Source organism: Acomys russatus, unplaced genomic scaffold (assembly GCF_903995435.1).
Source record: "Acomys russatus unplaced genomic scaffold, mAcoRus1.1, whole genome shotgun sequence".
In the NCBI taxonomy this organism is placed as follows: Eukaryota; Metazoa; Chordata; class Mammalia; order Rodentia; family Muridae; genus Acomys; species Acomys russatus.
This window is the reverse complement of record NW_026131419.1, coordinates 10,211-82,299: the sequence shown is the minus strand read 5'-3', so window position 1 is coordinate 82,299 and position 72,089 is coordinate 10,211. Positions and strand designations below refer to the sequence as shown.

General features: G+C 39.5%; 1 protein-coding gene across 1 annotated transcript; it reads left to right on the top strand.

Annotated features, from left to right (window-relative positions):
• Positions 1-21,909: 21,909 nt before the first annotated feature.
• On the top strand, positions 21,910-52,250 carry Shcbp1 (SHC binding and spindle associated 1). The gene is made up of 13 exons (XM_051142656.1): positions 21,910-22,028; positions 28,163-28,330; positions 28,470-28,585; positions 32,177-32,385; positions 36,979-37,071; positions 41,905-42,138; positions 42,224-42,392; positions 42,685-42,805; positions 45,829-45,960; positions 49,082-49,200; positions 49,878-49,964; positions 50,271-50,412; positions 51,928-52,250. The coding sequence occupies exons 1-13, from the start codon at positions 21,926-21,928 to the stop codon at positions 52,239-52,241; spliced, it is 2,007 nt and encodes a 668-aa protein (XP_050998613.1). The 5' UTR covers positions 21,910-21,925; the 3' UTR covers positions 52,242-52,250.
• Positions 52,251-72,089: the final 19,839 nt, after the last annotated feature.

Here is a 72,089-nt window from a genome sequence, read left to right as displayed (position 1 = left end):
CGAGGAGTGGGATAGCTGGGTCTTGAGGAAGCCCTATTCCCATTTTTTCTGAGAAAGCGCAGATAGCTTCCAAAGTGGTTGTACTAGTTTTCATTCCCACCAGCAATGAAGGAGTGTTCCTCTCTCTCCACATCCTTGCCAACATGTGGTGTCACTTGAGTTTTTGATCTTAGCCATTCTGATAGGTGTAAGATGGAATCTCAGTGTCGTTTTGATTTGCATTTCTCTGATGACTAACGAGGACGAGCATTTCTTTAAGTGTTTCTCAGCCATTTGATATTCCTCTGCTGAGAATTCTCTGTTATGTTCCAAGACCCATTTCGCAATTGGGTTGTTTGGTTTTGTGGTGTTTAATTTCTTGAGTTCTTTATATATTTTGGATATTAAACCTTTGTCAGATGAAGGGTAGGTGAAGATCTTTTCCCAGTCTGTAGGCCGTCACTTAGTTCTACTGACAGTGTCTCCTGCCTTACAGAAGCTTCTCAGCTTCATGAGGTCCCATTTATTAATTGTTGACATTAAGGCCTGGGCTGTTGGTGTACTGTTCAGGAAGTTGTTTCCTGTGCCTATGTGACCCAGGCTCTTCCCCATTTTTTCCTCTAACTGAATTAATGTCTCTGCTTTTAAGTTGAGGTCTTTAATCCACTTGGACTTGAGTTTTGTGCATGGTGACAAATAAGGGTCTAATTGCATTTTTATACGTGTAGACATCCAGTTAGACCAGCACCATTTGTTGAAGATGCTATCATTTTTCCATTGAATAGATTTGGCTTCTTTGTCAAAAATCAAGTGAGCAAATGTGTGTGGATTCATCTCTGGGTCTTCAATTCGATTCCATTGATCCACCGGCCTATTGCTTTGCCAGTACCATGCTGTTTTTATTACTGTTGCTCTGTAGTACAACTTGAGATCAGGTATGGAGATTCCTCCGGAGGATCTTTTATTGTATAGGATTGTTTTTGCTATTCTGGGTTTTTTATTTCTCCATATAAATTTGAGAATTGATCTTTCAATATCTTCAAAATATTTTGTGTGTATTTTGATAGGGATTGCGTTGAATCTGTAAATTGCTTTTGGTAAGATGGCCATTTTTACTATGTTGATTTTCCCGATCCACGAACAAGGTAAATCCCTTGATCATGATTTAAGTAAGTCCTTTCCAGAGAAAACATAAGTGTTTTTTTTTTTTTAATAAATACAGCCCTCAAATTTCCTGGGTAAATATATGTACACAGGAAAAATGTCTAAATTTTCTGTCCCATTCTGATCTTCCATCTAGAGGCCAAGTCCAGGTGAGTACCTAGAATTCTCCAGCAACTTGTGAAGGACCACACCTTGTACCTATTCCTTCACTGTTGTATGTCTTTCAATAATTTTAAGTTATAAAAGTGAAGCATTGAACTCTGAACTTGCCACACAAATAAGATTTTTGAGTTTACAGAGCACGAAAATTTCCATGAGAAATTCTACTGGTTGTATCCCCAATGGTGGAGACATATAAATCATTATGGTCTAATATTCCATTTCCCAGTGGCCAATGGCAGTTAGAATTCTAGGAAGAATGTTTCTTCTTGCTTGCTATCTTATCTATGAACTACCTTATTCTAGCACCAAAGTATAAGGCACATCTACAAAGAACAGTCCCCATCTTGGTCAGACCATTTGTATATCACTGCTTTGAGTTCTGGAGACCACGACTTCAGGAACAATGTTGATTGTTTGGATTATGTCCAAAGAGTAATATTAAGGCTCTAGAAGTAATGTCAATGACAAATTACTGACAAAGATTTGGATATGATTGTCCTGGGGCTGGTGAGGGAAGCATGATACTCTTTCTTTGCCAATTTTATATTTAAAAAATCATTTTACATAGAAAAGATAGGGAAGGATTGTTTTACTAATTATAAGATATAATCATATTTCTGCTACTTATAGAGAAGTATGTTCTCATGACTAACATATTTGTTCTCATGTAGGATCCTTGCTGGAAGAGACTTTACTCTGTCATCTATTAGCAATCTTTTTGCATACATAAAATATTGGATTTCTAATTTCTAAATAGATTTATATTCTAGGTTTCTAATGGTTAACTTGTGGTATATTTTGAAGTTTTCATGGAAGTTCAGAATCATTTTCATGGCTGAGTTTTTCTTAAGTACCACAAAAAAATAAAACATATTTGATTTGGTGACAGCTGTAACTGCCGTTGCCTTATAGATTGGGTTAGAGATAGACCTGCAAAAGCATAAGCCAATTGCTAGACTTAGGTTCAAATCCACCCTTTTATATTTATAATGATTTGTGACCTAAACAAGCCCCTTAAACACATTGTAGAAGAGGACAAGGCAGCTCACATCTGGGTAACTGTTTCCCAAGATACGTATAAGGAATAAATGTAACAGTGAATGATGTGAAGAGTTAAGCCAATTTTCCACTGCAAAGGAACCCTAAACAAGACAGCTTAGTTGAAAAACCATCATACACTGAAACCAGAAGGTATTCTTTTCTGCACTGTTTTTTTTTTCATGTACCTTACACACACACACACACACACACATGCACACACACATACACACACACATGCATGCACAAAAATAAAAGATAATTGAGAAGAACACAATTTACATGTATAATCTATAAGTATTTCTGAACATAAACACAACTCTATTTATTTGTTTTAAATAATTCTAGTTGTAAGAAACAATACAAAATAATTCATTAAACTTGTTATACATCTTTCTCTGTAGTTCTGTGTTTTATATGATTTACACTTTCAGCTTTTCATCCTCTACCTATTTATGAATGAGGACAGTGAATGAAAATAGCACACTAAGAACTGCTTGGCCTTACCAGTGATGGAACTGAGAACCTAGAGGAGATCCCACTCACGAGCTGTGCAGTCACTCTTTTTTGTTCTTTAGCTTGACTTACTCTCTCTCCCTGTTGACTCTTCTTGCTAACACTTGCCCACTTCTTTAGACAACAGACCCTTGTTTATGAGATTGGCATCTTAAGGTGTTAAAAGAGGGCAGAGGATGTAGTTTGTGTTTAACACAGTTATTCCAAATATTATTGATTAGACTGATTAACATTCCATTGCTGGGGAAAAGTAAATGTTTTCTTTCCTCCAAAAACAATTGCTCTTTATTGACCAAACTCCAGAGAACTAGTATCCTATGATGTAGCTGATGTTAGTTTCAATACAGTTGGAATCTTTCATTTGGAAAATTCTCTATTTAGCAATTACATGCACATAGAAAACTTGGAATTCATAAATGGTTCAGTAAATCACCAATCATGTAGAATGCAGTAAAAGCAAGACAGAAAGTCTGTGCATAGTTAGTTATATACATCAAAGCCAATCAAAAACCTTGTGGGGAGCTTTACAGGTTTCTACACTGAGTTGCATGTATTTCAACCCCTTATTTTCAATTTCCATATGACAATCCAGATTGATGACTGGGGCAGAGCCCTTTCTTCTGGGTGGACATGATAATCACCATCTTGAAAATAAGTAGCTGTGAGGGCCTATGTGAGACCTTAACAAGACCAGGACTGTTAACATTGCCTGGGAAAAGTGAAGCAGGATCCAGAGACTTATGATTAGATCCTCCTGAAATTCTCACAAGATCCCCGACCCTCTTAACTTTATATCAGGTGAACAACTGTCTAGGATGGGATTCTACAGTTTTACATCTTCCTTTGGGAGGGATTCTCCCATGGTATCACTGCCTGTAGATTGCCTAGAAAACTCCCTGCTAGTATAACTGATTATGAGTCTTCCATGCTTCTATAACTCCAGTAAGATCATTGGTTCACTAAGTTGAACTTGGATGAAATTCTCTCTTGAGTCTTCTGGTACCCTATCTAGGGTGGATAGACATTTCTTTATGTCTCCCCAGTAAGAGTCATATAGTAAAATCCAGTACTGACCAGTACAATCCAATGTGATGACCATGTGTTTGTATACAAAAAGAGAAAGTTAACACCTCCAGAGTTTCCCCAGTTTCTAATGTTAAAATGATTTCCTACAACAATGGTGAATTTGAATTTTTCAAATTGTTTCATGGAAATTAGTTTGACATGTCACAGGACATTTCATAAAAATACATTGTTCTAATTCATCACAAATTTAAAGAGGGAAAATATAATAACCTAATTGTCGGGTCCCAGCCCATGGGAAAAATCAAATGAGGGTTCACCTGAAAGAGGGAGTGGAGATTGAAAGTAGGATACAGAGACGCGAGGAATAACAAATCAAGTCAGGAAATGTCTGATCAAGATTCACTTTATTGCCGACTAGCAGGAACATATATAGGGCAAGGTCAATAGGAGCTATTCTAATCACATTCACCATAGCCCCTGGGCAAGAATACAATAGACTAAATCGCTCCCTGTAGAACTTCCTAGTTTTCTGAGTAGTTCCCTGTAAGAACTTCCTAGATCCTCTGGGTGGTTCCAAGTTGAGACTTCTCTACTTCTTTTGAAGGTAAATAGTCCAAGGATGGCCTAGAACACAAGACCTTGTGAGGTAAAGGTCAGCAACTTGAAAGTCACAGCATACAGCCTAAGCACAGAATTTCTGACATGGCAGAATTTGGCATGGGTTCCCATACCTAATACCAAAATATTATACTATGACAATAATGAAAAATCTTGCATGCTGATCATTAGTTCCTCCAGCCAATGGTACAGTTAGATGACATACAAGGTACATTTCTATAGTGAAAAAAATAATAAATCTCCCTGGTGAGTTTCTCCCACTCCCATTCCAGGCATGACACATTCCTTATTATCCCTGAAAGCTCTAGCTCCAGGATTGTTACTATCTGTATATATCAGATCTTTCCTTCTAAAGACAATGCATAGGTTGGGAATCATATCTCTGGTAGGAGGATCATCAACACATTTTTAAACTAAGACTATATCTAACTATACAAAGCTATAGAAATAAAATTAAACAGTGTCAATGTCTATTATTTAATAGCATACCAGCATTTAAAAAATTCAGAGTACCTAAGCTAAAATTTCAATAAATATTCCCCTTAGCCTTTGTCTATGAAGTCATCTCTCCAAGATTTTTATTACTCCCTCTTCACAGGTTGTTTGCAATATAGCTAAAAGTATAGGGCTCAGATGGACATAAATAGCACAAAACATAGTAGACTATTAAGTACAAGTGAAAAGGGTTTGCCCATGTTATAGAATGTGGACTAAAGCGGTCTTCCCAGCAACTTGGAAAAGGTGGAGTCTTGAGGCATTAATTATTCAGGGGGTTCAGGAAGGTTTTGGTGTAAGAGTATCCATTATGAGGAGAAAGATGCACAGTAACAGATTGGGTTTCAGATGGAGTAGGCTCAGTGAGTACAGGGATGAATAGAGAGGCAAAATGGAGGCACATCTACATCTAATTCTGTAGGAAAATGCTCCAGTTTCTAGTGTTTCCAGCTTTGAGTTAATGTGAGAAGCTTGATAACAATGGGTCTCCAAGTAAAATCTGGGGCTGGCAGGATCAGCATCACATGGTAACTTATTACAAATAATTGGTTCCAGACCCAATAAGTAAGCAACCCTAGGCAGAGACTCAGCAAGTAGGGTTCTAACTGAATCTCCTTTTTCTGATACCTACTTCAGGTTGAAAACCACTAGATCATAGGTAGAGGATAGATAGATAGATAGATAGATAGATAGATAGATAGATAGATAGATAGATAGATGATTGGATAGATATAGATGATAGACAGATAGATAGATAATAGATAGATTGATAGATATAGATGACAGATAGGTAGATGATAGATAATAGACAGATGATGATGACAGATGTTTAGATAGGTAGTTGATAGATGATGGTGACAGATAGATAGATATAGATATAGCTATAATAGATAATAGATAGATAGATAGATAATGATGATGATGATAGATAGATAGATAGATAGATAGATGTTTAGATAGGTAGATGATAGATAGATGATGGTGATAGATGATGATAGATAAATAGATAAATAGAGATAGATAGATGATAGATATTTTTGGATGATGATGATAGATAGATAGATGATAGATAGATAGATAGATAGATAGATAAGAGAGGGAGGAGGGAGAGAGAGAAGGGGGTTGGCCAAGGACTGGAGAGATTGATTAGTGGGTAGAATGCTTATTGTAAAAGTATGAGAACCTGAGTTTGGATCCTCAACATTCACATTCTTGTGCTGGGAGACTACGTCCAGAGGGGTAAAACCAGGAAGATCCTGAGGCTTGTTATCCAACAGGTCTAGCTGAAATATCTCCAGGTTCACTGACAGATTCAGTCTCAAAACTATAAAGTAAAAAGTGATGAAAATTTAGTCAAAATCAATCTCCAGCCTTTCTCATGTACACACACACACACACACACACACACACACACACACACACACACACACACACACGAGAGAGAGAAAGAGAGAGAAAGAGAGAGAGTGGCTCACATGCAGCCAAATACCTGTGTGCCAGAATCTATCCCCAGCAGGGGTCGGGGTGGGGATGGGGGTGTCAAAACCCAAAGGAGGATGTGTGGAACCTGCAAAAGAAGACTCTGACCAAGAGGTACAGTTCACACATTTTGGCACGGAGACAACTCAGGCCACTTTCGTTTAGACACCTATCTTTCACAGATCAACAAGTTTTACATTCATTTTCTCATTTTCCCATGTACAGTTTTTTAAAAGAACTTCCTACCTTTAACAATAATATGCATACTGTACTTTTTCCCTTCCTTACCCTTAATCTCTGTGGTTTCCTACTAACCCTGGAACTATATCAAGAAGGAAATATAGCTTCAGCAAGCCGTTAATATCTAACTCAGCCAACCAAATGACCATGGTTGGCAACAATTGTGGTTACAGTATAAGAAGATGATAGACTAAATAGCCAGAAAATTCTGATTTAATTATTGGCATTTAGTGTTTCCCACATCCTAATCAGGAGGTCTAATTCCTCTAACACACAGTACTCTTGGTAAATTAGTAACCCGAATCTACTCCTCATCCTTGCTTGGCTCACCTCTGATCTGAATGTTACTATTACGTCTTGGAACCCAAGTCTGTAAAGATCAATTAGCAATTAAGAGCAATTTCTAATCTTCTAGAGGTCCTGAGTTCAATTCTCAGCAACCACATGGTAGATCACAACCATCTATACTGGGATCTAATGCCCTTTTCTGGCATGCAGATGTACATATAGATAAAGCACTCATATACATTTAAAAAAAATCATTTTTTTAAGTCTTGGAACCAACAATTCAGCGAGACATCCCCAACCTTTTGATAATCATCTGACTGTTGTTTGGAACAGGTTGGTGGACAAATTGTTGTCATCAACCATATCATCATTATTACAAATAAGTAGTGATCTGTTTCATTCCCACAATCATAAGAGACAAACAAGAATGAATCACAGACTGAGCTTTCTTTTTTTGATTTGGGGAAACATCTGTCATAGACAAAGTGAAAGTAAAAACTGCCAATAGCAAAGCCAAAAGTGAAAACACAAGGCAAAAACAAGCCAAGCATTCCCTCATCAAAGGCCAGGAGATTCTGCACAAATATCCCCACAGGTCCTTGCCATGTGGGTGAGAAACTGTAAAATTATAAAATATAAGATGTTTGTTTGCTTGTCCAACTTTGCTTGCCCAGTGGCCTGAGAACCTCTTCCAGTTCTCGGAACTGCTAACCTCAAGAGTTTCACCCTAATTTCCAGAATAGTCACATGCAAATTTGCAGATATCAGATGTCCTCACAAGAGGTTCCCTCAGGCCAGATGTCTTAATGTCCATATGGATTCCAATGATAAGCAACCCCACCTGCTTTGTGGTTTTTGCCTTTAAAACTAGCCTGTAACAGCTACTCAGGGTCCTTCACCTCCCAAGTGCTGAGGGACCCTGACACATCAACAATTGGGACCTTTGACATGTCAGTAAATTTTACCTATACCTATACCTCTCAGCTGGTGTGACTTGAGTGGTCTCTTGTGGCGACCCCCATCCCGAATTGGACCCCCAGGGTCCAACATTTTGGGGCCAGGGACCAACATGGGGACACAACTCCTCCAGCCTTGACATAAAGAAAGCTGTCTGCATTACACTCATGCACCTTTCCCAGGAGAGGCTTGGCCACCTCGAACTGTGTGGTATTCAGAAAACTTGAAGCCAGCCTTTATTTTCTCTTTTCTTGGAGCATTTGTTTCATACTGTGAGTATGGTCTGAGAACAAGGGCAGAATTTAAACAATCCCTGATTGGAGAAGATGGTACTGCATATTTATCAAATTTTACAGTTGATATTTACTCCTGACTGGCATGCATTTGCATAAAATCTTTCATAGCTCAATTCATTTATTTAAGGAATGCTTTTACTTATTTCCATTGGTTTATTTGGAAGGGAAAGTTTAGTCTGCAGGTTACTGGAGCCTCTCAGTGGCAAATGTATGTAATTCCAATTCAGCTTTTCTGCAGGGTTATCTTTGGAGGTGTCCAAGTTCCTAGTTTTTGAATGGTTAGAAAATGAAAGAAAGGAAGGAGGAAAAGAATGAAGGAAGAGAAAGAGTGAACGAGGGAGGGAGAGAAGAAGGGAGAGAAGGAGGGAGGGAGAGAAGGAGTGAGGGAGAGAAGGAGTGAGGGAGAGAAGGAGGGAGGGAGAGAAGGAGGGAGATACAGAACAGAAAAAAGAGACAGGGCAGGGAAAGGGGGGAAAGGATGCTCTGAAGATACGCAATATCCACATCCAAGCGGAAACCTTTCCATGTTGGCTTCAACCTCTTACACATATTAAATTCCATATGTAGTCCTTGTTTGGTAAAGATAATAGTTCACAGCTTCAAATTCTACAGGTCAACTTTAAACCTGAATGAAAACATGCACAATAAGAATATTGTTGAAAATTTCAGGTTCCCCAACCCTGGAAGTGGTGAGTATCCAAGACAGTCATTTCTTATCAGAAGTTTAAAAAGCAAAAATAAAACAAAACTTTCTTCTCAGTTCTAGAACATTCTATAACTACTTGGCCTGGCCATGCTCTACATAGACATTAACACCATTCCCTAAACCTGCATCTCACAGGACAATTTCTCTGACATCATGGAAGCACACAGAGTCACCCACTGCTACACCAGGTAGTGGCCGTCACCTATCAGAGGGTTTCAGGCAAGTAAGGCTGACTAAACAATATTCACCTTCCAAAAACAAGGTGCCTGACAAAAACAAGGTGCATCTCAGGCTAGCATACACACTGGGTGTCATTTCTACATAAACGATTTCATTGCATTCCTGTCTCTTCTGCAGGGCACCTTTGTCCTTATACTTGACTGGAAAGTAGTTTTTCTTTTTTTTAATATTTATTTATTTATTATGTATACAGTGCTCTGCCTGCATGTACACCTTCAGGTCAGAAGAGAGCACCAGATCTCATTTTAGATGGTTATGAACGACCATGTGGTGGCTGGGAATTGAACTCAGGACCTCTGGAAGAGCAGTCAGTGCTCTTAACCACTGAGCCATCTCTGAAGCCCGTGGAAAGTAGTTTTCAAGAGCTGCTGTCCTCACCTCACCCCACAGTTATTTTGTTCTACTGACACAGTGAACATCCCCACCCAGTAACCAGGCCACAAACACTATCATCACTCTCTGAGCCTTGTCACTAACATATCGGATGATGTTTTAAAATTCAGCTCCACCTCAGTGGCCTTCTGTGACGAAATACTGTACAATACGTTCACTTCCATCTTCCTCAGCCATGTACTACTTCAGCCCATTCTCAGAACCTTCTTTATACAAAAGTTTTCTTTTATTTCTTTCAATGGTTGTATTATCACCATATGTCATTAACATGATTGTTCCATCATGTATGCAATAGTCCTTTAAAATAAAAGCATATTTACTATTTAGAACCTTTGGTGGGTCTACACACCTATGTCATAGTCATCCTTTTATGTATTAGGGTTCATCTTTACAGGTATGTCTCAGGAGTACCCAGCTTAAGCCAATTTGTACTCAGGAGGCAAACACAGTACCCACTAAACTGATAGCTCGGTAATAGGAATGCAATTCAAATCTGAAAAAGCATAGGCCCCAAGACTGCAGAGGTCAGAGTGCCTATTCCAGTGATCACATCTGTGTAACCCTGGGGAAGATACTCACACCCACTGGGTCTTGATGCCTTGCCATGTAAATTAGACAAATGCCTTTAGGGCTCCTGGGAAGAATCCATAAAATACTATGTGGGTAGTCTCTAACCCAGACCCTAAAGCAGGGAGAACTCCACTGATGGCAGTTATTATTCACCATGAGTTAGCAGAATTAACAATTTTCTCAGTCACTCTCCTCTGCTTCTACATCATAGTACACTCTCTTCCTGTGCTGGAATCTGTCTTTTCTCCTTTCTGTTCTTGTCTCCACCTCCTTTGCCCATCTATGGGTTGCTGCTGAGTCACCTTCACTCTTCCCTGTCTGTGGATTTCAATTCATGTTGCTGTTATCATGCCACTGCCCACCTCCTTGCTTCCACTTCTGTTTTCCTGCTGCTGGCTTCTCTTCCTCAGCCAATTGGCTGATCTTAAAGTCTCCAGGGGAACGAGCCTTGTCCTCTTTGTTCCTTTCTGTGTCTGAAGCCTTGGGTTGGCATATTGTGAGCTTTTACTAAGTGGCAAATCAATATATTAGTAGTAAATGAGTGAGTGAATGAACAAATGACAACCATGGGACAACTTTCTAAAGAATATAAGCCAAACTCCAAGAAGAGTGAGATACAGTTACATTTATTACTCGGCATGTTTTTATTTGCCTTTAAGTTTCTTTAAAAAATGGAATGGAGCCTGTTCTCAGAAGCTCTTAGGCTTTGCTCCCTCAACCCAAAGATGCTTCATAGAATTTTTCCTCAATTCCTTTCTCCAATGTATAACTATAAAGTCTTGTTTGACTATCTTTTCACTCTCAAATAAATTACTTAGTAGTCACAGAGATACTAAGGAAACGACCCTGCATTAATAATTTACTAGTAGCAAACTGTAGTTTTGCCCTGAACAGTAGGAGGGTAAGAGCATTGCTTATATTTGTCTTTTGTTCTGTTTCATTTCTTTTATTGAAAATAGATTTTTTTCAGATAGTATATCTCTCTCCTCCCCTTAGCTTTTGCCCACTTTTCCTCCCATCTGAATCCATACCCTTTTTGCCTTTCATTAGAAAAACAATAGACTTCTTATGGATAATAATAAAATAAAAAAAATACGATAGAACAAAAACACATTGGAATAGGAAAAAACAAACAAATAAAGGAAAAGAACCCTAGAAAAGGCACAAGAAACATATAGATTCAGAGACCCTCTTGTTTGCACACTCAGAAATCACATAAAACACTAAACTTGGAATATATATAATTTAATTTTATATAAATTAAATAAAACAGAAATAAGATCAATTTTATTGAGACAGGGTTTCCTTTGTAGTCCTGGCTGTTCTGGACTCGCTTTGTAGACCAATCTGGCCTCAAACTCACAGAGATCTGCCTGTCTCTGCCTGGGATTAAAGGTGTACACCACCATGCCCAGCCCAATACCATATTTTTTGAACTATAAGACATGCCTGACCATAAGACACACCCAGTTTTAGAGCAGTAAAACAAGAAAGACAGTAAAAACAGCAATCGGACCATAAGGCTCACTCTAATTTCTCCCCAACTTTTGGGAGGGAAAAAAGTGTGTCTTATGGTCTGAAAAATAAGGTAATTATTTCTAAAAGTCCTCCGGTCCCCACTCTCCCTCCATCAGGATGTAATCAGAATAAATTATAATAAAAATGATACAAAAACTAAATAAGTAAAAATAAGAGGGGGTAAAATCCTCCTTTGCCCACTTGCTGCTTACCAGCTTGGCCCATCTGGGACGAAGAGAGAAAACAAGCAGAGCTGAGTGGGGTGTGGACCACAAACCTCATTAGCTGCCATCTGGAGAAGGCCTGGGGGACACTGGAGAAGCTTTGGGCCTGGATCTCTCTCTGCCCATTGCTTACCAGACTGCCCATCTGGGTCAAAGAAAGTGATCCAGCAGAGGTGAGTCTGGTGCTGGCCCCAACCCACATAATTCACCAAACCAAGGAGGCCTGAGGGGTACCCGAGCAGCTTTTATCTTGAAGCTCTCTCAGCCTGCTCCTCTCTTGCCTGACCCAACTGGGACACAGACAGGGAATCCAGCAAAGCTGAGCTGGGTGCAGGTTCCAACATCGATTGTTTACTATCCTAGGGGAGTCTCTGGGGTCCCTAGGAAACAGCCTTCAGCTAGGAGCGCTCTTTGCCTGCTCCCAACCTGCGTGGTGCACGTGGGAGGCAGACAGCTGGTAAACACCTTCAGCAACGTGTCTGGATAAAAAATTAATTCAAGAAAAGCAGTATCCTTCCTGTATATAATTAATAGATGGACTGAGTAAGAAATTAGGGAAACAATATTCTTCAAAATAGCCAAAAAGAATATAAAATATCTTGGTGTAACTCTAACCAAGCCACTGTTTGATATTTTCTTCTAAAACAATGAATTCACATTATTTGCTGAAAGTATTAGGAGGTTACTCAATGCTACCCTTTTGTAATCCTCAAAAAGAGAGAAAGTAGAACATGGATATCAAATGACTTGGAAGAGAGGAAGGAGAGGGGTGTCGTCAGGTTGTAAAGTGAATAAAAATAATTTTCAATATTCTATTAAAAACAAAAGAGTACAAAGAATAATGCAATATTAAATTCTAAGACCAAATTTTCATATTTTCAATTAGAGCAGGGCTGTCTCTGACTGTTGCCTGCCTTTGGGTGCTGTTTGAATAGTTGTGCTGCCTTGTCTGGCTTCGGTGGAAAGAATGTGCATTGTCCTGTTGCAGTTTGATATACCATGGTGGGATGGTACCCATGAGGGGCCTCTCCTTCTCTGAGGATAAAGGCATTTAGGAATGAGGGAGGGGGTTGAGGGTGGGAATTCAAGGAGAGGAAGGAGGAGGCTGTGATCAGTCTGTAAAGTGAATTAAAATGTGATTTTAAAAAACAGTCTCATTTGTCCACAAGCCAAATGCAAAAGGGTAAAACTTCACAATGTGAGTTGTAAGAGTAAAATCAACAAATCGATTCATACCTACCTTTAAAAGAGGAATTATGTGACAGAAAGGCGTCTTTTGAAACTGAATTGCTATAAAATTTAACCTAGAAAAAGCATGGAGAAGTTGCACTGGGGGGGGTGTGGGGGGGAGAAAAAGAACAGACAAGATACAGAGAGTGAAGCAAAAGGAGAGAAGCATGGTGTGAGGGGGTGGTGTTAGAATTCTCGTGAAAGCTATAAACAGAATAAGACAATGGATATGGAACAGTTGTGCTTGACAGGATTCCACAAGGGAAAGAAGAGCTTTAAAGAGCCATATGGTTGGTTTGGTCCCAACACTCTTTGAAAGGACACTTTGAATGCTCTACTTAAAAATCACTTCACAGTGATATTCAAACACTTTTTTTTTAACAGAAGAGTTGGGGTGAGTTTTGGTTTTTTTCCTTCCCTCCACTTATTACACCAATATCTTTGCTACCAGGCCTGTGATATTCAGACCTCTAGATTTTGCTGAGAAAGCTTTCAGAAAATTGCAAGTCCAGAGACAGATTTGAGAAGCCTATGGCATTAAACTCACATTTTTCAGAATCCACATATATTACTACACCTGAGGAAGGGATTATAACCTTGAAAAGAAAGTTCTGAAAATGTGTCTACGTATGACCTCCAATTCCAGTGAACCTCTTGTAACTCTGTCCTTTTTTTCCACTCTTGTTCTGTGAAGGGACTTCACAAGACATCTCTGAACAAATGGCTAAGTTTACATCTCCCAGTTCACAGGAATAATTCAGAGTCAGTCCTGACTTTCTTGCTCATATTCCTCACCCTACCTGGTATGGTATCTCTGGTTTAAGAGTACATCTAGGGATGGACAGTCTCACACTCCCCATGTAGATTTCTTTTCATCCCCTGCTTGCATGGATGCCTAAGCTCCCAGCTTCTATTTTGACTCTGACATTCCATTCTCAGAATACCAGGCTGAGCAATCTTTACAGCAATAACATGATTCCACCCCTCTATCTAGAACCATCTAGTGATTCTCCATTTCAGCAGAGGAAAAAGTCAGAATATTTTCAGGATCCTCAAATGCTGAAGTAGACAGTGTGATGAACTGCCCAGATAAATTCAGAATGATTTTATCACCATGCAGCTGTGAATGCTACATGCAAACAACATACAACCATCGCCATCTTCAGCTATTATTCCCAGATGGGTATATGAATGTATGGAGACCCAAATGCCTTACTCCAATCAGAACCACCATGAAACAGGCCATTTAAATTATAAAATTGAGTGGGTCAGTTAAACTGTTCCCATACTGTAGCTCCACCTTTGCTTCTGGCCTTCATTCCTTTATTTCTCCATAATAGCAGCCTATCCAATGACCACCCAGTCTAAGCAATGTCTGCACAATCTATCCAATGGATGTACTGACTAACCAATGACCTAATACCACCATCTCTCCCAGAACCTGTATCTGAATATCTTAGCCCATAGCACAGAACCTCCATGATCCACTTCCCCAGTGCCTCCAGGCATCTGGGCAGTTCATCACTATGTCTGCCTCAAACCTCACCAATCTTTCTGCCTGCCCCTCTGGCACACACCTGTGCTGTTTCATCAAGTGGATTGGCATAATTGAAAGTTTGTGTTATGATGAAATTTGAGACAGATTTGGTAACAAGTTATCCTAGTGCTACAGATGCTTCTATTTTATGTGTGTAAAAATCCTTGCCTACAATAAGTCAAGTTTAGAGACTTATCTTTTATTTTCACAGGGGTGTGTGTCTGTGTGTATGTATGTGTGTGGTTTTTTTTTTCCTTAAAATAATTATCTACTAGAAACTACCTGGTACTCCCATGTTCATTCACAGACATTATGTACTATGTGGTCCTTTGATTTTTCTTCGTAACTCTGTAGTAATATTCAGGCTAGGGAAACTAGAAATTTCCTTCAGGTCAAAAAGTTATTCAAACCTATGTATAAATTTATTTGTTTTTCTCCAGCCTAAATATCATGTCCCAGACGATGATAGTAGTTTCTCTGCAGAGATGTTCAATGGTAATGAGGAGCTCCTCCAGAAATGGATGTGCATAAACATCTACTACCGAAATGCAGTAGAAATTATTGGAAGATCTGAGGAAGTTTCCATTCAATGTTACTCCCCAGTATAGTCTTTAACATGAGACAAATTCTTGTATTTCATTTTGGTGTTTCTGGAAATAATATATTGCAGGATTCTAAGTAATTGGGTATGTCTGCTACAGTCACACAAGCACTTGTGAACAAAAGTTGGTAGGAAAGACGATGCTTGTTAATAATGCCAGGCAGGTTTCAACCAACACCTGAGATTATTCTGAGATTATTCACAACTAATAGTCCCAAAGAAAGTACTAGCCAACACATACATAATCACAGTGATTTAAAGACTGGAGGCTAAAATATTTCCTTGCCCATCTTTAAAACAAAAGAAAATGAAAAAAAAAAAGAAGGAAGGATGGAAGAAAGGAAGGAAAGAAGGAAAAGAAAATCTCGTGATACTTCTGTACCCTTCTGATCACCCTGAGGTTTTTGTTGGTTTGTTTGTTTAGTTCATCATTGTTGTTCTCCATTTATCTACGTAAAAGCTAGTAGAAACGGAATTAAAAGAAAGAGGACTGTCGGGGAGCACGATCGAGCCACAGGGGCCCTGTGAGCAGCCTCGGTGGCCTACAAAGTACTTGAGATTCCACGAGTTTTTGCTGAACTTGAAAAAGAAACACCTGGATGGTGGATTAACAATAACACTGACCTGTGGGAAGCTTCCTATCTGAGAATATTGCATTTTCACCCTCATCCAGCAGTTCTGCTGCTCACTAAAATGCAGATGAATGAAATGCCCATATGGGAAGACACCTGGCTAGGGTTCCAGAGCTGATGCAGGCCATGTTAAAGTCTCACAAGTTAAAAAAAAGTTATCCTGAGCTAGGCATGTGTCTTAGTTATTGTTCTATTGCTGTGAAGAGACACCATGATGAATACAACTTAAAAAGAAAATATTTATTTGAAGGCTTGCTTGTAGTTTCAGAGGATGGTCTTGCACATGGTTTTACATCACCTATGAAAAAAGCCCTGTCTTGTACATGTACCAGATCCTAGATAATTACAAAAAAGGCAGCCTCCACATCCAAACTGCTGGGTGTTTTACTTCTGGCATTTTTTCAGACAATTTTGTCTTTTCCTTGGTAAACTCCTTCATATCAGCCATAATCTCATGGTTTATATTAGGAGGCAGGCTACTGAAGTCCTCAGATTCAATATCTGTTATATAAAGATTATGAAAAAATTCTTTCTGTATTTTTAATGTTTTTTACTTCCTCAGATAAGGAGGTGAGATGAGAGCTGTTCCTTAGCCTTCTTAGATATTTATGAGCTATTGCTGGCTAGTTCAACTCAGCTGTTCTGGCCTATACTGCTTTCCAAGCTGACTTATTCAAACTGGCTTCTCTTGGCTTCTGATTGGGTTGTTCTTCCTGGCCTCAAACTAATTCTGGCAACATCTTCTAACCTTCTGGCTCCTTCTCTTCACCTGTGTCTAGCTTGTTCTCTCTACAATCTGTCTCTGTAAAACTTTCCCAGTAAGAAATTCTTGGTAAAAACCTTCTCTCTCACTGCACAACTCTTTAATAGCCTTTTCTCTTCTCTTCTCATGAGAGTTGGGCATATCCTATCTCTGATTCATTCTTTCAAATCTTTCTTTGATTCATCACTTTATCTGCCCTTCAATTAGGCATCACTTTCAAACATGACTATTTCCTTCTATAAACTAGCTTCCCCTTCATTGTTTGGGATTAAAGAAAGATGTGTCTGCATTCCATCTGGATCACATAGACCTAGAAGGTCTTTTCATGTGATCCCTTGCCAGAGTAGCTATGTTGCTGGCTCTCTACAGTTGCTTGCTCTATAGTAGGGAGCAAAATGTTAACAGTATTAAACATATTTACCCACTTTAGGCCTATTCACTGTTACAAACATTCATTGTCTTTATATCATAAACAAAGTTCTATAAAGTCTCAGTGAACAGAAAAATGAGGAAAAATCCCTTCATTTTTTCACTCATTTCAAAGCAAACTACTTACCAGACACTTATATACCACCCAGGCCCTACTTAATACTCTGTGGTACTGTGATGATTATGTTTTAATGCCCTACTCTTAGGAGTATAGCAAGGCATATAAACAAGTAAATAAATAAGCAAGATATCTATTAGAACATCCAAGAGGTAATGAGGTATAGAAAAAGGGGAAAAATCATAATAGATGGGAAAAACCCTACCATACACATGTCCTGGATAAGGTTTTGAAAAATGCTGAGATCCTGACGGGGGTGAGGATTCTAGGCCAAAGAAGAGCAAGTGTAAAGTTTCTAAAATGAGGACAAGACTCATGGGTATATGAGCAATGTTTATACTAACATTATGTTTTTCAAAATAAAACAATACCTTTAAAATTAATTTGTCTAATTCACACAGCTTATGGACAGTCATGTTCTGACCACAGGGTATGCAGTCTTACCCAATTCACAGCTAATGTAGATTATCTTCCTGGTTTATGGATAATGCAAAGCCTCCAGAAGTTGAAGGAGTCTGAGGTTTTAGCTGAATAGTCTTCTACCAGACTTTTCAAAACAACAAAACAAACATAAATTTGGTAGGCAAAAAATGTTACCTACTACCTTCATAGGCTTGAGAAAAGTGAAAAGAAAATGAACATAAAAGTTAATTACAATATTACTGTCATTACATACATTTTTAAATAATGGCTCTGCTTTTGTATCTAGAGTACTAGAATTAAAATCCTATGCCACTACGGCCCATCTAAATATAATGTAACATTACCCCAAACTGCCCATTGCCTGTTTCTTGCTGGTGACAGTGGTAGAACTGCTTATGCTGACATTCTAATACAGTTTCATCCTGTAGCCAGCTTCTGAGTTCTGAAAGTGTTTTAACAAGGTTAATAGCATTACTAGTAGCTGAAACACACACATGTAAATACTGCTTTAAAAAAAACTTTATATACACCACAAAATTTGAAAATCTAAGGGAAATGGACAATTTTCTTGATCAAGTTCACTTGCCAAAGTTGAGTGAAGAACAGATAAACAATCTAAATAGTCCCATTTCCCTTACAGAAATAGAAGCAATCATTGATAGTCTCCTAAGCAAAAAAAGCCCAGGGCCAGATGGTTTCAGTGCAGAATTCTACCAGACCTTCAATGGCGAGCTAATACTGATACTCTTCAAGCTACTCCAAAAGATAGAAATGGATGGAAAATTACCAAATTCATTCTATGAGGCCATAGTCTCATTGATACCTAAACCTCACAAAGACTCAACAAAGAAAGAGAATTTCAGATCAATTTCTCTTATGAACATTGATGCAAAAATACTAAATAAAATACTTGCAAAACGAATACAAGAACACATCAAAGACATTATTCATCATGACTAAGTAGGCTTCATTCCAGGCATGCAGGGATGGTTTAATATACAGAAATCCATCAATGTAATCCACTATACAAACAAAATGAAAATAAAAAACCCCATGATCATCTCTGTGGATGCAGAGAAAGCATTCGATAAAATCCATCACCCAGTCGTGTTTAAAGTTTTAGAGAGATCGGGGATACAAGGCACTTTCCTCAACATAATAAAGGCTATATACAGCAAGCCAATAGGCAAAATCAAAGTAAATGGTGAGATACTCAAGGAAATTCCTCTAAAATCAGGAACAAGGCAAGGCTGCCCACTCTTTCCATATCTCTTCAATATAGTACTCGAAGTTCTAGCCAGAGCAATAAGACAACAAAAGGAGATCAACGGTATCCAAATGGGAAAGGAGGAAATCAAATTATCCCTATTTGCAGATGATATGATAGTGTACATAAGTGACCCTCAAAATTCCACCAGAGAATTCCTACAGCTGATAAACACCTTCAGCAAATTAGCTGGATACAAAATTAACTAAAAAAAGTCTGTAGCCTTCCTATGCACAAATGACAAGCTTGCAGAGGAAGAAATTAGGAAAACCACACCCTTCACATTAGCCACAAGCAATATAAAATATTTAGGAGTTACTCTAACTAAGCAAGTGAAGGACTTGTTTGAAAAAAATTTCAAAACTCTGAAGAAAGAGATTAAAGACGACCTGAGAAGATGGAATGATCTTCCTTGCTCATGGATCAGGAGAATTAACATAGTAAAAATGGCCATCCTACCAAAAGCAATCTATAGATTCAATGCAATCCCTATCAAAATACCTACACAGTTTTTTAAAGACATTGAAAGTTCAATTCTGAACTTCATATGGAAAAACAAAAAACCCAGAATAGCTAAAACAATCTTGTACAATAAAAGGTTCTCCGGAGGAATCTCCAAACCTGATCTCAAACTGTACTATAAAGCAATAGTAATTAAAAAGCATGGTACTGGCACAGCAACAGGCTGGTTGATCAGTGGAATCGAATCGAAGGCCCAGATATGAATCCACACACATATGGTCACTTGATTTTTGACAAAGAAGCCAAATGCATTCAATGGAAAAAGGATAGCATCTTCAACAAATGGTGCTGGTCTAACTGGAGGTCTATGTGTAAAAAAATGCAACTGGACCCATATTTGTCACCTTGCACAAAACTCAAATCCAAGTGGATTAAAGACCTCAACATAAAACCAGAGACACTAAGTCACTTAGAAGAAAAAGTGGGGAAGAGCCTGGAACATATTGGCACAGGAGACAACTTCCTGAACAGAACACCAACGGCCCAGGCCTTAATGTCAACAATTAATAAATGGGACCTCATAAGGCTGAGAAGCTTCTGTAAGGCAGGAGACACTGTCAAGAGAACAAAGTGACAGCCTACAGACTTGGAAAAGATCTTCACCAACCCTATATCTGACAAAGGTCTAATATCCAAAATATATAAAGAACTCAAGAAGCTAAACACCACCAAACCAAATAACCCAATTGAGAAATGGGGCTTGGAACTAAACGGAGAATTCTCAACAGAGGAATATCAAATGGCTGAGAAACGCTTAAAGAAATGCTCAACCTCCTTAGTCATCAGGGAAATGCAAATCAAAACAACTCTGAGATTCCATCTTACACCCATCAGAATGGCTAAGATCAAAAATTCAAGCGACACCACATGCTGGCAAGGATGTGGGGAGAGAGGAACACTCCTTCATTGCTGGTGGGAATGCAAACTAGTACAGCCACTTTGGAAATCTATCTGGTGCTATCTCAGAAAAATGGGAATAGGGCTTCCTCAAGACCCAGCTATTCCACTCCTTGGAATATACCCAGAAGATGCACTACCACACAACAGGGGCATATGCTCAACCATGTTCATAGCTGCCTTATTCCTAATAGCCAGAACATTGAAACAGCCTATATGTCCCTCAGTAGAAGAATGGATAAAGAAACTGTGGTACATTGACACTATGGAATACTATTCAGCTATTAAAAACAAATTCCCGAAATTTGTGGATAAATGGATTGAGCTAGAAATGATCATAATGAGTGAGTTAACCCAGAAGCAGAAAGACTCAAATGGTATATACTCACTTATATCTGCATACTAGCCCAAGGGGCATGTCCCATGAAAGCCTTCACTCACCAGGAAACTGGGACAGAGGGGAGGACGTCCTATTGGGACTCTAGATGAGAGAAGCATTGGAGAACAGCAAAGTAGAAGGATCCAGAGGGTCCTAGAAACCTACAAGTAGAACATTATGATAGGCAGATTTGGGCCCAGGGGTCCCGCTCAAACTAAGGCACCAGCCAAGGACAATACAGGCAGTAAACTTTAAACCCCTACCCAGATCTAGCCAACATTCTCCACAGTTGAGTGGAGAGTGGGATATGATTTTCTCACGTACTCTGGTGCCTCACATTTGACCATGTCCTCTGGAGGGGGAGACCTGGTGGCACTCAGAGGAAGGACAGCAGGTTACCAAGAAGAGACTTGATACCCTATGAGCATATACAGGGGGAGGTAATCCCCCTCAGGAACAGTCATAGGGGAGGGGAATAAGGGAAAAATGGGAGGGAGGGAAGAATGGGAGGATACAAGGGATGGGATAACCATTGAGATGTAACAAGAATTTTTTAATAAAAAAATAAACAAAAAAATAAATAAAAACTTTGTAATCACCAACTAGAGATAGTAATTGACAATCACACTGATTAAGCCAGTTAAAACTTTGAAGTCCTTTTTATTAAAGGCCAGACCAAGAGCAGGCTTCAGACTCTGAAAAGTCTTTTGGTGCCCAAGTTCATATTTTTAAAGGCAAAACCCACTAAGATACATCAAAATTAGGTGATTGTTAGAGTAACTTTGAAGCATTTATTATTGGCAGAAAATGGTAGTTATTTTAGATATAACTTGTCAATTATTTCGGTTAGTACATTTGTACCATGGCCAACGACATGGAAATCATATACGTGTTGCCAAGGCCGACAGGCATTAAATCGGGTCAAAACAAGATAGTATTATATTACTCATTTTATTTTCATAATTTTTCTACTATGTTCGACATCCAAGCTCACTTTGTTGTTTTTTGAGAAATCAATTCAGATTATATCAACATTCAATTTCCTTTTGTTGAGTTGGGAAGAACTTGGTCCAGATCAGTCCGCCAATCCCATAGGTGGCGCTGAAGCGCTGTCAGATGAGTTACCGAAAGCAGAAGCGTTGCCCCCTTTCCGCCTACCAGCGGTACCGATTTCGTCACCGCGTTCTTGTGCGTGACTGCCGCCCGCGTAAATTTGAAATGGCTGATGAATTGCGTGCGGGTGTAGTTCTGGAGACTGAAGCTATGGTTCCAACGAGGCCTGACTTGACTGCGGAGCAGGAACCGGCGTCCTGGAAGGAAGGTGAGCACTTCCACAGAGACTGATTCCGTGGCTGCCGGCGGGGCCCGGCCAGCCTTAGGACGCGGATACCTGCGTGGGGAGGGCAGCTCTGGGTCTGGACCCATTCTCCCTACTTGGGATCTTTGTATTGAGCCAAGACTGTCTGTTTTAACCGACATCTAAGAGGTCATGCGCTACACTTCTCCTTTTTTAAAAACAAGCTTGAACTCTGATCCTAAATATCTGTCCTTAGCACTAAGGAGAGATAGCTCGCATACAGTCAGAGCTTAGTCGGAATAGAATCCAGAAATAAAAATGACCCAGTTTTTCTAACCCTTAAGTTCTTTATACCTGGTCATAAAGATTCTATTTCCATTTTTATTTTTATTTTTCAAACTATGCCCTTGGATATACTAGGAAAGCATGTTACCTCTAAGCTACATCCCCAGTTCCTCTTGTTTGTTTGTTTATTTTGAGGCAGGGTCTACATAGCCTGGCTGACCCAAAACTCATTATGTAGACCAGGCCAACCTCTAAACTCCATTCCACCTGTCTCTGCTTTCCAAGTACTGTGATTAAAGGCATGTGCCACATGACCTTCCCTGTTAATTTTTTAAAGTTAGTTTATTTTTAACACGTTCACTTATAATGTGTAGTGGAAAGAAATCTGTTGAAGGAAGAAATCACAGGTGGCTTAAATCTGCTACTAACGTGCTTTGTGAACTGTCAGGCGTTGCTTATGTATAGTTTACTCCCTTAGAAAACAACCAGTAGTTCTGTTATAAAAATGCAATGGTATGAAAAAGAGTCAGCCTTAAAGTGGGTGTAAGGAACTCAACTTGTATGCTATTGTAAAAGAAATATTTAAAAGTTGAGTTTACAAGCCGAGCCAGGGGTGATAGTGCATACCTGTGATCCCAGCACCCGAGGGGTAGGAGTGGAAGGGACAGGAATAAGGTGTGTCACTCTTGGCTGTCTAACAAGTTAGTGACCAGCCAGGCTAAACCAACAGTCACAATCAAACTTAGAGAAACCAAGTTGACTTCATGGTTTCCCAAAGGGTGGGGTAACTAGGGACATGTTTGTCAAAGGAGAATGAACAGCATGAAGAGTAGAGTAGATCATGTATTCTCCCCATTTAAAGAAGCTTGTGAGGTAATGGAAAGCTAAGTCTTTTTGTGGTAATAATTTCTTAATGTATAAATGTAAACATCGTGAACATCTCCAGTGGATGAGCTTACTTTTCTACTTTGGTTTCTTTGAAAAAAAATTAATTATTACATCAAAGATAAATACTTTGCAGGTATTTAAATATAAACTGTTATCTCATGTCTATCTTATATGAAAAAATACATGAAAAGTGGTGTCTGCAACAGTTTCTACAGTAGTTACTCAGGCGCTTCTGTAGTAGCAATTGGTTTAGTTCAAATCACTGCTTTGCTTTCAAATAATGCAATGTAGGTGTGTGTACCCTGATGGGCATGTGAGTGAGAACTGCAAAGAATCTGTGTATGCAATGGCATTTTTAGCTTGTACATGTAAGAGCTTATTTAAGGCATGTGTACAAAGGCTGGTTGATTAGAATTTCAGTGATGTGGAAAATTTGGAATGTTGTAGATCTAAAGTCTAAGTACAATTTATATTGGGCTACTTTATGTAATCACTCCTTGCCCACCTCTCCTTTGACTAGCAGGTGCAGCTGAAAAGCATTTTGGAATGCATTAACTTAACCACCAGTGGTTTCTACCAATCAAGGGACTCAAAATGCTGTCAGCATCTGAGATTTATAGCTGAGAGTTCTCTGCTTGCCTATAACTCACCTCTCATGTTTCCACCAATGTATTTGAAGAGTGCCTTGATTTATGACTTACTTTGTTCTGTTACTATAAAACAAGCAAAACAACTTAATGAAACTGCTTCCACATTGGAATATATAATTTGGGGTAACCTAACACTGTGTTCTTGGGTCATGGTCACTGTGCTGGCTAACTTTACACAAGCTAGAGATATCCGAAAAGACTAAACCTCAACTGAGAAAAATGCCTCCATAAGATCCAGCTGTAAGCATTTAATTGTTTTGTTTTGCTTTTCAAGACAGGTTTTCTCTGTGTAGCCTTGGCTGTCATGTACTCACTTTGTAGACCAGGCTGGCCTCAAACTTACAGTGATCTGCCTGCCTCTGCCTCCCGAGAGCTGGGATTAAAGGTGTGCGCCATCGCCCGGCTGTAATCATTTTCTTAAATAGTGATTGATTGGGGCGTGCTCAGCTCCTTGTGGATTGTGCTAGCCTGGATTCTCTAAGAAAAGAAGGTTGAGCAAGCGATGGGGATCAAGCCAGTAAGCAGTACCCCTCCAATGACCTCTGCATTAGCTCCTGCCTTCTGGTCCCAGCCCTGCTTTAGTTACTGCCTGCTGTTAGAGGTTGGTCTGATGTATTTTGATGCTAATTATTACTTGCTGTCTCTGTGCTGCACCTTGTACCCTGCCTAAGAGTCTAGCCTGTTTGACCAATAAAAGACCCTCACACCTGGGCAGGGCAAATGGGAAAGACATAGCTAAGGTTCCTGGTCTTTAGGAGACAGGGAATCTTGGAAGGAGAAGAAAGGAGAAAGAAAGCTGTTCCATGGGTTAGGTGGAGGAGAAGCACATGGCTGGCATGGATGGAGATTTGTCCCAAATGATGATAATTAGCAAGTATTTGGGATTATGGTTGGAAGGTAGCTTGATAGAAATTATTAAAAGCAGATGGCATAAGAAGTAGTTTAGGGGATCAATATGTGCCCTGCCCCAGGTTAACTAAGGCTATTTTAAAATATAACAGGTGTCTGTGTCTTGATTGATTGCTAGCAGGTTAGAAAATACTGCCATAATAATAATTATAGGCTAATAATAAACATTATTAGGCCATACTGATAAGTTAGTCACAGCAGCCTGCTTTTGATTGTGAACTGTTACATGGAACTGTGAGTAAAATAGACCCTTTTCTCCCCAAGTTGCATTTGGTCATGCTGTTTCATCACAGCAATAATCACCCTAACTAAGACAGTCACTCAGTATTTGGCTCCAGAATAAATTATCTTATTCCTTTTTAAGTGATAATTGTGTTGCTGTATTGATAGGACCATTTTTATTTTGTTCTTGGGCTGTCAGGTCACCCTGTTGGAGAATGTCACAGGATAGTGTCATTTTCACATGTGGGAAAATAATACTCCATTTTATCCATGTCTCTCAGGAAACAATGTTTAGCTTCTTCTATGTAAACCTTTAAATCTGCTTTTGGAGTTGAACTCAACATGGCAGACATAATATCTGCATAGTGGAGCTTGCCTTTGAATGAAATTGATCAATTTTACTTGCTGATAGAAATTCAATTCAAATTTTGACTTTATTTTGAAAAGATCTAGTTTGTATGTATACATTATTTTCACATAAACTTTTCCAGTAATTTCATATTTTCATTTTATTTTCACAAGATACAGAGCAGAGACAGGATGTTCTTCCATCTCAAACCAGTCATTATAATGATAATCTAGCAAGTTCTGATAGTCTTTCAACTTGAACTTATTCCCATGACTTTCCTAATTGCAAATTGTCATTTTCTGTGTCTGACAAGTGTCCTGGGCCCCACATCCAGCTAGTCCAGGGACTGTTTGCCCCTCCCCGGGGGGGGGGGGCAACCAATCAGAGCCACAGGTCACCATGACCAGAACATACAAAGAATTCTCTCCTGTGATCTGCCCCGGTCCCCTCACTTAGCCTTGGTCCTCCAACCAATCAGCTTAAAGAGTAACTTTCCTGTAACCCTCTAACCTATCATGTAACAGCAAGGCTTGGAAAGGGCTTGGAACACAACCGCCGCTAACCAGCAGCTTTTTCCTTTAAAAACCCTGTTGCCCTAGCACTAGGGGCTTCCATCTTCCCTTCCCATGAGGGGCCTGGTGGTCCAGGCTCTGAGCTTAACTAATAAACAAGACCCTGTGTGATTTTCATCCTGCTGATTCCTGGTGTTCTTTGTTGGTTTCATAACTTTGGCATTACACCTTGACTGCCTTAATTGGCTATCTAGCCCCTGGGCGGTCAGTGGCAGTTCCCCCAGATGGAGTCTCAGGTCAAGGTAGATGAATGGTGAGCAAATGAGCAAGCTCACCCACCCACCCCCTTTATAAGCTAACCAGCCTTTATATATAAACCCTGGGCAGTAGGGAGGGGTTCTGAGGGTGAATGTGTCTGATTCGTTATGGCTAAATGTGCCTGGATACTTAATCCACATACAGTGGTACAGTGCCACAGTACTTAATTATCCTAGATGTAAAGAAATGGCTTCTAGTTACAATTAAACATCATTTGCAGGAGGCTATCATCTCTGCATAGGAGGGGATACTTCTAGGAATTCCCTCTTGTTGAAGTTCCTTATCAGGAAAGGATCAGACCTTTACTTTTCCTTTAGGGTTATGTGACACTCCTCAGAAAATCTGAGGTTACCAGATCAGGTGGAGTGAGAAGAACCCAGGTAAGAAAAGGGAGTCTACCTTCATAGCCTGAAATAGCTATCTGGAGAAGAATGTCACACCAACTAGTTAATGACACAGAATTCACCAGATTTTCTGTTCTTTAGACGGGCATCATGGCACACTCCTTTTGTCCCAACACTCAGAGAGGCTGAAGCAAGCAAATCACTGTGATTTTGAGGGCTAGCCTTGTCTATAAAGCAAGTCCAGGACAGCCAAGGCTACACAGAGAAACTGTCTCAAAAAAAAAAAAAACAAAAGAAAGGGGAAAAAAAATAATTTTTTTTCTGTTTTTGAATTGATTTAATGAAGTTGTGTTTATCTCATGTGGTTTTAAGTTTTTTTTGTTGTTGTTGTTTTGATTTTTTTCAAACAGTACAAACATTGTAATACCAAGATTTCCCTGTACTGTATATAGGAATTTACTGTTAGTTACAGTGTCTGGAAAACAAATGTTGAAAGCATGGTCGCGATTCAAGAAAAAAAAATGTTTTTGAATAATTCTTCACTGCTTAAAATACACAAATGCTGTGGGTGTTGGTATCAAATTGTTCCAGAATTTCTTTCAGTATCTACTTCTAACGCTCTTCTTTAAGGATTGTATCTACTTGTGAAAATATCACATAACACCAGAAAGTTGCCTTTTTCTTTGAATGGAGCTATGAAATTGATTGCTAACGTGTTAACAAAAATCTGTGATGAGTTGATTAGGTTTCTTTTTCTTTTTATTTTTTCAATATGAAATGTACCTTTGGAAATCTTCAAGCAACAATGTTAGCTTTGAAGTCTTAGGCTCAATAATCATGTGCTTTGAAAAATGTTCTCCACAGAAACTTCAAGCTGCAAATGGAGAACCATTTAAAGTATAAAATCAGGAAAAAGACAAGACCATCTACTCTCTCTACCTACTCAATATAGTACTTGAAGTTTTATCTAGAGCAATAAGATGAAGAGAAGTGGATACGTTTGGAAAGGAGGAAGTCAAAATCTCACTGTTCACAGATGATATGATAGTATACATAAGCAACCCCAAAAATTCTACCATGGAACTCTCTCTAGTAGTTCCTTTTTAAAATATATATTGATGTAATTGTTTTGGAGGAGGAGAAAGCTACCAGATACTTGGTCTATACCCTGCTTCTTACAATAAAAATAAATATCATGGATAGATGGCTAGTGGTTAATAGAGAACACTTCTGTTTTAGTGGCTCACCCATGTTTGAATCTTAGCACCCATGTTAGGCAGTTTACAATTGCCTGTAACTCCAGGTGCAGGGAGTTCCAGTGCCTCTGGCCTCCATCACTCCTGAATACATACCCCCAACACAGAGTTACACACATACAAATAATTAAAGTATTTTAAAAATTATAACTATTAGCTTTGAAAGAGAAATTGTGATGCTCCCAACAACAACATCCCAACAACAAAAACATCTGTGAAACTTTCTAAAAGGTTGTTGTTTGAAGTATAATTTAGATTTAGAAAGTTTTTTAAGCTTTTCATGATATTACTTGTCATGAAAGGTTAAGTGGGGCATTCATCTTTAAATGCTTATTTGTATTTTATTTGGATTATCTAAATAGACTTGTGATTAGGAACACTGTCTAATAACTAGGTAGTTGAGTCTGTTTGTTATGTTGTTTTAGATTTATTCCAGGATGCAGATCCACGCAGTGATCGTGACTATCATGTTAAGTCAGGTGCTACTGCAAACACTTTCGTGCCAGAAGGAAAAAGTCTTTTTCCACAAATTATTCAAACAAATGAACTTTTATTTTATGAGCGATTCAGAGCCTATCAAGATTACATTTTAGGTGAGTAATTTCTTGTCTTTTTATAGTTTTATTTTGCATGTAGGTTGTTCATCATATTGTTGGTTGTTCTGAGAAAGTAGATTCAGATGAATTTGTTAATTTCTTGTTTATACATTTCCAATTCTTATTTAATTGGTAGCTGACTGTAAGGCCTCTGAGGTGAAAGAATTCACAGTCAGCTTCTTGGAAAAGGTCCTTGAACCGTCTGGATGGTGGGCAGTCTGGCACACGAATGTGTTTGAGGTGCTGGTTGAGGTAAGTTGATTCTTTTATGAAATACATTTTGCCAAGCTTTCTTCTGTGTTTATGACTTTGTTCTCCAGGTACTGGATTCATTTCATCTGTGTCTTTTTAATCTTCCTTGAAGTCATTGATTATTTTTAATAGTAAAGTTTTAAACTAATTTTTGAGGTGATATGTGATAATTTCCCTTCTACTTGGCACCCTCATACATGTGTGACACCCTTTGTTCGCATTTGTTGTCCTCCCCACAAACCCCCTCCACATGGTTCCCTCCCTACCTGTTAGTTTCAACTTCTGCTTTTTTATTACATTTTTACTTTACCTCTCTATTTTATACCTTTGCTAAGATCTTTCCCTCCCTTTTAATGATCTTGTTTCTAGTTTTTTAATATGTATTTTTACATTTATTTATTCATTGTGTGTATGTACATGTGTACACGAATGAATGTGGAAATCATAGGACAGCTTGTGGAAGTCAGTTCTCTCCTTCTACCTTGTAAATTTAGGGTATTGAATTCAGGAAGTCAGGCTTGGCAGCAAGCACTGGAGCCTTGCCTATACCAGTGAACTTTTGAAATCTTCATTACCTATTTCAGTTTCTGAATTCAGCATTCTGAATCCTGTTATTTTAGGATACCCAGTTACTTTACTTTACTTTTTCCAATTGTTTGTGTATTTTGTGATGAAATTTACACATCTCTTGGACTTAGATAACTCTTGTGGTTTGACTTGGAGATCTTACGTGGACAGCTTCCTTTTTAAGTTTTAATTTCTAATAACATTCAGTGCAGAGAACACAGTTACAATAGCTTAACACTGAACTGTAGAAGATACAGAAATACACTAATATATCACTAATGGCCATAACTCAGACAATGGGGAAAATCAGGTAAAATATGCTATGAAATTAAAAATTATTTTGGCCAAATGTGTATGTAATGCGTTAATGAGGTTTTAGACAAGAGGTGGGAAAAGGATAAAATAGAAGAGAAGCAGGTTACATACGTGAAATGAGAGGTTAGGGAATGTTACATACGTGAAATGAGAGGTTAGGGAATATTACATACGTGAAATGAGAGGTTAGGGAATGTTACATACGTGAAATGAGAGGTTAGGAAATGTTACATACGTGAAATGAGAGGTTAGGAAATGTTACATACGTGAAATGAGAGGTTAGGGAATGTTACATATGTGAAATGAGAGGTTAGGGAATGTTAAGAGGGGAAAAGAGGAAAGAGCAAGAAATTAGAAAGCACAAAGATGAAAAAAAGAAAAAATTTTCTCAGGAATGAGAAAGTTCAAAATTATCTAGATATATGGAAAGGAATAAATATTGAAATCTATTTTTTAAAACAAAGACAATAAATACTACTAAAGCAATAGGACAGAAGTCAAAAGGTGATAAGGGGAATAGGAAAGGGGAAAAAGATTACCCACTAATAAAGAAAAGTTCACAGGCAGAATTAGGTGAATGTCTGAAGGGGAGTAATAAAACCATTTTTAAAAATACAATGAAATAAAAATACAGCTGATACTGTACTAAAGACAAAAAGCAAAATATAAGGGTAATAATAATGATAATAATAATAATGTTAAAATGTTGGAGCAACTACTTTCTAAGTCCTTGAAAATTGGAAACTCATTTGCACCAAGTGGGAGAGGTAGAAGTCTTGTGTACATTTATCTTTCCTTTGGCTTATGCTGGTGTTGAACCTGTATCTTACAGTATCTGATGTCCACCAGCTCTATCTTCAGCTTAGTAGTTTACCCTTGTGTTACCAGTGGGGCTGTGAAGATTCTGTCAGCCTCTTAATGTTTCCCAGTTTTTACCCATGAGCTGGCTAATGTTTTACTTAGAGTTATCTCTCAAATGCATTAAGAAAGTAAGAAGCAACTGCAACTCAAATTCTTGTATAGGTCTGCCATGTCTATACAATGGAATTCTTTTAAATATTATTCACATTGCTGGAGAGATGAAGCTGTGAGTGTAAAGTAGACTTAGTGGAATATCCAAGTTTTGAAGCTTACAGCAGTGACTGACAGATACATGACTGCGTTTAGGCTTAGGGCAGTGGAACTCTAGGGTTATTCTCAGTTGATGACTTCTGCTCTTGGCATCTGAGGATGGGGCTACTTTTCTCTGTGCACATCACTGTTTGATCAGAGCCTCTTGGTGCCAGTGCTTTTCTGTTTTTTAGCATCTGGCCCTTCTCTCTACAACTGGGACCCAGAACTCTCTATCTTCTGTTGTTGTGGCAGGTCAAATTCAGGCTTCCTTGATTGTGGTTGTTTCTCATATGAGGCCCCAGTTTTAGCCCAGGGTTGGAGTATATGGTCTGGTGCTTTGTGTTTGTTAATTGCTTGCCCCCTGAAATTCTTACTGGAGACTTTCTCATAACCCAAGTATTGCTGTTTATGATACCTGGGCAGGGCCGGAGAAAAGGGGGAAGCAAAAGTTGAGGGGCTTGTGGACAGGAGCATCTTGGGAAGAAGAAAGGACAGGTACAGAAGAAGGTAGCCGGGCGGATATTATGGGTTAGGTAGGATTGGCGTGGGCTGAAGGAGATGGAAAACATTAGCAAGTATTTGGGTTATGAATGAAAGATAGCTCAGTAGGAATTACTCAAAGCCGATAGCATGGGATGGGGGCTGGGAGATATGGAAGGTGTTTAGGGGATTAATATTTGCCCTGCCCCAGGTGAGTCAAGACTGTTTTAAAGCACAACATGTGTCTATTGTCTTTTATTGATTGACTGCAGGTTAGAAAATATCATCGTAATAACTATAGCCTAATAATATTTATTAGGACATAGATTTAAATGAATCACAACAGCTCAGTTTCAAATTAACATATTGCCTCGCCTCTGTCCTACAAGTCATACAGAGAATCGCTGGCTCACCAAAACTCACAAGTGGTTTGGTGGCTTGTAAAGCTGTCGCCTTGTTCTGAAGTAGTACTCTCATTCTCTTTCATTAGCGCCAATCTGGCTTAACTTTCAAAGGCAGCTTCAGTTTCCCCTCCTGCTGCTAAGGAACTTGAATCACATATCTTTTTCTCAGTAGTTCTCAGTTTTCTATGTCACTGCTTTTTCAAATTCTAGTGCTGTTCCTCTTTCTTTTTGAAATATTCTTATTTTTAAAATTCTGAGGCTTTTCCTTCACTGTGTCTCATAGAGAATTGATTTTCTGCCATCTTATCCAGAAGCCCTTCTGTTTATTTTTCTAGATTATACATTGAGGATAAGAGTAATTTCTTGTTTTTGTGTTTGGTTGGTTGGTTTTTTTGTTTTGTTTTGTTGTTGTTTTTGTTTGTTGGTTTAAATTCTTAGAAGGCACTTTGACCCATTTCATATTTTTAAAAACTAGGTGGGCTGGAGAGATGGCTCAGTGGTTAAGAGTGCCACCTGCTCTTCCAGAGGTCCTGAGTTCAATTCCCAGAAACCACATGGTGGCTCACATCCATCTATAATGTAATCTGATACCCTCTTCTGCAGATAAAGCACTCATATGCAATTAAAAAAAAAAAAACTAGGTTATAAACATTTGTGTGTTTCCATTTTGATTTCTGGATATTAAAGTGAATCAAATTATTTTGAATTTCAGGTTACAGATGTGGACTTTTCAGCCTTGAAGGCAGTAGTGAGGCTTACAGAGCCATGTGTCTATGACTCTAAATTGAGCACTTTTACTTTGGCCAATGTGAAGGAGCTTTTGGACCTGAAGGAGTTTCAACTGCCTCTGCAGGAGTTATGGGTGGTGTCTGACGACTCACGTGAATTTCACCAGATGGCACTGGCAATTGAGCATGTCAGGTAGAAAAAGAAGTTGATAAAAGTAACCTTGTGGTCAAAGTTGTAATTTAAGTGAAAACATTCCGGTCTTTTTTTCTGTTCCTTTTTCTTTTCTGTCTTGAGGCTGTAACCTAGGTCTTCATGTTAGGAAATGCTGAGCAACAAATCCATACCCTAGGAAAATCTTTTAAAAATAAAAGCAAAAACTTTTAATATCTTAAATTTTCATCTTGTTATCACTTCAAACCCATAGAAAAGTTGAAAAAAAATAGTACATGTAATTATTTTTATTGCTAAAATTCTTCAAATGTTGACAAAAGATAAAGGATTCTTAATTTGTTTTTTATTAATTTAGAAACTGTCTTAAAAGCTGTAAATGCTAAGGTTTGTGTTTGGTACATTTTGAATGTAATGGATTAGAAAAGAAAGATGAAAGGTAAGAAAATAGGAAAGGTGTCTACTATGAGTTAGACTAGTATGTGTCATTCCAAGCCTGTGTCTCACCAGAGGGGGCATTTCCTGTCATTTCAAGACTATGTGTAACCAGGGGAGGCATTTCCTGCCCTGTTCTGTAGGTTCTTAGAGGGTGTGTTCATGTGTCTTTTGTGAGTGTTGGTGGACGTTATCCTTTAAATGAGATAATGCATTTTTAGTAACTGGATTAATAAATATACTTTTTTAAGATTTATATTTTTAATTTTTATTATTATTTTTTTTATTAATTTATATTATATCTCTATTGTTATCCCATCCCTTGTATCCTCCCATTCCTCCTCCCTCCCGCTTTTACTCTATTCCCCTCCCCTATGACTGTGACTGAGGAGGACCTCCTCACCCTGTATATGATCATAGGGTATCAGGTCTGTTCTTGGTAACCTGCTATTCTTTCCCTGAGTGCCACCGGGCCTCCCCATCAAGGGGATGTGGTCAAATACAGAGCACCAGGGTTCATTTGTAAGTCAGTCCCCACTCTTTACTCAACTGTGGAGAATGTCCTATCCCTTGGCTAGTTCTGGGTAAGGGTTCGATGTTTACTGCATGTATTATCCTTGGTTGGTGCCATAGTTTGAGCAGAACCACTAGGCCCGTATCTGCCGGTCATAATGTTCTTGTAGGTTTCTAGGATCCTCTGGATCCTTCTATTTCCCATTATAGATTTATTTATTATTTATACTGTATTCCACTTGCATGTGTGTCTGCACTCCAGAAGAGGGCACCAGATCTCATTATAAATGGTTATGAGCCACCATGTGGCTGAACAGCCAGTGCTCTTAACTCTGAGCCATCATTCCAGCCCACTTTATTCTTAAAAATATGTTTTATTTTATGTGTATTATTATTTTGCCTACATACATAAATGTCCACCAAATGTGTGCCTGGTGACGATGGAGGCATTAGATCCTCTGGAACTAGAGTATAGGTCATGTGAGTCATCATGTGGGTGCTGCGAGTTGAAACATGGGTCCTCTGTAAGAGAGGTCAATGTTCTTAACTGATGAACCATCTCTTAATAAGTATGCTTTTTTAATTCCTTGAGATGAATTTACTAAAGAAATTTTTCTTTTAGCTGCTTAAAATGGATATATTTCATGAATTTATTTAAATGGACATTAAAATCTGAATCTGATTTGCTGAGTAAAAGAAGAATTTGTATTATTACTTAATAATAAAGACATTTTGTGTTCAAGTTATATACAATCTCTGTAGTCAAACTTGCTAGTAGATTTGTTCTTTGTTTTGTATTTGCCTCTTTAAGGTGGAAGATAAAAGTTGAAGCTCTTCTGTTTCATTATAATGGGTACTGATACATGCATTCTTTACTTGTTAGCCCTGTTTTTCTAAACAAATTGTCTTTTACAAATAAAATTCCAAAAAACATATTTGAGAAGATAGATGTGTATTCTTCTAGGAACTGGAAGATTAGGTAATACAATGTCAACAATATTGTTTGGTGTTTTGTAATCTAAAAGACACTTTGTACTTTAGTGTCTTAAGCTGAGTCTTCTGTAACACTTAGACTTACTATGCCCAGATTGTCCTTTGGAATTTAATTTTATTTCTAAGCCTAATGATTACTCAATATTAAAACAAAATAAAATAAGACACCCCCAAAAAAGTGATTAGCACCCAGATTTATATATACATGATTAGAAATGACAATGAGTGCTAAGTTATAATTAAAATTATTGAGATTGCTATCCTATGGTTGTTTCTTGGAGGCGTGACATATGAATTTAAGTCTAGAAGGTTAGCTAGTCAAGGAGGGCAGGTGCAGGATGTCAGTGAGATTAAGATATTGAAAGGCTAGCACAAGCAACAGAGTCCAGGAGATGGCAGACCTGATATTTTGGTCGGTCAGAAGGTGCAGTGTTCTGTCAGCCAATTAATCAGTTCTATAAAATAACAGTAGAAAAGGACAGAAGAGTTTTCATTTTTTGGAAAATATGATCAGCTTTGTGTTTTAAGTTCATTTAGGCTTCTTATTGTAAAACAGAAGGAGGGAAATGGAATAGGTAGGTCAGTTAAAAAGGTGTGTACAGGGCTGCAGAGATGGCTCAGAGGCTAAGAGCACTGGCTCCTCTTCCAAAGGTCCTGAGTTCAATTCCCACCAACCACATGGTAGCTCATAACCATCTATAATGAGATTTGGTGCCCTCTTCTGGCCTGCAGGCATACAAGCAAGCAGAACATTATATGCATAATAAATAAATAAATCTTCAAATCTTCAAAAGAAAAAAAAAGGTGTGTACAGAGGAGCCAAACATAAATGCTTACACTAGATACTGATAGGACAGGACAGAAACTGAGAATAGAGCAGCTGGGACTTGAGCATCTATGAAGGGTGAAGTATATGAGGCTTATTCTAGGTTTCTGCTTTGAAAGAGTAACTCTGGGGGAGATGCATAATGAATGATCATAAGTATATGGTTCTGTATTGGTATAAATAATAGTTTGAGCTAGATATGAAATTTAAATATATTTACCAGGTGGAGAAAGTGGGAGGCACTTGACCAACATGCTACAAGGAAATCTGAAAGAGTATGAAGTGGGGAGTTTACATGTCAGGGTTCTGAAGCAGAAGTGCTTTAAAGATGCATGGTGAAAATGAATGTTCCTGAGATCTGTTTTGAAATCATCTAGTGCCAAGATGTATGGGATAGAAGAGCAGTGAGTGAGTTTGGTAGAGACGGAAAAAGATTACCTTTTTGAAGCTGCCATTTTTAAAACTACAATTCATAATATTATTCTGTGTTTTCTATTGCTATGTACATTTGTATTTTTCCATAGTACGTTAAAACATCAGGGAAGTTTCAAAGAAAATATGCTTGTTGTCCTCCCCTGAAATACTGATTTATTGATTTAGATTAAGGTTTTTGTTGTGGTTGTTTGTTTGAGATGCACTCACTATGTAACCCTGAAAATGATCTGGAACTCAGTGAAGAGACCAGGCTGGCTTCAAACACACAGATCTACTTGCTTCTGCCTCCAAAGTACTGAGTTAAAGGTATGCACTACCACCCAGCTAGAAAATACAATAAGTATACTGGGGTACCCTGATATGTAGCCATGGTTGCTAGCTATGCTTTGTATTAAGTTGCTGCATCATCTGTTTTATTGCTTTAATAAAAGCAATAAATTTATCACTAAGTCCTAGATTTATATCTTTGTTTTTGTTTTTGTTTTTCGAGACAGAGTCTCTCTATGTAGCTCTGGAAGTGGAGAAAAGCTCTATTGATCTGCCCATTGGACATCACAGATCATATCAGCATCTCACCTGCAATATTTAAATCTCAACTTTTATTTAAACCCTAATTTCTTTCTCTACTACCTAAATAAGTTACACTGCCATCTGTCAAGGTCCTGGCGGTTAGTAGGTAGTTGTGATACAATGGAAGTTTGCCAGGGCTAGTGACACACCTAAAATCCCTGCATTCCCGAGGCAGGGGGATTAAGGGCTCAAAGCCAGCCTGGCCTACAGAGCAAAATTTTCTCTCAAAAAAACTAGCCCCACTTAAGAAAACAAAACAGAAAACCCAAAAAGTGCATCACTCTAACAACAGAAGTACAGCATTGCAGAGAAACAACTTGAAGCCTTATTTTATATCACTCATGGGTATCAACTGCAGCAAATACCCATTGATATATCTTATAAAATAATGTGTACTTGATGTGTTGGTAGGTAGGAAATTTAAGCCATTAAGACATAAAAACTGTTATGACATAGAAAACTAAGGTTTTATATCCTAGTATGACATAATACCAAAACAAAAGCAACTTAGTGGAAAAGGGTTTCTTCTCGTTTCCTTCTCCAGCGGGTGCACAGACCATCGTAGTAAGGAAGGTAGCAGCAACATAATGAAGCTGCCCCAACCTTTGCACAGGTAGTATGGAAGCAGAGGGATGGCAAGCGCAGCTGTGTTCAAGCCTTGTGCTCAGTATACCTTTCAGCAGGACTCCATCTCCTAAACATTTCCTCATCTTTCCAAACATTGGCACCGGCTAGGGATTGAGTGTTTATGCACGCGAGCCTGGGGTGGACTTCTCATACTCAGGCCACAGCATCCATCTGCTGAGCCAACTGCTGAGTTGTACTGATATTAAGCTTCTCTTCAGGTTTTTCTACAAACACATTTGGAGGAGTTGGGATGAAGAAGAGGAAGATGAATATGACTATTTCGTCAGATGTGTTGAACCTCGACTGAGATTGTAAGTATTATTGATGTGACACACACACACGTACACACACAGGAGCTTCATGGGCCAGGAATAGATTGGTATAAAAATAATGCAATATGACAAGTTAATAAATAAATTTTGTGAAAGAAAAGAGATACCTGCATTTTGTGTATGTATGTGTATACACTTGTATTCTGTTTTGTTTTGAGATAGAAGTCTCTATAGCCCAACCTGGCTTTGAAGTTATGATTGTCCTGCCTCAGTCTCTCTAGTATTGTGATAATAGACCTGTGCCACCATGCCTGCCTATGATTATAAACTAAATTTAAAAGAACTTTAAGAATATCTAGGTTAAAAGCCTGTAAATCAGAAGTGTTGGGCACTAGACCAATCCAAAGCTTCCTCAGAGGCCTCAAAGAAAAAAAGGGGAGTGGGGGAAGGATGACAGGGAACTCTAGTTCTGTGTATTGTTGGCTCTGTTGCTTATCAATTAAACTTTATTATACAACCCAACTAGCTTACACAAGAGGGAAAAAAGGTTAAAGGGAAAAAAAGAGTGAACCTTCCAGTATCCATTCCACGGGATGGGTCCCTAGGTGTCTCTGGCCTGCAGGCTGGTCCAGCCTGTTCACTGATCCTCCCGATCCATGTGTGCTCCAGCCCAGTCTGAACCTGCTGCCCCTCTCCGCCTGCCTGTCTCACGTGCAGTGCGAAGGATGTTCTTATCCCATTGAGGATCGATTAGAAAAACAATAGTCCAGGTGGAGTCCCCAGGTCTGCTTCCTGAATTCCAGGCCCAGGATGGCTCCAACCAGTCTATCTTAAGGTTAATCTAAGGAAGTATCCATGGTGTGTCCAAGGGTAAAGCCCGCCAAGATTGCTTTCACCTGTGACAAAGCTTACAGTCCTTCCCACAGTGTGTTTGCTTAGGGGCAGACTTGGCAAGATCCAGTATAGGGCTAGGACCAGAGCCTTGAAGGAGTTAGGTTTTAGCTCTTGGGAACCTCACTTTGCTCTAAAGGCTATGGTTATCAGTCTCAGGGCAGCTGTGTTTGAGGAATAATGTGAGGTTTTTTTTGCCAACATCATCTGATTTAGTTCTCTACTGAAGTTGTCCATTTTCCCTCTGAAAAAGTAGATAAGATGTTCTACTTTTTAATAAACTTGCTTGGAATAAGTCATCAGTTTATGGAACACCTCCTGGTCCCCACAATCTGTCTTCTGTGTTTCTCGTTTCACACCCTCCCCCCTCGATACCTAACTATTTGGGAACCTTCTTCCTGCATATTTATTCATTGAATAATATTCAACTAAGCTAGTACTTAAGAGTCCTGGATATTGTTAAGAGATTGTATTTGTTCTCTTTGTTCTGAGTGGTTTTAAGCAGCAATGATTGATTTTTATAGATGTGAGATTTAATTTTAGGTGACTATCGTGTGTTTCTGGCACATTTGCTCTTTACTTTGGAGAAAAACATTGTGTTCCGATTTGATAGTATGGCATGTGTTAACAAGGATTAGTTAAAATGGTATCTTACATTTCACTGGAAAACGGAAGAACCTACTGGAAATTATTTTTTGTTATGAAGAAGAAAATCTGGGAAAAGTGTACTGATAGAAATGTTGGCAGATGGGAAATATTCCCTGTGCTGATAGAAGGTCTGTCAACAGGCAACATTTAAAAGGAATCAAACCATATATTCTTTCTTTTATATTGTGTGTGTGTTTTTCTTTCTAATTCAAAATAAACTTTACGAAAATGTAGAGACGTGAAGTGTTAATGTTGAGGTACTAGTAAATATCAATATAATTTTAAAAAATAAGCTAATTAACGTAGCTACAGAAATGCTGAGAGTATTTTGAGCCTGTCTTCACAGCTTGGTTGAACTGATATATCAGTCATTGATGATCTTTAGTCTCTTGTTTGCAAAGTGGATTTGCAGATTTTAACTAAAGAACACCAAATCCACACTTTTCCAGTGCCCTAATATTGAAAAAAATGAGATTTATTTTTTTTATGTTATTTGAGTATTCACTACAATTTGATATGTTTGCTTAGGATATGGTTTTCTTCTCCCATCTTATGTATAGCATTACTAGTTGAACAACAAAACTCTTCTCCAAACAAAATATAGTTCTCAACATTTGGTATATATTAGTTTCTGTGTTGTAGAGACCAATGTAATTAGTCTGATTGGGAGCCATGGCATTTACATTTTTAGATGCTCCCCAGGTGAGTATAATATTAAGTCATGGTTAAAAAGCTCTGGTCTGAGGCATAGACCAGATTTAGTGTATTTCTAACTGTGAAATGAAAAGTTTATTTAGGAATTATTTATAATAACAATAATATTGTACTTAAGTTTATATTTATTTTTCTTTTTCATCACTTTTTACCCATTAATTTGCCATTAGCTATGTCTTTTTACTGCATGCCTTTTTTTTCATCTAACTCTTTCCTTTGTTTAGTTGTGCCAGAGGTCCATTTATCTTCTCAGAGAACCAATTCCTAATTCATTAATTCTTTGTAGCGTTTTCTTTTTTTCTGTTTCATTAATTGCTGCTTTAATTTTTTTCCATGTCTTTTTCTAAATTCTTGAATAATTAAGTAATTATTGGTCATTTTCATTATCTCATAGTTATTAATCAAGTAATCATTAAGACTTGTATCATTCAGTCATCTATTTGTTTTCTTTCTGATTTTTTTAATGTAGGTTCTTGGTCTGTAAACTTCTCTCTTAGAAATGCTCAGAGGTTTTATTGTGTTGTTGTTTTGTTTTTATTTAGTTTCAAGAATATTTCGATTTTTTTTTTTATCAGGTTGTCCTTCAAAAATGAGTTTAACGTCTATGAATTTCTACACTTACTAGAGTTTTATTTGTATCAATTTTAAATTTTTATAATCAGATTATAAGGCTAATGGGATTCTAATTTTTATGTTGTTGTATATGAATTCTTTTATGTCATTTGAATCATAGTAGGTTTTTTGTTTTGCTTTAATCAACTGTAACAAATTTTTTTTTTCTGGTTGTAGTAGCCTGAGTTGGCAGTTGTTGTCTTTTAGAACTTAGAGTATATCGCTCTTGCCTCTTCTTCCAGGGCTTCCATTGAAAAATCAGGTGTTATTCGGGAGGGCTTTCCTTCATATGTGATTTGTATCTTCTTTTGCAGCCTATGGTATTTTGTCTTTGTCCTGTATAGTGTTTGACTATGATATTCCAAGGAGTGTTTTAATTTTCTGGTTTTCAGGTGTGGAAGTTGTTTGTGTTTCCTTTCTATACGTCTTTCTTTAGTTTGGGGAAGTTTTCATCTATAATGTTGAAGATCTGGTCCATGCCATTGCCTTTGGATTCTTCTTCCTTTTCTATGCCTCTAATTTCAAGATTTGATGGTATCTCACATCTGATTGGTTTTTCTAATTTTTTATTAAATAATAATAATTTCTTATCTTTTTTTTCTCTAGAACTTCTGCTATCTCTTATAGTCTTGCTATCTTACCTGCTGCTTGATTTATGTACTTGTAATGCTTTCCTCTGAGTTCTCTAAATGGAATACTGCTGTAGGCTTTGAACTGTTACAAACCTACTTTATTTGGAGTTCTTTAATGCCTATACATCCCTTTCAACCCACCTACCATAGATATGAGAGAAAAAAAGGTTAATGGGAATGGGAGAAGTAGACCATTTAGACATCAGAATTTCAGCAACCCTTTTAAACAGCAAACCAGCAATTCCGCAAAGGTTGAAGCATTCTCTGGTGCATTTCTTTTAAAGGGCATCTTGAATAGAGAGATGAACAGCCAAATGATAGGAAGTGATGCCAAAAACAAAAAACACAGCCTCTAGTTTTGGGCTCATATATATGTGTTTGTCCACTAGAAGAGGCAGTTCTTCTTCTAGTGGACAAACATCACATGTCCTCTCACAACTTTGTTTCCAGTGGAAAAACACCGCACACCTTCACATAATCCTGTTTCACATCCCACACTTGGAATCAAAACAAAAACGTTTACATCACTACATACTGTTTTTCCATTCCATCTTCACTTTGACTTGTATTCTCCTAAATGTTTGTCTCTTTATTGAATTAAGTTTTCAAATTATCTTCATTCACCTGTATATTTGAATATATTTTCTTGTACTCACTCAAGTATTTATTTATTATAATCCTCTTGGAGATCAATGAAGTGTTTGTGTCTCTAAGTTTTGTGATAAAGTTTATAAATGTTCTTTTATGTTCCGTGACCTGAGGTTCATCTTGGGAGTTCTCATTAGAGAACTCTGCAGGGCTAGTGGTTTGATAGGAGATATGCTACTTTAGCTTTTCAGGTTTACATTTTACAGTTTGACCTTGGCATGTTTACTTTTTTCTTTCATTGTGTGTCTGTTGTGCAAATTTGCCCTTCTTTAGATTGGGCCAGTGCAGGAGCTATGCCCCTAGAATAAGGCCAGTGGATGAGTTGTTTAATTAGACGAGGAAAAGATGGCTCCTAAACTACAAGTCTATAAGCTGGTCTAAGAAAGGAAGTTTACAAATGAAGAGGGTTTGTGAGCAAAGATCTTGAATTTGGAGTATGGATTTGCAGATGGCAAAGTGGGGTGTGGTAAAGGCCAGGGAAGAGAAATAAGATTCCTACCCAGGAAAGGTGACTCACTCACAGTCCAATGGATAAAGAATGAGGCTTGTAGGTTAGCAGATGGCAGATAGGGAGGGGAAAGGATAGAAAGGTGGGAAATAGCCATAGAAGACAGAGTGTGCTAAACATAATAAAGTAAGCTGAATCTTTGAGGACTCAGTCAAATTTTAGCGATAGGAAAATATACTAGAAAAGGGAGTGAATTCCAATTTGCTTTTAAACTTTCAGGTATTATGATATACTTGAAGACCGAGTTCCCTCAGGGCTTACTGTTGACTACCACAATCTGTTGTCTCAATGTGAAGAGAGTTACAGGAAATTCTTAAATCTGAGAAGCAGTTTGTCAACTTGTAATTCAGATTCTGAGCAGGAAAATATCTCCATGGTGGAAGGGTTAAATTTGTATTCTGAGATTGAACAGCTGAAACAGAAGCTAAAACTAATTGAGAATCCTTTGTTGAGGTATGTGTACTTTTGTTCTTAATTATTTAGTGTATCATCTTTCTAGTTATCTTAGAACTGATGGGTCTTCTTGGTTTTTTTAAAGATATGTTTTTGGTTATCAGAAGAACTCTAATATCCAAGCAAAGGGTACTCGTCGAAATGGCCAGAAAGTCACCCATGTGGTTTCCTCCACCATGAAGACAGGCCTACTGCGCTCTCTCTTCAGGGACAAGTTTTGTGAGGAGTCTTGCAAAGAAGAAACAGAAATCCAGGTAAAAGAAGTTATTGATCCAAGTGATTACTTCTGATTCTCTCCAAATTTTCATCAATTCTATAAAGTGTTTACTGGAACTTTCTGGAGTTGTTTTTCTGTGAGATCAAAATTGTAAGAGCACTGTACTTCCATGATAGCAATGCACAGGCACATACTAGGTTAAGAGCACTATAAAAAAGATAGATGGAGACTTAAGTTTGGGTTAATTTTCAAGTGAAACATAAAAGCATCAAAGTAATACGTAAGTGGCTTTAGGGGATATACATTTACAATATGTTTTTGTTTTCTAGTTCCATAGTGATCTGTTGTCTGCTATAAATGCCTGTTATGAGGGTGACACTGTCATTATTTGTCCTGGCCATTATATGGTTCATGGCACCTGCTCCATAGCTGACTCCATTCAGTTCGAAGGTGAGTATGGAATATTATAACCAAACTGTCATTCTTAGTAAATAAATAATTAAGGTTCCTTGACACATTAAAGATATTTAAATCATATAAGAAATTGTCCCAGTGTTTGAGCAGTTTGAATCACAGGTGTTTGTATCAGTATGCTGGTAAGATTTTTTTATAGATGCACAGTAAAAAAAAAAAAAAAAAAGACTTAGTAACAAGTATTTAAATATATTTTTTATTTTTTACATACACATTTATATTATGTCACATATATACAATAAACTACCTACAGCAAGAAGAACCATGAAACAACCAGGAATTATATACATGTTACATTTTTAGTGTTTTAGTTATTTGTATTTGGCAGCCTTGAAGAAAACATCTTTCCTATCTTGGTGCATCTAAAATTCTTAATGTAAGTTGTTTTAGAATTATCTTAGAAAGTAGCATGTTTTCTTAGGACATTTATATATATATGCTTAGTTTTGGTTCACCCTCACCATGGCCTCACCTTATTCTCTGTCGCTGTGGGAGCCTTTCATCCCTAGTATTCCCCTTCTACTTTCATAACTCGTGTGCTCTGTCATTCTCACGCCCCTCCCTCTCCCTTGAGGTCTTTACTTATTTCATTGTCCTTTTCTAGTTTCATGACAAATATATACATCTCCTCTCATAAAAATACAAATACATAAAAATTAAAAGTAAAGTACACATATAAGAGAAAGTGAGATGTTTGACTTTCTGAGTCTGGACTATCTCACCTAATATTGTCTACTTCCGTTTACCTGTGAACTGTATAATTTAATCACTTTCTTTAGAACTGAATTGTAGATATGTACCACAGTATGTGTATATGTACAAAATTTCATTATGCATCATCATTATCCATTATGAATGGAACAGAAATAAATCTGGATGAGCAGGTTTATCTTTAGTTTTGAGAGTTTAGAGAGCTCTTTGAGTATACACAGAAATGGTATTGCAGCATTATGTTAGTTCTATTTTTAGTTTCTTGAGGAATTTCCACACCGATTTCTATAGTCCATATTATATTTCCACTAATAATGAATAAGAGTTTCTCCACGTCATCACCCACATTTGTTGTCATTCATTTTCTTCATGATGGCCATTCTGATGATGGTGAGATGAAATCTCATGGTAGCTTTAATTTGTGTTTCACTAAGAATGTTAAAGATGTTAAAGATATTTATTGGCCGTTTGCAGTTCTTTTTTAATACTCTGTATTGGGTTTTTTGTTTTTGTTTTTGTTTTTTTTTTTTTTTTTTTGCTTGTTTTCTTTTAGTATTTTGAGTTCTTTTTATATTCGATATTAACCATCTGGTTGGTGGTTGTTGCAGCAGCAATTGATACAGATGTCACTTAGCAGTCACTATTCTTAGCACTTTGACCAGATAGCCATCCCCCTCTGCAAAAAGTAAAAGCATGTTTAGAAGGTACTGTGAGTGCATGTTCATTTTTGGAGACAGGTAGTTTGTTCTTCCTTTGGGCCATGAGCTCCTCAGCCATAGGTTTTTGACCATGTTTATAGTAGCAGGTATGTCAACTGTCCTGAGGAGCAGGCCCCATATCCATTCACAAAGCAATTAGCTATTTCCAAAATAGTCATGTTACCTTGTATCAGTGAGTATACCTTGTCTGGAAAGTGTGTTATCACATGCATAATGTACACTTTGGTAAGAATGTTGACAAGATTTTCCTTTAGCAGCCCAGATAGCACTTCCTGGTACTGTGGTCCCTAGCCAACAGAGAATGAGTTTCCTGCATAGTTACATATCTCTTTTTTAATGTTCTGGTGGGTGACCAAGAGCAATGACAATAAGATATGTTCTTTTGTTGACTTCTGAAACCTCTCTGATCCATAAGTCATAGGGCAGTATGCCACATCTGGTGTCGGGCTCTTGTTTTTTGGTGGTTTTTGTTTTTGTTTTCCGGGCTCTTGTTTTAAAGCTTTTTTTATGTAAATTCTTGAAGTTATTATTAATTACTATTATTTTACTTTATAAAGTTATAATGTTCTATATAGCTTTTTTATGCTTACTTAGTTTTGTTTCGCTGTCTTCTCAATACCCCTCCATCCCTGCCCAAACCTTTTCATGTCCCTGTGTTTTGCTACATCCTCCCTTAGTGTTTCCTCTGTCCCTGGAATCTTTCTTGCCTCTCTAGAGAATTAAATTTTTATTAAAAAAAAAACAATAATATAAGCCAGCATGGTGGCACACTCCTTTAATCCCAGTACTTTGGGAGGCAGAGGCAAGCGGATCACTGTGAGTTCGATGCCAGCTTGGTCTACAAAGTGAGGCCAGGATAGCCAAGGCTACACAGAGAAACTTTGTCTCGAAAACCAAATAAGTAGGGGCCGGACATGCTGGCATAGTCTTTAATTCCAGAACTCAGGAGGCATAGGCAGGTGGATCTCTGTGAGTCTGAGGCCAGCCTGGTCTACAAAGTGAGTCCAGGACAGCCAAGGCTCCACAGAGAAACCCTGTCTTGAAAACAAAAACGAAAAGAAATTCAAATAAGTAAATAAATAAATATAATTTTAAAGATCTAAAATTTGAAGTTATGTATACAAGTTATGTATACAAGAAAGAAAATAAGAAGCCGGGCGTGGTGGCGCACGCCTTTAATCCCAGCACTCGGGAGGCAGAGGCAGGTGGATCGCTGTGAGTTCGAGGCCAGCCTGGTCTACAAAGCGAGTCCATGATGGCCGAGGCTACACAGAGAAACCCTGTCTCAAAAAACCAAAAAAAAAAAAAAAAAAAAAAAAAAGAAAGAAAGAAAATAAGAGGTTTCCCTTCCCGAGCTGAAACTACTCTGCTCAGTGTAGTACTTTCCATTTCTATCCATTTTTCTACAGATTTTATATTTTCCTTTCTTATGGTTGTATAGAATTCCATTGTGCATATGTGCTTCATTTCCATTGTCTATTCATCTGTTAGACATTTAGATTGTCTTAATCTTTTTGTATGTAGACATTTCTCTTCATTCTTTCTAAGTGTTTTTACTTTCTTTCTTAGGATATGGTCTACCAGATGATATTGTCATAGAAAAGAGGGGTAAAGGAGATACTTTTGTTGATTGCATGGGTATGGATGTTAAGTTTTCAAGCATAAAATTTATTCAGCGTGATTCTGTAGAAGGAATCTTAAGTAAGTATCTGGGTGTTCAGTGTTATTTTTTGTGTGTGTGCTTTGATAGAAATATTGATTTTTCCATGGAACATTTAATGAAATAATACTTTAATATATGGAAGGCTAATTAATAATGTGTATAGCATGATGACTTAGGAAGCCTACTTTTAAAATCTATTTTTACTTTTGTTTCTTATATCTTTCTCCCTTCTCCATCCCAGTCTCTTCCAACACCCCAACATCAGGTAGGAGAGGAAGAAGGTTAGTAGAGAGAAGGGGTTACTTGTCTTTGGCTACTTCCTGCTGTTTAGGGCTCTTTGGGGCAGTACCATTATCCACCATCAGGATATTAAGCCAGCGCAACAAATGCAGCAGCAGCCTTCTCTTTCTCCTTCGATGTCTCTAAGCATTCTTCTCACAGACCTCTTTCCTCTCCCTCTCCCTCTCCCTCTCCCTCTCCCTCTCCCTCTCCCTCTCCCTCTCCCTCTCCCTCTCCCTCTCCCTCTCTCTCTCTCTCTCTCTCTCTCTCTCTCTCTCTCTCTGCTCTCATATTTATACCTTCTCAGAGTCCACACAAGGATGTTTTCCCAGCTGACAAATACCAACCCTCCTTCCCTGCACAAGGCAGTTTTCTGCTGACAAAGAACATGAGCCCTCTCACGAAGCTGTTATCGGCTGTGGACAAAATGGAGCAGCCTCATAATCCATACCTGGGATTAAAACAACAAAATGTTTACATAACATAATTGAGTTTTTAGAAACCAAAACTTCTACAATAGTTTGTCTTGAAAACTTACTATTTTCTTTTCAGTTATTTGGTTTTTTTCTTGTTGTTTGTTTGTTTGTTTGGGGGTCTCACTCTGAGCCTGGCCATCCTCGAACTCATAGCAAATGTCAATCCTCCTGAGCCTTGTGTTTATAGACATTTTTCACTATACCTAACCCTAGTATAAAAATGTTGAAGTGTTAGAACCCTTTAGAGGTGGGACACAGTAGGTAATTAGTTTACAGGGATTCTATCCTTAGGAATGGATTAATATACATGTGCCTTCTATATGAATTCCTGTTTTCTATGCGTTTCCGCATTTGTAACATATCTGGGGAGATCTTATCAGATACTATGTTGTTCTGAATTTATAAATATTAGAATCATGTGTCAGGTATTTTGTTATAGACACCAAAAAAAGACCAAGACATTGCTCTACTATTTGTTTTATAGGAAATGTATCCACCTATTTTTAAGGTCTCTTTTTTCTTTTTCCAAGATACCCAGAAAAGCTGTTCGTATATATATATATCTCAATACTAACATAAGAATATATATATCTTTTTTGTAATGAATATATACTTACATACTTTAGTTGTTCTTAGTTTAAGTCTTTTACTTTTTTCTTTTTTTTTTTTTTTTTTTTTTTCTATGTGTGAATGTAGTGACCTACCTACTATACTTGGGGAAGGTGATTCAGGAAACAATCTTGGGTGTCAGTCAACATTTTTCCCCTGGTTTGAGATGGGGTCTCTTTGTTGTTAACTGCAGTTCGTACCAGGATAGCTGGCCTCAGGTCTTTTGGGACTTCCCCTGTGTCCACCTCTTATCCTACTATAGGACACTACATATGTGCACTACTGTGCCTGGCTTTACCTGAGCTCTGGGCACTTAAATATAGCTACTCATGTTTTGGCAGGTGACTTACCCACTGAGCCAGTTGTTTATTATAAGTAATATTGCCTTTAGTTTCTAGAAAATAGCTCAGAATAGGTATCACTGCTTCATATTTTTTGAGTTTGTAACATGTGTAATAAAATTTAAATGGTGTCTCTGAGAACTATCCTACTGTTTAATTATGTTCCAAACTCTCATAGTTTGTACAAATTTTCTGCTTTTCGATTTCATTTTTGAAACATAAGGCATCTTAACTTTCATTTTAACTTTTATTAGCTTTTTAGTTTTTCCTTTTGGGAACATACAGTCATTTTATCCTTTATATTCAAATCCTTATTGAATAAAAATCATTCCATCCTTATGCCTATGTAATCTCTTTTACTTACTGTTTTTTTTTTTAATCATGACACATGTGCTTGATTATTGAGAATAGGCACTGAAAAAGCAAATCTTTATCATCAGTATGTAAAGGAATTGTAAAAAGTAATCTAAATCAGTATCAATAACATGTTGATTTTGAATTTTCTCATCTCAATAGGAAGCCTGTCAGCTCTAGGAAAAGCTTTGGCCTAATTGCTTTACATATGGGACTCCTAAGAGATCATAGTGCCATGATAATTTAAGCTTTATGTTTTTATTACTGCCCATAGCTTGGCATGGTTTTGCACATATGTTGCTTTAAAAACTTATGGTGTATTTTGTTTTAAGGTTGCTGTTAATTTGTTTGCTGCTTTCAGCAAATTATTATCACAACACACACATAAATCCATATATTATATGGCCAGAGACATGAAATTATACATGACTTAAGATTAAAGCTAGGCATTAGCTTAGGTTGTAAAAGCACATTATACGGAAAGCTTAAAACAGGTTGTTCCACTGTTCTCTTAAAGGCCAGTGTGGTGTTTTGAATGAGGATGGTCCTCATTGGCTCATGTATTTGCACGCTTGGTTCCCATTTGGTGGACTTTTAGGAAGGATTAGGAGGTGTGGTACTGGAGGTGGGCTTTAAGGTTTCAAAATCCCACACCAGGCTGAGTCTCACTCTCTGCATGCTTCCTGGTGATCAGGATGTAAAAGTCTTCGTTACTTCTACAGTCCCATGCTTCTTTTTCTGCCACTATGCTCCCCACTGTGATGATAATGTACTAACCCTCTAAAACTGTAAACACCCCCCAAAAATATAAATGTTTTCTGTTATAAGGGTTGCCTTGGTCATGTCTCTTCACAGCAGTAGAACAGTGGCCAAGGCAGCAGGTTAAACTTAAACAGTTGCATACACAACAGGATAGGTTAAGTGCATAGTTCTAAATAGTCTCTACATATATTATTAACTGGCTGCAAAGTGCATCGATATTTAAATTTGGGGATGATCAGAGAGATTTTTATAAAGAGTTATCACAACATCTAATGTTAACTGTAAACTGTTTCTGATATTAATAGATCACTTGAAGTAATTGAGTATTTTTATTACAGTCATTCACCATGGTAAGACCACACTGGAAAACTGTGTACTACAATGTGAAGCTACAGGAGTCACAGTACGCACATCAGCAGAACTCTTCATGAAGAACTCAGATGTGTATGGTGCCAAGGTATTGCTTTATCTTTGGAAGGAAGTAGTTATTTGTTCATTAAGTTTGAAGTCAATCAAATATTGCTTGGTAGCAATATTGATTACAACTGCCTTATAAAGGCTAACAAACTGGCTCCAGGGCTTAGATGCTTGATGCTAAACCTGGAGACCTGAGTTTGGTCCCGTGGGAACCAAAATTATGGAAGAAGGAGAGAACCAGCACCTACAAATTGTCTTCTGACTTTCACAGGCATACCATGGCACACATACATACGTGTTTGTACATTCACACACATTCTTAAAATGAGTAAATGTAAAATGAGTAAAGTATAAAAGAAAGGGCCGATAGAAGTTATCTCTAAAACAGCATATTTTACATTTATCCCATCTGAAAGGCTAAGAATTGATAGTAACAAACCTTTATAATCTTGTCTTTTTAAAATATTTGTTTGTATATGAGTGTTTTGCCTGCTTGTATGTCTGTGCATTACATGTGTTCCTGGTGCTCATAGAGAGAGGCCAGAAGAGGGTGTCAGATCCCCTGGAGCAGGACTTAAACATGGTTGTGAACCACTATATGTATGCTAGGAATTGAATCCTGGGCCCTGTAGAAGAGCAGCCAATAGTCTTAACTGCTGAGCCATCGCCCCAGCCCCTAGTCTTGACTTTTTAAAGCTATCGTCTCATACTTTATAGGGTGCTGGTATAGAAATATACCCTGGCAGTAAGTGTACCCTGAATGACAATGGCATCCATCACTGCAAGGAAGGAATCCTCATTAAGGTGGGTATTGGCTGAAACATTTCTTTCTAAAGGTTCTAATTTCACCTAAAAACTTAGGTTTCTTTCATTCTCGTGTTGTGTTTTATTATTTTGTTTTGTAAATTATAAACAATATATACATTTTAATAGCATTAATTGTTATTAAAAGTTTTCTGATATCATTTGTTATCTTTATATCTACAGAAATGACAATACTAACTCTGAGCTTTTCTACTTATATTTTTAGAAATAGTGTATGAAAAGGTAGATGGATTATGAAACATAAATTTAATATAACAATTCCTTAAGATTTTTTTAATGTCACAGGATTTCCTTGATGAGCATTATGATATTCCCAAAATATCTATGATCAATAACATCATACACAATAATGAAGGTTACGGTGTTGTTTTGGTGAAGCCTGCAATTTTCTGTGACCTACAGGAAAATGCCCAAGATGAAACTGATGGTATGCCATATTTAATAATTGAATTAAATTTATGTAAATGTACTTATTAATTGAATATGTAACAAGATATAATTTACTGTATTTTAGCACTAAATTCTGATGTTGACTTTGGTTTTCTCATCCACAAATATTGCTTTAGGTCTAGAGATATAGTTCCTCTTGCTTAACATGCACAAAGCTGTAGGTTCAGGCCCAGCACTTGGGAGTTAGAAGCCAGAGGACTGAAGTTCAAGGCCGTACTTAGCTGTAAGAGTCAGATCACTTGTTAAAAAGTCATTGACTATGTTACATCATAGAGGTAGAGATGCTTGATTGAGCCATTATAGAATCTAAGCATGAAAGAAACTTTCAAATTGGGTTTGTGCTTCTGTTCATTCATAGTTTTGGTCTGGTTCAGTGTAAGTCCCTTTATTTTCTGGCTTCTTGTAAGGATAAAGCAATGGTACTATTATAGATAATTGTGAAGGATCAAAGCAGAGAATGAATTTTCCAGGTTGAAGGTTGCTTTTACCTGAAGGTTGACTGGAGGTTGTCTTTACTTTTCATTGGAAAAGTTAGTGCCTCCCTGTTACCACCTTTCCTGGAAGAGAAGATAAGCACACAATGGAAATTTGTGACTTCAAGTATACCTAAAGAAGTATAAAGTTGCAGTATGCATGCCTATATTCCAGCACTCAGAGAGACAGGGGCAGACAGATCTCTGAGTCTGAGGCCAGCCTGGTCTACAGAGTGAGTCCAGGACAGCCAAGGCTACACACAGAAACCCTGTTTCGAAAGAAAAACAAACAAACAAAAAGAAGTATAAATTATTGGCATGGCTATGGAAATTTAGAGACAATTTAAAGGATAGGCCTTTAGGAGGAGCCATTTCAGTTAGGATATAGCATGGTAAAATTGATGTGTATATTGAATAGATTCTTACCTTGAATCACTGGTGGAAGAATCTACTCCCAAGTTTATTTGTGTCATTCATTTGTGGATCCATGGTATAGATTTTAGGACTAACGTCTCTCTTGGCTGGAATCATTCTATAGCCCTGTTGATTAAGATACAGATTCAATTAAATTTGAATAGCCTCAATCACATTGCAATGCAATGCAAAATCTTTTTGGCATTTAACAGTCATGAGAGTACACTTTATGAGGATGGGAATCATGAGGCCAGTCAATTAGCTGGTAGACTGGGAGTTTAAGAAAAGTAATACTATTATATTACTCTTGGCATCCTTCCTCCCAATGCATATCTTAGCAGATAGTAAATGTCCAGGAAAATGTCCAGTGACTTAGATTTTAGGATAAAGAAGGTAAACAAAGTTTAAAATTGATGACCCTATTAGTGTGATAGAAGTTTGCAAGAAAATCCAAGTATCTACTCATTGAAATTCTTATAGTAAAGAATTCAAAATATCCTGTCATAAACTCTTAGAATAAAATGCTTGAGTCTAACATACTGTTAGAAATATCTTCTTGTTGATTTAGACTGTATATTTAACTTCATTATACTTCGTTTCCTTAGACAATACAGTTCAAAATAATAGAGAGATGGATGCCACTGAAGGAGTAGATCTGGAAAAAATGCTTCAGTGTGTGGCTAACAAAATGGAGCTTTATGCCACAGCTGACTTTTCTGAACAAGCTAAGGGAAACTGTGAAATTATAAATGAACTACTTGCTATTTCCATGCAAAAAGGCCGGATGAAGAAAAGATTGAGTGAACTTGGGATCATACAAGCTGATGACAACATAATGTCACAGGAGATGTTTATTGAAATTGTTGGAAACCAATTTAAATGGAATGGCAAAGGTAGTTTTGGCACATTTTTTTACTAGCTACAATGACATCAATAACTCACAGAATACTGTGTTTTGAACATTGTCCTAAGAATCATGCTGCTGCTTATGTGGTTTGCTTAATTTGCTTCATAACTGTATATTATGTAAAGTGTATTTGATTGACCTTTATGAAATGTAGATTTACTTCTATCTACATGTATCACATTCAAAGCGCTCCTTTGTAAAAAGCCACAAAAACATAAAATATGCTTGTAGATGTAGGTCAGTAATAGAGCATTTGTCCAATGTGCCCACTGCCTAGTTCCCAAGGTTCAATACCCAGCACTCCTCCTCACCTCCCTCCCAAAAATGAAAGTAAAATAATTGGAGATTTTTTTTTTTTAATCTAGAAAGTCGTGTTGTTTGTTTTCTGGTTTTTGTTTTTTTGTTTTGTTTTGTTTTGTTTTAACTGTATAGCTCTTCCATGTTAAGCTTGCTAATGCTTTTTTCCTGTAAATACACTTTGGCATTGAAAGTGAAATGATGGAGGTATAAGATGTGAGAGTAAGCGTGCAGTAGGTATCATGTGTACAATGTTCCTTTGTTTTTCTTTTTTGAGATATTGTCTCTACAGAGCAAGCAGATTTTTTTGTTTTTGTTTTGGTTTTGGTTTTGTTTTGTTTTGTTTTGTTTTCAAAAACTAAGTGTATAGACTATGCTGGCCTAAGACTCGTATTGATCTGCCTTCCTCTCCCTCCTGAGTGCTAGGATTAAAAACATGCCACCATACCTAGCTTAAATGGAATACATTGTTATATTGAAATATATTGTCATCAAAACAGAAATAACAGATTACAGGTATGCAACAGAAATGTATTCAGAGTCAGTATTGAATATAAATGATTAATAAGAAAGTATCTTATTGTATTCTAATAATTCTTTTCTTCTCGCCACTCTTCCTGTCTTTCTTCGTTTCTCCTCTCCCCACCCTAACCTTAACCCTATTTAAGACAGTTCTTTTATTCCTCAAGCTGGTTTAAAAGTATGTAGTCATTAATATCCTTTAACTTCTGATCTTCCCACCTTTACTGATCTTTCCACCTTTACCTCCCAGATGCTAATATCACTGACTTGGAACACTATTCCCTAATTTTTTTTTGACACTAGAGATTGAAACCAGGTCAGTCTTCTGGTCCTAGGTGAGGGTCAGTTTACTCAACCTCTTTTATTAAAGAGTGTTAATAAAACCATTATCATTACTGTAGACTTAATTCTCACTGCTATTATGCTCATCTCATTGCTATGACTATGGAGATTAAGTCATCTTTACTTACTGCTCTGTTATTGCCAATCATGTCAGGCCCTTTCCTTTCTTGGTTTTTCAAAACAGGGTCTCTCTGTGTAGCCTTGGATGTCCTGGACTGGCTTTGTAGACCAGGCTGTGCTTGAACTCACAGCAAACTGCCTGCCTCTGCCTCCTGAGTACTGTGATTAAAGGCATGTGCTACCACACCCAGCCAGGCTCTTTCCTTTTAATGCTGATTTTCTCCTGATCCTCTTTCAGGGTTTTCCTTTGAGCTTTGGATGGGGTGATGTGCTTATGATGCTTTTTTGGCTATTGTGACCTTTGCCATACTAACAATTACATATTGGCATTTAACTGGTTGTGAATCTTGATGTAAATAACCAAAATCGATAGCAACATGAATGTGTAGACTTGGGCACATCACATCTTCTTAATATTGAAGACTGTGTGACCTGCCCAACCACAGTCTTTCCCCTAATGTTTTACATTACAAAATGCAAGTTACCCCATGCCAAATCCTTGGCCTTGATTCCAGCAATTTCTTCTTATTTGAGTTTTATTGAATAATTCTTTCTTTGTTTTTAATCATATCCTTTCTGACTATGGCAAGATTATGCAAATGTATTTTTAACTGTTGGTTATACTGGGGTTTTGTTCAGTGTTAGGGTTGCTATGATAAAATACATTCAATATAACTTACAGGATTAATTGGGTGTACTGTTTAAGGGGGATAAGTCGATTGTGGCAGTTAGACATGTTAAGGTTAGGGTTGAGGTTAAAGGTTAGGGTTAGGGAGTTAGAGTTAAGGGTTAGGGTTAGAGGGTTAAGGTTAGGGTTCTTAGGATTAGTTTTAAGATAGACACTTAAGTCAAAAACAGCAAACGTGAGAAAACATTGTTTCCTATCTTTCTCTCTTATTTGGTTATTGTCTCAGTAGAGATATGCTCCGCTATCTTATTCATTCCAGGCCCACTTGCTTAGAGATTTTGCCAACTCAGTGTAAGAACCTTCCTGCATCAATGAACACAGTCTTATAAACATAGCAACCTACCATTCTGATCTGTGTATGTCCTCAGTTGATGTTCCTTCAGATGACTCTAGGTTATGTCATGTTGACATATGAGGCTAATTAGGACAAAGAGACAATAATATATCACAAGATTTTAAATATCTGAAACCAGTGTATTAATCACATTAATCACTTAAGTAGCAAAAACTCTTAACAATTGTTATAGAAACAAACACAGATATGCCAAGAAATGTGGAGAGAAGAGCCTCTAAGATCAAGAAGAGAAAGCTGAAACTGTTTCTCCACAGAAAGTCTCCCAAGCCAATTTAAACTCAGGGAACGTATTACATAGAAAATTTTCCACAAGACAAAATTTGTGTAAGTCGATCATTTTCTAGAGAAACAGCACTATAATTCGAGTATACTTAATAAAAATCACATAGCATGGATGCATCACTGACAAAACAAGTCACAAACATATATCTTCAAATATGCTGTGGTCCCTTCAGCAAGAACTACAAAATTCTAATCCAAATTCAAATCCAAGATATCATTTGCTAGCACTCACCCTGTGCACGCTGGTTCTTTTCTTTGCCAATAGTAGAAACTGAGTTGGCCGAGGAAGGATGTTTCACCTAAATTGGAGAGATTCATCTGAAGCCAAATATTAGAGAAATTAGTTCTCTTTGAATTTGACAATTTGCCTTCCATAGATACACCAAAAGCATGTTGACTTTGAGTTTAAAAAATTGTTTCTACACAAAGCTCCCTGCTAGCAATGCTCTGGGCAGATGACACTTATAGAGCAAAGTTATTCAGAGGCCAACACCTGTGTCCAGGGACTTGAAAGGACAGATGGGAACTCACAGGACACTGAATCTGGCCACAGGTTCCTACATAGCCTTGGGGAGGACTCACCACTCTGACTCCTGCAGCTCACCATCCTCTTCTACCCACTAAGGACAGCAGCCCCTTGCTAAACCCATGCTCCCCTCACAGCTTCCTGCATCTGCACTTATGCCTGTTCTGCCACAAAGCCAAGCCTGCAGCCTGGCACCAAGAAGAGCCCTGCACCAGTTCTGGCCGACAGGTAGGCATGGAGGCTCTGAATGTCGAGTGAGGCCTGAGTGACAAGAGTACCTCCATTAGGATAATGCTCTGAAAGGGCACAGCACAGTGGCTCCTGGCTGTGGCTTCCACCAGGGTCCCAGTCCTTTCCCATATCTGCAGAGATAAACATTTACCCCTGGCATCCAATAGTCAGACCCTGCCGTCACTCTGCTCTCCACAGGCCCTTCTCCTCCTGAACACAGTGTGGCTAGCCTGTACCGCCCATTACACAGTGTGGAATGGAGTGATTCCCCTGTCCCACAGGTGGGAAAGATGACCAGATACTAACAATTAAGAGAAATTTTAGGACAAAAAAAAAAAATATGTTTATTCTTTAGCTTCATACTGAGGTCAGGTGAACTGAAGGTACTTCTCACCTGTTAGTCACAGAGACTTCAGACAACCGTGAGAGAAAATCAGGAACCGGTCACAAAGATGATAGGTCTTTCTCCCATCAGAAGGATGGATGATAGCTCCATTGCTTTAGGAGTTTTCCTGGAATCAAGGTCAATCCCTTCACAAATGAATAATAAAAAGTGTAATTTTTACTGTAAGTTAAGTATTTAAAGAAAAATAGAACAAGGAACAGAACTGTTATAATGACGCTTATGTATGTAGAAAGTTTATTTATTAGAATGTTTCCTGGGCTGTGCTCCACATAGTCCAACAATGGCTGTCTACCAATAGGAAGTTGAACAGAGTAGTTGTTCAGACTATGAGGCTGGATGTCTCAGCTGGTCTTCAGTATACATCAGAATTCCAAAGAACTGTGCTATCATCAGTGAAACACAAATAAAAACAACATTGAGATTCCACCCTACACCTATCAGAATGGCTAATATCAAAAACTCAAATGACAGCACATGCTGGTGAGGATGTGGAGAAAGGGGAACACTCCTCCATCGCTGTTGGGAGTGCAAACTTGTACAACCACTTTGGAGATCAATCTGGCGCTTTCTCAGAAAGTTGGGAATAGTGCTACCTAAGACCTAGCAATACCACTCCTGGGCATATACCTGAAAGATGCTCCACCATACAACAAGGGCATTTGCTGAACTATGTTCATAGCAGCCTTATTCGTAATAGCCAGAATCTGGAAACAACCTAGATGTCCCTCAACCAAAGACTGGATAAAGAAACTATATGCGATAATACTTAATTTTTATTATATTTCTTTTTCACATTTACATTTATATTATTACACATAAATAAAATAAACCATGTATATCAAGAAGAACCACAAAACAATCAGGAATTATATAAATGTTACATTCATAGTGTTTTGGCTATTTGTATTTGGCAGTCTTAAAAAAACACCTTTCCTATCTTGGCGAGTCTAAAATTCTGAGTGTAAATCAGTATCTATCATATCTCATCTCTATCAACTTAACACATCTATCTATACCTAAAAACATCTTAAACCCCAAATAACTAATCTTAATTGTAAAACTAAACTATCTGGTCTTCAACCCCATCAGAGACTTGAGAAGGAATAATACTTAATTACCTGAATAAACCAGAAGTGCAGGTTAGCAACTTCCAAAATGAAAAAAATGACAGTTTGCTGCCTGAACAGTCACCCAAAACTCTCTATTATGTTCAACCTTCTGGCCCAATATATCTGACAGACATATTTTTGAGGCAGGAACTATTGAGGACTTGCTTATCCTGTCTTGGCAGAACCTGGCCATCGACCCTGCCTGCATCCAAGCTTGCCCATTTTTAGGCAGAACTTGGTGCTTCATCTTGAAGTATCTCTTCTAAGGTAATTATCTAGATATATTTTATATATAACAGCAATGATATTTATTTTTTAAAACAATTCAGTTTCATGTGTGTGTAATGTAATTATAAGCTTTTAGGCCATGATATGTGGAGATTAGAAGACAACTTTATGGGGGTTACTTTTGGCCATCTTTATATGGTTATCGAGGTCAGGTTGCCAGCTTTGCACATCACAGACATGTCCTACTGCGCCATCTCACGGATGCTCAAATATGATTAGCTGAAACTTTACATCAGTAAAATATTATCTTATTGGTTTGATTGTAAACATTGTCATCTAAGGATGGCATAAAACATTTGAATAATAAACTATATTTGCAAATGAAAATGTTATGCTATCTTTTTTCTTTCTTTTTCTTTTTGAATGTGTTAGTTTACTCACAGCAGTAGAGATTTGCTCTTATACTTTCTCAGAACCATAAATGAATTCCAGAGAATTGTCACAGTGGGTAAGGTTGGTCACTGCTGAGCCTGATGACCTGAGTTCAATCTCTGGGAGACCCAGATCACTCCTACAAAGTTTTCTCTAATCTCTATACTTGGGCTGTGGCATATGCACACTCACACTCCAGCACACACATAAATAATCTTTAAAACCAAATATGGGCTAATGAAGTTACTTGAACCAATTAATTCCCTCGGTTTTATCTCTAGAATTCCCATAGGGAAGTAGATAATAGCCAGCAATACTTTGGCCTCTCACTGCCACATACACACATGACACACCAACGCAGTTCAAACATTTGTAAATGGATAAATTTAACAAAGTAAAATAACCCAGTTATTGATAACATATGAAATGATTTGTCAGTTTATTATTGTACAATTTCAAGAACCATTATATGTACACATATAAAAAGATGGCACTTTCATGCTCTGATTCAAAGATAGGTCATTTTAAAAGCATCTCAGCTGGAATTAGGGATGCATCCCTGTAATTCCAGCACCTGGGAGACAGTGGCAGGACAATCTTTCTGAGTTTGAGTCCAGCTTGGTCCACATAGCGAGTTCTAAGATGGCTAAGTAGAGATAGCCTATCTCAGAAAGACTCCCCAAAACACAGTATATCTCAAATTATGGAGATTTTCCTAATATAATCTGACTGGTTTCAACAAAACCTTTTGGTATCTTTACTCACATTAATACAACTGTGTTAACAATGAAACGAAAAATCAATTTGTAGAGCCCAGGGAAGCTCTCGCTGGAGGCGGATGGGAGGGGTAGGGTAGAGGGAAATTCCCATTTTCTCTCTCCACTCGCTCACGCCTTCGTCGCTCCCCGCCCTGACACGGAGGGGATAGCGCTGAGGTCACAGGAGGTCCAGGAGGTACGAGAGTTTGGGGGTCTCCCCGCACGGGGTGTGAAGCACGCAGTGGTCCTCGTTTGGGTGAGTGGGCGCTCAGGCTTTCCCCACGCCGGGTCCCCCTTCCATCTCTTTTTGCCGGGGGAGAGTGGAGGTGGGGAGACGACAGCCGCCTCCTTCATGGGACTGTATTTTCTCTAGCCTCCCGGGCAGCAGGGAACCACGCGGTGTCTCAGCAGGCTGCCCCTCTACGCCTTGCCCTTGCCCTTGCCCTCGCCCTCTGAGTGAGGCTTGAGTGGTTCCTCTCCCCATTGCCTCCCAAGAGGCCAGGTAGACCAATACTCTCACGGGAAGTACTGGATCCAGGTCGACCAGATGTCTGGTTCGGTCCTTAATCTTTTTTCAGTTGGAGAATAGAGATCAATCAGATGTCCCTCCCAGACATTCACCCTGGAATGGTGGAACAGAGGTCTACCAGATGTCGGCTCTGGACTTTCTAAACCATAAACAAAAAGTAGGTAGACCGTTTGTCCGTCGCTTTCTCTTATAAAAAGGTGAATTGAGGCCTAAGAATTGTGGAGGTCGCCCAGTTGTTTCTTTTGCATAACAGAGTAATTAGTCATTTTATGAAGATTGGTTGATTGATTTTTGTTATTTTCTCCAAACAGGGTTTTCTCTGTGAAGATGCCATCCAGGAGCTATTTATTTATTTATTCATCCATTCATTCATTCATTTATTCATGTACTCTTTTTTTTTTGTTTATCTGCATGTACACCTGCAGGCCACAAGAGGGCACCAGATCTCTTCTTCTCCTTCTCCAAGACTTATTTATTTATTTGTTTGTTTGTTTGTTTATCCATCTGCGTATCTATCTACTCATCTGTTTGTTTATTCATTTATATGTTTGTCTATCCTCAGGCACACCTGCATGCCAGAAGAAGGCACCAGATCTCTTCTCCAGGAGTTACTTATTTATTTATTTATTCATTCATTCATTCATTTATTCATTCATTCATCTATCTACCTATCTACTTTTTTGTTTTTCTATCTGCAGATACACCTGCAGGCCAGAAGAGGGCACCAGAATCTTTCTCCTCCTCCTCCTCCTCCTCCTCCTCCTCCTCCTCCTCCTCCTCCTCCTCCAGGAGCTATTTTATTTATTTATTCACTTATTCATTACTTATGTTTAACTATCTGCAGGTGCACCTGCAGGCCGGAAGAGGACACCAGATCACCTTGAAGAGTGGTCCAATGTTTTTTCCTAAGTCTGATAACAGACATGCACGCACACTCTCTCTCTTTAGGCATGAGGGGAATGGGGGTGGGGGGCTTGTTTGCTGAAGGTGGGAAAGAGAAACATGGAGGAGACAGACATTGGGAAGCATTGTGTTCCCTAAAACTCCAAGTGGAGTGCTCTATTATCTGGGTGGGAAGGAAGGTGGCTGTGAGATGACTGTGTGTGCCAGACTCAGTTCTCTGTGCTGTCAGCATTTGTGGAATGTACACTTGCTTTGTGTGTCCCAACTTGATGGCCGTTTTCTCTGCTTGCCTGCTTGCTTGCTTGCTTGCCTCCATGCAAGAGGGAGGCCAGAAGAAAGGTTCTTGAAGATAAAAGCCACAGAACTTTGCCCCAGCCCGTCTGGACAGACTGATGAACTGACCATACTCTTTCCCAAAAGAAGAAACTTCATCCTCCCAGCATAAGAAGACGACCCTCCCCTCCTGACTCACAGGTGGTACTCTCCCTACCTCCCAGCCCATTTGCCCTCTTTCACTACCCCTGACTCAATAAAATAAATAAATGGATAAAGAATTAGTTTCCAGTTATGTATTTGTTTCTTGGCTTGTCATGAGCCGCTGCTGTCTCTGCATGACTCTGTGTGTGTGTGTGTGTGTGTGTGTGTGTGTGTGTGTGTGTGTGTGTATGTGCACGCACGCGTGCATCTGTCTGTGGACTACTGGTACTCACGAGCAGTGTGTCAGAACCCCAGTACTCTTAACTGCTGAGACATGATTCTCCTGGTGCAAGATGTCTGTTTGCATGAGTTCAGTTTGCTTTCAGAAGGAATGTTTTAGACATGCCCCCACACACACAAAAAAAAAACACGAAAAAACAAAACAAAACAAAACAACAACCTCGCTCGCTCCTGTTGAAGATCTGGTCTTCAAGGTTTACTTAGAAAGAACCACCTCTGACTCCTCTAGTCTTTTTCTTGCAATGTAATCCCACAATGTGAGGATAAAACTCAAAGGAAGGCTTTGCTTGACCCATTGTTTCTTTCAGAAGTAAGGAGGAGCCCCCTCCCCCCTCACCCCCCACCCCTGACACACACACCTTTTTGCACACTGATTAGTGTCCACTTCTTCCCAAAGAAAAGTGGGAGTGGGACTGGAGAGATGGCTCAGAGGTTAAGAGCACTGGCTGTTCTTCCAAAGGTCCTGAGTTCAATTCCCAGTAACCACATGGTGGCTCACAACCATCTAGAATGTGATCTGGTGTCCTCTTCTGGCGTGCAGGTGTACACTGTATACAGTATAAATAAATAAATAAATCTTTAAAAAAAAAAAGGGTGGGAGTGAACTTTTCTACCTTTTGGGGGGAAGCAGGGTTCAAGACAGGGTTTCCTCTGTGTGACAGCTCCTGGAAGTCACTCTGTAGACCAGGCTCACAGAGATCTACCTGCCTCTGCCTCCAGACTGAGTGCTGCCTAGACTTTCCACCGTCTTAAGGCACAAGATGTGTGGAGAGAGCTGCCCCTTTCTAGCTCAGAGTTTGAGTGTGAGGGTGGGGAATCTTTACCAGTGGAGACCAAGATAGGTTCAGTTCTCCTGCTGTTGAGAGAGACCTGTTCCTGTTGGGTCGCATAGCTATATTTTTGTTTCAGGCACACCAGCCACATCATCGTCTCAGGGTTTGGGTTTGGGCTTTTGTTCAATCAACGAGAAACTCTTTGGCTCAGCTGCACACAACTGCCAGGTACGCCGAGGGCCATCCTGTTCAAGGAGCTCATTAGGCATGCGGGGCGGGCTTTCTTGGAGGTGATCCTGTACCGTGATGCACCTCCAGAATTGCTTCCGACTTCTGAGAACCACTCACTGCTGCAAGCATCTCTCTAATGGCTGGCATGAGAGCCAGGCGTGGTGCTGCATGCATGAAAGTGTCTTATACCTTGGAACAGTAGTTAAAGACAGGTGGGACATGCCATATGGGAGCTGGGAATTGAACCCAGGTCCTTTGGAAGAACAGACAGTGCTTTTAACCACTGAGCCATCTCTCCAGGCCCCATCTTTGTTTTTCCTCTTTCTTTTTCCTGTTTCTTTTAACCAAGCACAACCCAACTGATGAAAGTGTACAGTTGGCCTACAGAGACTACCTGAGGGTTTCAAGACTGACTGACTGACTGTTTGTTCGATTAGGTTTGGGGAGGGGGCTCTTATTTTTTAAATGTTTACTTTCTACAATGCATTCCAATCATAGCTTCCTATCCCCAAACTCATTATGGTCTATATACAACCCAGTGAGACTTCATTGTAGATAGGGGCTTGTCCTCCTATGGCCCAGACCCATTACAGGACCTGCTTTTTGGTTTTGTTTCGTTTTAATTTTTTTGAGACAGGCTGGCTGGCCTAGAACTCACATTGATCTGCCTGCCTCTACCTCCGGAGTGCTGGCATTCAAGCAATGTATGTGCCACCATACCTGGCCTGCAGGCCCTGCTTTTCGAAAAGATTGAAAATCAGGCACCACACAAAGAGTCATTTGGCTAACCTTTGAAGACAGTACTGTGTACTTTCCCTTGGTAACACAAAGTTAAACGCAAAGTACGCAGAAGGAATGGTATAACAAATTAGGATTGCTTACGTACAGAGAAAACACTTTTCTTTTCCTGGCCTTCAGTTCCATTATTTTCTTTTTCTTTTTCTTTACATTCATTTATTTACTTACTTGTTTTTTGGTTTGTTTCCTTTTTGGATTTCTGTGGGTGGGGTTTGGTTGTTTTTTTTTATTTTGTTTTTGGTTCTTTGCTTATTTGTTTTTATCGTGAGCCGAGTGATCTCACAGGTAAGATAAATGTTTTCAAAAGTAGGGAAATTCACAACAGTATTGGCATAGTCAAGCAGAACTCTAAGGCCAACCTGGCCTATGATTCAACTACAGTTTGAATTGAAGGAAAGGACAATATTGCAATAAAAAAATGTCCCTTACAGCTGTGCATGATGGAGCATGCATGCCTATAATCCCAGCACTCAGGGAGGCAAAGACAGGTGGACTCTGGGGGAGGAGGGATTTAGGTTTTGGGGGACTCTGTGTGAGTTTGAGGCCAGCCTGGTCTACAGCCAATGATTTTACATAGAGAAACCCTGTCTCCTGGGCAGGCGGGTGGGGGGAGGGGAGGAGAGAATGTCCCTTCCTTGAGGCCCCTGTAGCCCCACCCCACTGGCTAGCACAGCAACAAAGGGTGTGCCTCTGCTCTGCAGACCCTGGAGGACTGCCTGTCCTGAGGAGTTTATGCTGTTTTGCAGCATCCCTTGCTCTGCTTGTTGCCCTTGTGGTCTTCACCCCCTCGTAATCTATGACCTCGTAATCATTGTCACTTACAGTAGAGATGCCTGACTTCATCCACCTCCTCTCTTGAAACTTTTCTCTTGAATGTATGTGCTGAAATTTGAAAACCTGACTTCAGTTGAAGACAAGATGCCTAATTTCATCCTCCTTTTCTCTTGAATGCATGTGTGTGAGTGGTTTATTTCCTATCCCTCTCTTACTTCTTACTTCTCTGTAGATTTGCAAATAAGTTAGTAGACTCAGGGCCATCAGCCTTTTACTGCTAATAAGCCTAAGTTTATACCAAGTTATTTGAGATCTCAGCAAAGAGGTCTATGTACAGATCAAAGAGCCTGCTTTTACGACCCCCCTGTGCAGTTTCTAGCCAGAATCCAGTTTTATAGCCTCAGTCATAGGAAATGTGTGGTCAGTTTAAGTTCTCCTTGGCCGCAGTACAGCCAGTCCCTAGAGAATAATCCTTGGGTTCCTTTCCCCTTCCCTCCTTTCTCTTTCAATCCTTATCTGTTGCCTGAGCCATCATCTCTGGCCACCCAAGAGATGAAGCAAACTGGAAGGGCATCCTCATCCAGCACCTGAGACCCTACCCTGGACATCTCCAGAGCCATAGCCGGGCATTAACAAGTGAGTGCTTGATCTTTTTTCAGGTGAGCACATTCATGATTCCACCACCACCCTTGGAAAGATGTTAGAGATTATGGCATGGTGGCACATGCCTGTGATTAAGCCATCATGGTCTACAAAGCAAGTCCAGGAAAGCAAAGAGAAACCTTGTGTCAGAAAACCAAAATAAAAAACAGAAACAAAAAACAAACAAAAAAAAAAAAACAAAACCCAAACCAAAACAACAATAAAAAACAAAGGATAAAATTCAGAGATGTAGATTGTTAGCAATGACGACTGCCCTTACAAAGAATTTGGCAAAAATGATTTTTTAGCAAGTTTGAGGTTCAGGAAGGCACACTCTTAATAACTGAGCTAGAGACTTTTTGAGGCTTACAAGCAAAAACACTGCCACGACTACCACTAGCTTACATGACTCTGTCACTGAAGCTGGACTTCTAGGTGATTGATTTCTTATTCCTATTTTTGCCCGCAGCTTCCTGACATGATTTGATAAAAATTGTTAATGAGCTGGGCATGGTGGTGCACGCCTTTAATCCCAGCACTCAGTAGGTAGAGGCAGGTGGATCGCTGTGAGCTTGAGGCCAGCCTGGCCTACAAAGAGAGTCCAGGACAGCCAAGGCTACACAGAGAGACCCTGTTTCGAAAAAAAAACAAAAAAGAATAGGAAAAAAGAAAAAATAAAGAAAATTGATCCTACAGTCTCTCTCTCTCTCTCTCTCTCTCTCTCTCTCTCTCTCTCTCTCTCTCTCTCTCACACACACACACACACACACACACACACACACACTTATTGGATGAAACATGAAAAGCTCCAATGAGTGCAGTTACAAAGACAGGATGAATTGTTTTGTGTTGTTATTTATCTTTAAAGGGGTGTGTGTGTGTGTGTGTGTGTTTATCTCAGCTATTTGCTACAGTTAGGGGAATGCAGTAACATGCCCTGTTTCTCTCTGGCTAGGCACCACTGCTGTGTGGCTAATGTGGTGCTGACGAGACTGTATTATTTAGTTCATGTCCCTGCAAATGGGTATTTTCATGTGTCCTCAGCTGAAGAAAGTGAAGATCCCAGAGACTGAGTTCCTGGGTGGTATAAAGTCCAGCATGTTGGAAATGGCCCTGCACTTCTTGTCACCTGACACCAGCTCATTTTCTAGCAGCACATGATAAACCCAACCAGTGTAAGGAGACTTAGAGCATATACAGTCTTTTAAAACATTTTAAGGACTTATTGGGGCCGGAGAGATGGCTCAGTGGATAAGAGTGCTACCCGCTCTTCCAAGGGTCCTGAGTTCAACTCCCAGCAACCACATGGTGGCTCACAATCATCTATAATGTGATCTGTTGCCCTCTTCTGGCATGCGGCAGAACACTGTATACATAATAAAATAAGTCTTTAAAAAGATATATAAAATTAAATAATTTATTCTGTGAATGTGTGTGTGTGCGTAAGAACATGTACTTTGTGTGTGTACTTCCCTCCCTCCCTCTGTCCACCCTCCGTGTGTGTGTGTGTGTGTGTGTGTGTGTGTGTGTGTGTGTGTATGTGTATCTGCATAGTCAGAGGAAAGCTCTGTGGAGTCTATTTTCAACCTCTAACTTTTAAAAAATGTATATGTATGAGGGCTTTACCTGCATGTATTTTTATGTAACACATGCATTCCTTGTGTCTGAGGAGTCCAGAAGATGACACTGGATCCCTTGGAACTGGAGATACAGATGGGTGTGAGTTGCCATGTGGGTGCTGGGAATTGAACATGGATCCTCAGGAAGAGCAGCCAGCGTTCTTCACTGCTGAGCCATCTCTCCAACACCTGCTGTCACTTTTACACGTGTTCTGGATTCAACTCAGGTCATGAGGCTTGCTAGGCAAGCGCCTTTGGGAATGAAGCCATCTCCCTGGTTCCGATAAAATAGGTTCTTCATGGTGGCAACTATGGCACAGCACGCTTTGGAAAGCCCACATTATAATCTAGAAGGAAGCAGGGCTCTGGTTGTATGCACCACATCTACACCTCTGCCACAGGGTGTGTCTGTCACTGGTTGGGGCAGCCAGCCAAAGAATTGCTGATCAGAGTATAATATGTAATTTTGTTTTTTGTTTGTTTGTTTGTTTCTCGACACAGGGTTTTCTGTTTTAGCCCTGGCTGTCCTGGGCTCACTTAGTAGACCAGGGTGGACGATATGTGCTTTTACAAATTTTTTTTTTTTTTTTTTTTTTAGTTTTTCAAAACGGGTCTCGCTATGTAGCCTTGGCTGTCCTGGATTTGCTTTGTAGACAAGGCTGGCCTTGAATTCACAGCGATCCGCCTGCCTCTGCCTCCCAAGCGCTGGGATTAAAGGCGTGCTCCACCGCACTCTGCTTTTTACTAGTCTGCTTTTTGCTGGTCTGTGGCTGCCTTCCCCTCTGTAGTACCCTCTTCTTGAAAGGCCTTGGGTCATCCTGCTTCCTTGCCCCGCCCCTCCAAGCCCCGCCCCCAAGGTCACCGTTCCCTTTCCCTGGGGAGACCCCGTGAGAATGAGAGGGCGGCGCCCTGAGGCCTTGGCAGCCCCAGGCTCTAGAGTGCCTGACAGGAAGAATGGTGGAGGGATGCGCTTCCGAGGGACCCTTCCAGGATAGCTTCGCTTTAGGCTCCTGGCGCCAGCATCCGGACTCCGGGTTAGTAGAGCAGAGCCCCCGACTCGGCAGGTGAGTAGGGCCTGGGAGAAGAGCTGAGGGAACGGGAGCCGAACGGGGCCGACGGGTGCCGATTGGGGCGTAGCTGGGCCAGACATGACCCAGGATGGCTGAGTGGGGCCTCGGGGACCGCATCTTCGCGCCGCGTCCGGTACACAGTGTAGCCGACGCCTGGGATGCGGAACCGCGCTCGGAAAGCCCCAGTCCCAGTTCTCTGCAGCTCTCACCAGGAGCGTGGTCCGCACTGAACTCAGCGCGCTGGCGGGGTGCAGCCGCGGTCCCAAACTTTGACCGCCAAGTACCGCCTTTTCCCTCTTTTGAGGAGAGGAGACCAGAGGCGACCCCAGCTTGTGTATGTGCTCACCAGTCCCCTTGGAAGCCCTGGGGAGCATGCTTGATTGGGATCACCTGTTGGCATTTAAGGCGCATCAGTCTCTGCTGTGCTTCGTGAAGACGTCCTTTCCATCTCTGGTTGTATTATCAGTTTGCACTTAATTGTTCAAAACTGGGACACCTGTCTCTGGGGCAGAGAAGACTTTTGCAGCTGTGTGAGGGTAGTCCCTGTCTGTTCCCTGACTCTGTTACTTTGTTGTGCACTTCTGAGGCTGGCCCATCAGTAGTTGAAAGGCAGTAACCCCGTATTTGGGTTCATTCAGGATATTTGTCCAAGTTCACAAATCCCACGTTGGGAGTCAAATTCAAGGTCGGTTTCTCTCTCTCTCTCTCTCTCTCTCTCTCTCTCTCTCTCTCCCTCTCTCTCTCTTCTCTCCTCTCTCTCTCCTCCTCTCTCTCCTCTCTCTCTCTCTCTCTCTCTGTCACACACACACACACACACACACACACACACACACACACACACACACACGAGTCAGGTGCTCTCTGTAGCTCTTTGGGGCAGAAACAACGAATGGTTCACTGTCTTCTCTACAAGATTTAGGTAAGCTTTGGAACCAGTGGGGAAGTCTGGAGAGGTCCAAGGCACATAGAGGGTCTGTGAAGATGATGCTTCTTAGAGGCTTTTGCACAGATTTCCAGGTTCTTGACGGTAGATTTACTACTTTTAAAGCAGGGGGAGGTGGAGAGAGAGAGCGAGAGAGCGAGAGCAAGAGAGAGAGAGAGAGAGAGAGAGAGAGAGAGAGAGAGAGAGAGAGAGAGAGCACGCGCAAGAAAATAATTGGTCTTTTTAACAGAACACTGAGCCATGCAGTATATGAACTGTGTGCATGAACAGGTACGAATGAGAAGGAACATGCCTGTGGAGGAAGTTAGGGCAGAAGCCAGCTTGCCTCTGCTGTTCACTTTACATCTGTTAGTGCCTTAAACTTTCTAAAGATTAAGTTAGCCTGTAGTCATTTGCCAGACACTGATGCTTTGATGGAAGATAAACCACATATGGGAAGGTGGTCCTAACATGAACAGAAAAATTGCTGTGAGGGATATCGTCCCCTTTAATGATTGTTACATCCTAGTTCAGTGAATCACTGATGTCAACAGTCTACCCTTCTAGCTTTAGAAAAGTTACTTTTGTCTTGGGTGTGGTGGTGCACGCCTTTAATCCCAGCACTTGGGAGGCAGAGGCAGGTGGATCGTGTGAGTTCGAGGCCAGTCTGGTCTACAAAGTGAGTCCAGGACAGTCAAGGCAACCCAGAGAGACCCTGCCTGAAAACTGGAAAAAAAAAAAAAAAAAAAAAAAAAAGAGTTACTTTGTTCAGTTAGGTGTTGTGCATGATACTTAGTTACATTGCATTTGAAGACATGGTAATTCCCTGCTGGGACATGGGAAGGCTGGGTCACTCACTGACAGCCGGTGTAAATACCATAGAACTGGCATCTTTACCAATGTTCAACAGAATTCTAATGGTAAAGTAAGTGTGTAGGTGTGATGTGGTAGGTGATCTTCTCTAAATGTTCAGGATAATCCATGTGACAGTTGAGACTTTAAACTATATGAGGATCCCATCTGAGAGCTCCCTTCCTGTGTGTACACCTGCCCTTGAGTGATGCCCAGGTAAGGCAGCAGTGAGATGCTGCTCCTCTGCCCAGCTCAATAAACATCTGGAAGCAGGATATAAAATCTGGGACATTGTCCTGTCCTTGAACTTGAGCTCAAGACTCCTGGCCTGGAAGAGTTTCCTTTTGCTGTGCTTTTCTGCTTTTCTATCAGTTTTGAGTGGCAAGCAACTCTGGGGCTTGGGTTTACCTGAGTATTTGGCCTCGAATATGAGTTGGAAATATAGGCCCAGGGCCAAGAATGTTGTTACTCGCAGCAGGAGGCTAAAACTTTGGATCATACTCTACCTGGGCCTGTTGGAGGGTGACCTCAGTACAGGCTTTGCTCTCCACCCCCACCATCCTGGGTGACCCTGAGTCTAATAGGCTCTGACAGCTCTGTCTGAACTGACAGGTCCTTTATGGGACTCATGCACCTTGTGGAGTCATCTCCCACCTGTGTGGCATCTGTCCATCTTCCCTTTGTCTCTGGGATGGACTCACCTGCTGAGACCTTCAGTGCTGGAGAGCATGTGAGTTTCTTGTCCCCAGAGGCTGCTATGTGCTTCTCCTTGCGGGTTCAGCTCCATGCTGCGTTTCTGGAAGAAGCCAGAGCCCTACACATCATTCTGACCCTCCAGCCTGAGAAGACTCTGCTGTGGCTCACATGTTTTTAGTGCAATTCTTTTGTATCTCCCTAGAGAAAAGTAGTGTGTTCCTCTTTGTGTGGATGTGATACAGTCTTGAATATCCCAGTTACCTTCTCTGGGGTCTGCTTCATGTAAGTAAGTAATGATTTGTGTGGTTGGAGTTTCTCTGAGAGGGTCCCTGTCTATTAGGGAAATGAAAGGCTCTGGGTTGTTTAGGTCTCTAAGATTTCTGCACATACAGGTGCATGTCACGCTGAGATGCTGTGGCTGCCAGTGATGGAACCTAGTTTAGTGCAGTGTAAGCAAATGGGAGTGACAAGAAGACTTGAAGGTGTCAGCTGTGGCTGAGGTTGCTTTAGTCCCTCTTGCACAGCACTATGTGGGCGCCTCACTCTGCAAAGGGGGAGAGTTGGCTCCTGTAACTTAGAGCAAGGAGTTTTGTTGAAGAGAGGGCGCATTGGTTGGGAGTACTTACTGCCCTTTGGAAAATGCATTATGATGATGATGATTTATTAGCATGGCGTCCTAACTGTAATCCCCTTGCTCTTATCTTCCTGTTCCCACCCTCCCTCCCTTTGCATTCTATTTCCTCCTCCAACCTCTGACAGGTAGGGTCCTCATCCCCAACCATCTGACCACAGCCTACCAGGTCTCATCTTGAGAGCCTGCATTCCTTTCCTCTGTCCTCCCACAGGACCTCTCCCCTCAGGGGCAGTGAGCAAATCAAGAGCACCAGAGATGTTGTCAGAGGCAGTCCCCTGCTGGGAGCCATAAACTCAGTGAGTGCAAAGGCAGCCTTCTGCTAGTCAGAACCTGCTGGTAGGATCCTTTGTGTTGTTGTGGAAGCTGCCACACCTGAATGTGTGAACTACCTACTGCAGAGATAAGACAGAGGAACTTGGGCAGAGAGTCTCCACAGGCTCTGCTCTCTTCCCAGCTCCCCTGAGGACTTGTAACAAGTTTCTGTTACAGGAGAATTTAGCAGGATAATGCTTCCTTTATAGGCTGCCCTGAGGGCAAAGTGGGATGGAGTTTGTAGGCAGGTGTCTGATGTCCATATAAACCTTGCATCGGAGATCCTCTACCTGGCCTTCTTGTCTCCCTGTTCTCTGTTCTTTCCCCATCTGCACTCCTTCCTTCAGGTGAACCCTGGTTTGAAGTTGTCCCACAGGAAAGGAAGTCCTCCACTCATCTTCCTCCCCCTGTGGACAGTGAGCTGTCCATCAGCTACATCTGAACAGGGAGTCTAAGGTTTTCTGTTTGCAATGTCCTTGGTTGGTGCATCAGTTTGTGCAGGCCCCCCTGGGTCCAGATCCACATACCTTAGTAGTCTCCTTGTGGAGTTTCTGACAACCCCCCTCCCACATTTTTCCATCCCTTAACTCTACAATACAATTGAAGCTCTTCACCCAGAGTCCAGCTGCATGGCCCAGTATCTGTCCTGATGCCCCACTGGGTGGAATCTCTCAGAGGACATCTTGGTTGAGCTAATATCCACTTATAAATGAGTATATACCATGTGTCTTTCTGGGTCTGGGTTACTTCACTCAGGATGATCATTTCGAGTTCCATCCATTTGCCCGCAGATTCAAGATTTCCTTGTTCTTGATAGCTGAATAGTATTCTATTGTGCAAATGTCCCAGAGTTTCTTTGTCCATTCTTCAGTTGAGGTGTTTAGTACTTGTATTTTTTTTTTTTTTTTTTTTTTTTTTTTTTGGTAAATAATTTGTTTTGTGAATGAGACCAAAAGAAATTGGAATTAGGGTGTTGGATGTTTTTTGCCCGCGTTTTTTAGTCTAGGAGACTTGTATTCCAAGCTAACAAGTTAGGCTGCCTATCTTTTATGTGAAGGCTTCAGAATTCACTCTAGGGCTCAGATATGGGGTGCAGCATCCTACTAGACCCAGTTCTGGTCTAGGCTGGCAGCAAGAATGCTGGGAGGCTTGTGCAGAGCAGAGCCACAGGGCAGCCTGACAGTTGGAGTGTTGGACCCTAGAGTCCCCATCAGGGAAGGGGTCGCCGGAGAAGACCACTCAAAGGCATACAGGCTTGGAATGTATAGGGTAAAATTTATTTACTGACACACAGAAGGCCCAGTTTGTTGATATGTCAGGGGCCCTCAGCACTCGGGAGGTTGAATGACACCGATAGCTGTTACAGGCGAGTTGTTAAAGGTAAACCACAAAGCAGGGGGGTTGCTATCAAGTTAACCAATGGAAATTGGCGTTGGGAGAACCTCTTGTGGGGACTTGGGGTGAGGAGTCCCTAGGGTGGTTACTGAAACCGTATGGGACCTTTGATAAGTGGGAAGCTCGCATGACTATTCTGGAACTAGGGGGAACTCCTGAGCTAGCAGTACAAGAAATGGGAGAAGCCCAGTCTATCTTTTTATAATTTTAAACATTTTTACAGTTTTCGCGGAGCTGTGAAGAGAGATAAACCTGTTTTTTTATGATTTCAAGTGTGATCGGAATGGCTTTGTGAGGAACAGGTGAGGTTAATCCCTAGAAAGACACCCCTCGTCAGGAGTTTGATTGTGCCAGCTGAAAAGAAACCCGTGAACAGACTCGGAGGGAGATAATAATAAATGAGCCCAGAAGTGGAGTGGGTCCTTGGGAGACTGGGAAGTTTTTGGCCTGTTTGTAGACACGCTGAGACCTCCTCTGTGGGCTCTGGCTATGCTGAGGTTCCGGTTACGGTTCTCCAGGTGTCCAGAGAAGAAATCCTGCTTATTACAACAACCAGGAGAATCATTCCTGCCTTGGAACTAGATCCTACGGGATTGTTATTGTTTCTTTAATATCCTCTTTTCCGGTGTTTTTGAGTTAGTAGGGTTATAAGTATGTAGGTTCAGTTAATAAGTGGCCTGCACTTGAGAGGAGTGGG

Coding starts and splice junctions, on each gene's coding strand:
- Shcbp1 (XM_051142656.1), top strand. CDS start 21,926: ATGGCTGATGAATTGCGTGCGGGTGTAGTTCTGGAGACTGAAGCTATG. Junction 42,393..42,684: donor AAGAAGAAACAGAAATCCAG/GTAAAAGAAGTT, acceptor TTTGTTTTCTAG/TTCCATAGTGATCTGTTGTC. Junction 45,961..49,081: donor TTCTGTAGAAGGAATCTTAA/GTAAGTATCTGG, acceptor TTTTTATTACAG/TCATTCACCATGGTAAGACC.